Source organism: Phoenix dactylifera, chromosome 7 (assembly GCF_009389715.1).
Source record: "Phoenix dactylifera cultivar Barhee BC4 chromosome 7, palm_55x_up_171113_PBpolish2nd_filt_p, whole genome shotgun sequence".
Lineage (NCBI taxonomy): Eukaryota > Viridiplantae > Streptophyta > Magnoliopsida > Arecales > Arecaceae > Phoenix > Phoenix dactylifera.
The window spans coordinates 6,508,041-6,565,647 of record NC_052398.1 but is presented as its reverse complement, the minus strand read 5'-3'; the positions used below and the strand labels follow the sequence as shown (position 1 = coordinate 6,565,647).

Sequence of the window (57,607 nt, the reverse complement as noted above, 5' to 3'; positions counted from 1 at the left end):
CTTATGAGCAGCCAATATTTAGCTTGTTAAGAGCTTGAACAATAGTAAATTATTTGAGTTTGAGATTTACCTAGATCCTTCACTTTTTGCTTCGTTAAGCAAAAAATATAAACCAGTAAATGATACATTATATTATATTATTTATTATAACATATTGTTTTAGTTAAGATTTATCATAATCATCAGCCTTTGCCCTTGTTTAAGTGATTAAAGCTATTATTTATCTATAAATTCACAAGTAATGCTTCAAAAAGTAGGCTATCATTATACATTGGATTGTAACAGCTAGAAGTTATGGTGCACTATGACTCGAGTTATTGCAATTCTACCTTTACATTACACCAATTTTGAAACATCTTCTAGTTAAGAGGAGCGGTCTGCCTCCGGTATACAATTGTTTGGTCATGTTATCATTCATAGGGATGTTCATCAGTCCTTTTTCAGTAGTAGATCCTTGTGATCCTCCTCCATAAGCAGTAAGCTGGCTGCACAAAATCGTGGTTCAGCTTGATTGATCATCCTACATAACTCAATTTGGATCTGATATATCTGTAATACCATTGATCGATTGCGTCGGCTCTAAATTTGAGAGTGCGCTAATTTTGATCAGGTCTGTGTTGGGTCTGACCAAAATGCTTGCATTGCAATCATACTCAGGTCATGGCTGAAGAACTGTCTGCTAATGTTAAACCCTAATTTGGGAAATTGGGAGTTGCCCAGCTACTGAAAGATGCAGGGAGGGCAGGCTCCCACTTCTGGTTCTGCTGCTGGTTTTCCTATCATCCACAGATTCTTGAGGTTCGACCAATATTTTCTCTCTCTTAGGTGAATGCTTTGAGATAAAGGTACTAAAAAGATTATATATCGAGCAATCATTTATTTGTTCAAACATCTGGCCTTACTCTTGAAGTCCTAGCCTATGACAGGTTGTTTTAAATTGAGACTGGACAGTGGCATTGACAGTTAATACATCATTAAAAAAGAGCAGGAAACAACTTACAGGAACATAGGAAACAACCATAAGGCTATTTCACGGCTTCCACCATTCATCAAGAGAACTTGTCACAATATATTCTTTCAATACATGTATACAGCATCCTCATCGAAAAATAGAACTTTAGCATACAAAGTTATCCACTGATTTTGTGGCACCACATGTAAATAATCAGATGGGATGTTAGTTGCAATCCGAGACATCAGACTCATTTTCATCATCTGCAATCGGTGGGAGTTCTTTAAACATCAAGTACCTGCGCCGTTTTAAAAACAGCCAAGTCAAGATGCTGTCTTTCTTGACAACCTTATAACCAGCTTTCTCATACAATCTGAATGGACCTTTAGAAGCCACTCTGCAATGAAGGTATACTTTTCTTTCAGCCTTCATCTGAATTATCAGTTTTTCACATGCCTTTAGAAGTTTCAAACCAATCCCTTTCCTAAAATAGAGAATAAGAACAAATCATATCCTGCAGAATCTCTCAACAGAAATCATGTGTGAGTGCATGCAGCATATTAGCCTTTGATTACTTAAAATTTTAGAACTTAGAACTAACCCCCCCAAACCCCCCACCCCCCACCAAGTAGTTTGAAAGACATTGTAACAGCAAGATGCTAATTCAGGATGACACCAGCAGTTTTCAGCTTGCTAGTTTGAAACCAGAAAGAGAAAGATAAAGAACATGACTGTTAGTGATGGAGAAACAAGTATCTTCGTATAGGAATTATGATAACAGTCTGAAAGCAAGTTTACAAAGTTACATTGACAAATAATAAAATAGTACAAGCAAAAAGAATTTTAAAGGATTACCTTATAGATTAATAGTATTAGGCTTCAGAAAATGTTAGAGCAATTACCACTTTGTACCCAAGGTATCATGTCAAGGTCTCATGTAAGAGTCTTCGACCTCTAGTACATCATTGCATCTTAATCATAAAAAAGGAGCAGATATTCTCACAAATATTTATCGTTTCATCACAAGAAACAAAAATAACAGTGGTAACCATAAATAACCCATTATGTAGCTAATTCCCGTTTTTCAAATATGCCCTTTCAAGAAAAAAAGAAACAATTAAAGCTGAAAATGTCAATATCAGCCATAAGAAGAGGGAAGAAGGGAGATAGAAAGCTTGAATCAGTTGGTGCTAATGGCACTTCCCTTAATAACAATCAGGCCTTGACAATCACCTTGAATAAATCTAAATATATGGACAGTCCCGTTCCTTTCTCTCAACCATGCATCTTCAAACCTCAAAAGTCATTACCTACAATCCATTTCTTTTTTTTTCCCTTCTATGACATTGAGACTTGCAATAAACTGAAACTCTGAAATTTTGTCACGAGTTTAAGTTCATGTGTTTTTTTAAAACACGGACAAGGATGGGAATTTTCCATCACAAAGTTTAAGTTCGTGTTAGATCAGACACTGCCGATTTGTATTTCTGAATATCGATTATGCAGACTTTTCAATAGTCTTGTGCCCTGCTGTTCCTATTGAAGTTCTATGTATATCTTAAGCTTCTGGTTCTTACTCAATTTACATATTCATCAAGGTATAGAAGCATTAATTATTAAGGTTTAAAGATCTTGACAATCCTTTAAAAAAAGCAGACAAAACATAATTCAGTACCACAATGAAGGATGGATTTGAAACATTAGAAGATCTGCAGTTGAATTCTTTGCTGCAATTATTTAATCTTCATGGCTTGGTGATTTTTCAACATGATCTAAGCATAAGAAGATGAAAGATTTTTATGTGGGACCTTGCAAAATTGCTAGCTCCAAGTAACTTCTATAGGGCCATGTAGCAACCTAGTCACAGATAGAATTGTTTAACTTTAATTCCTTTTCAACATGCTCTTAAATTTATTATGTAATGGAAAATACATAAAATCCTTCCTTCAGCTTTCAGATTATGCTTGCCATACAAGCTGAACATTAGAAGGCCTTTTTTGGCTAAGTATCCTTCTTTTGAAGCTTGCAAGCTTCATATATACCTTTAGATCCCAAACCAATGGTCAATCAAGTTGCTATCGTGTGACCTTCACATACCATCATATCTACCGACATCAAATTGAGATCAAACAACAATTTATTACTGAAATTATCATGTAATTCACCAAAATAGTCTTGTGAGGATGTGTTCTGTTTCATGAAGTATTAATTAGTAGGTAATCTTCATTTGAGAATGTTTATGTTATTTCTGGTATTGAATATATATTTGGCATGCCTCTCTCTCCAAGCATGTACATGTTTGGAAGATGTTACTACAGAATAAATTGTTCGCTTCCATAGGAGACATCATAATCTGCTTATGAACCATGTTCTTACTGCATTGCATCCTGTCTTTCATACTCTGATTGTCATTCTTGCTATCAACTTCTTTTTCACGTGCTTTCACACAACAAATTCTCTGGTATTTGGAAACTCTGTCCATGTCTAAATTCCAAACTGCTAAGCGATTTGCTGATAAGATGTAAGTTTCGGTTTCAAAACTATGTTCATGTTGATGATCAGGTTGCAATTGGATGGGCTAAAACCAAAACATAAGGATCAAAAGTTGAAAACATTATTAAGAAACACAATAACAGAACAGTTGATAAAACAGTAGACGATATTTCAAAAGAATTTTCCTAAAATTATTGTAATGAAACCTTTTTTTTTTTCTCATTTTCCCCCAATACTGATAGGATGAACTTTAGCACTTGCAAATGTATGGTATTTTTTTTCTTTATTTTATACTGAGTTACATAACGACTCAGATTTCAGGATAAAAAAAAATTGTAAGAATCAGCATGTCCTTCAAGTTAATACATATGGCTTAGGCTAGAGACCTGCTGTCATACAAACATGGGAGTAGTTTCAACGCTCGTGAGACCATTTGATGATCTGATATGTAGTAGAGGCCACCGATTCTAGATGTGGGAGGGTGCAGACCTTGGCATCTGTGCTCATGTGCATCGCATGCAGCTTCTCTTTTTCACAAATCTTGGTGCGTGATCAAGGCTAGCGCTGCATTGGACTATCAAATGATATGATGAAGGTCATAAAAACCTATATCCTACGAGAATTAGCATATTGTCTTAGGAAGGTTCACAATGAAACAGAGTTGCAGCTTTGTTAAAATCCAAAGGTTCCATGTCATGAAAGAGTGAGTCAATGCCCAATCTTGTATCGTAGTCTATGATATAATTGGTTATTGAGGACGGGATTTGCTAGTGTAGTGATTATTTTGATTCTAGTTTTAGAAAGAGCCTAGTTGATTTATACAGTTATAAGAGTAGTTGATCTATAATGCTCTAGGACTCCAACCAGCAAGCTCAGGTGATATACTTTTTTCTTATTACTGTTATATGGATGGATCTGTACCAAAGCCAAGCTCATTCTCCTCCCCTTTATCCCGTTCTCCATTATTCTTCTACTTTCATCTTGTTATACTCAGAATTTTCTTTATTCTGATTTGAATGTAAAATTGATGCATGTATCCAATTAATCGTTTATTCAAACCAACTCCAACCTATGCTACTTCTAGATGCAAGTGAATCAAACACCTAGATCAAAGTCTAAACAAACTTGGGCGCATTAAATGTGGCCTGTAACAATCTAGGACCTCACCCAAAAAGACAAGCTATTGGGGTTCCTTGGTCCTATATAAGTACCCAAGATCTACCCAGTGCATAGCCGATGTGAAACTAAACACATACTTGTACTAGTGCTCACGTGCTGCCTCCATTTAAGGCCTAACGTCCTCGCCCGGCTAAAGGTCCAAATCTATCAAAATTCGATCATAAATGCTGTAAATCCAACCACAAACACCACAATCAGCTCCTGGTCAGACCAAATCGATTCATGCTGCACTATCCACTAGTCCACATAGCCCATGGATTGGGTTTGCTCTAATACCATTTGTAACAACTTAGGATCTTACCTGAAAAGATTAGTTTATTTAGATTCCTTGATCTACCCAAAATCTATGCAGTGTATAACCGATGTAGGATTAAACATACGCCCGCACGAGTCCTCACACGGCCATTGCCACTATCATACAACATCATTCTCATGGCAGTGGCAGGTTTCCAGAAAGAGCATTACCCATTGTCCACCCAACCCACGACCAGGAATACAAGCCAAGTACAATTACCAGCGCTAGTAGCTTGCAAGCCAAAGATTCCAGAACCCATGTCGGCGATATCAGACACAGGAACTCGTCATAGAGCAAAATAAGTAATCCATCAGCAGCAAGCATTCCATGGTTAAAGAAAACTGTAGCTGCTAAAATCAAGAATGGCAAGAAACGAAGGAGAGCAATTCTAAGAAGCAAACCGGCAAAGAAATAGATCCATACCTCCGAAGCGTCTTCGTCACAGAGACGTTGCCAATGTATGGACATTCCTTAGGGGGCCGAGGCGTGCCGACAGCAGGATGCGCCCCGAGAGCATCGAAAGAGATTTCGGCAGTGCATGCCAGCTGCGCCTCTTCGCCATCCTTCTCCTTATAGAACCCGACGAGCACCGCCGCATGCGGAATCACACTCCGCCGCTCGATCATATATTGCTTCACCACGAAGGCGAACATGGAGATGTTCCCGCCCGGCGACTGCTTGTCCCTGTTAAATGACTCGGCGAGGAGCAGGGCCACGGCGTCCAGATCCTCGTCCTTCATATGGCGGATCTCCAGCCATCCGTGGCCGATCTGGCTGGTGTAGCGGAACTTTTCGAGGATTTGGCGCCTGTCGAGGCCGTCCGGTTCGACGGAGGGTCTCTGCGGGGTCTCCGGAAGAGAATGGATGGCGCAGGTTGGACGGCACCGAGGTGGTGGAGGTGGGGGAGGGAAGCGGCGGATGTGTTGCAGGAAGGGAGCTTCGTGGAGGGAGAGGGAGGTGGGGGGAGACGCCATTGAGCCGAGTTGGTCTGCGTAGGGAGGGTGGGGAATGGAAGGAGTGCATTTTCTGAAAGTGGGTACGTTGCTGCGGGGGAAGAGAATTTGGTTCTCTGGCACTTCGGCTTTCGGCTTTCGGCTGGCGACTTTCCGAGCCGCGATTCCATTTCATGGCGGTTATTCTTTGCCTCCCTGCTTGCACTGAAGGGATTGGCGGTTGGGGAGGGAGGGAAGTTGAACTTGACCCGCAAAAGGAGATGCTCGATTCCTTTTTTTTTTTTTCGTTGGTTTTTTCTTCCGAGGAGTTCAGACTGCGTATGGCTGGCCAAGGGACTAACGAATTCCTACATGAGATATTCCTCCTCTTTTGTAATTTGATAGAATATACTTAAATTAAAGCTATATAAATTACCGTATTTATCAAAAAAAAAAAACTCACGAATTAAGTGGGCTCCACTTCTGGCTCAGCTTTGAAGCTCGATAATTAACTTAGATTATAATGTAATCCATCTCAACTTTTAGCCGGCAGTTTAGTTTATTCACTGCTGCATGCAAATCTTTCCGACAAATTTCATGTTCTATTACCCTAGCGAGACGTGTATATAACATGCACATATTCATATAGTAAGAATGATTTACGTCAAATACTTTCTATATTAATTTATCATCAATATTATATTTATTTTGGGATGGCTTGGCTCACCATTTTGCTCAAAAAAATATTCTATTAATCCTGTTTTATGAAAATTAATAAGAGATTAGGCACTTTTAGCAACAAAAGATAAGTTCTCTCTCTCCGAAAGAGAGGAGAAAAAGAAAAACTATTGTAGAATGATATTGGCCTCTATGGAGCTTAGGACCTTTCTGTTGTATAGGACGAGACGACATATGTATTTTTTTAGTCCTGTGACAGGTGTGTGTTCCAAGTCATGATAAAAGATATCAAAGCCAGTTATGATGCTTGTAATAAAATTCTTTCCTTCCAACTTCCAAGTTGATAAATTAGTCGATTTCAAAAAGATCGAGCAGTGGTCCTATTGGCCCGCTAAGACCAATGAATACGACTTCTTGCCTAAAGGAATGAATCATGAAGAAGGACATCTATATTAAGAAACGGCATTGAGATCCCAAAAATCAAGATGGATAGGTAGAATCAGGGCAAGCTTAGCTGCTATTGAACTCAGGTTTAGATGGTACAATCTTTTACATCCCAGGCATAGATAGAGGCTTGATTCTATAAAGCACCATTCTTTTGATCTGTGTCTTGATATCGCGAGTGCTAACGTCATGTCCCTAGGGGCCTAGGCTTCGATTTAGGTAGAGGAGGTAGGTATAGAATAACAGCTAAAGCTGGAAACTCTCTCGATCTTAGATAGAGGAAAGAAAGAAAGAAAAAAAAGTGCAAATTGTTATGAATAATATCAAAGCCAATTTGAACCATGAGCAATATAGCTACAAATCACTGTAGAATGAGCCATTTTGGAATTAGTAACAAGACAGTCGTGATATTTGTAATTAGACTCTTCCCTTCCAACTATCAAGTTGATAGATCGATCAAGCTCAGAATGACCAAGGAGGGGCTAGTAAGTAGAGCTTCTTTCCTCAAAAAGTGAGTCACCAAGAGGGAACATTTGTATCAAGATAGTTAGAATCGGAATAAGGTACAGCCACCATCAAAATCTGGTTCAAATATTACAACCACTCACCCCTTTGGCAAGAAGCAATGGTTCGATTCCGTAAACCATTGTTCTTTAGGTTCGGCTCACGTTTAACTCTATACCTTGACAGGACCAGCCCAATCCTTAGGCGACTTAGGCGGTCATCTAAAGCTCCGGCCCAAAGAAGGCCCACCGCAAGAAAGGCCTTAAAAATAAAATGAAAAAAAAAAAAACACTTCTGTAAGTTCATCTTAGGCCGACCCACTGCAGAAAATGTCTCAAAGACGAGACGGCCTTTGGCCCCAAATACATTGGGTCACTTCTGCGCCCTGATACCACAAGTGCTATGCTTAGTCGCCTAAGGACCCGAGCTTCGATTTAGATAGAGAGGCTAGGGCCTGATCTTTGATGGAGAGGGTGGAGTCATAACCCTATCGGTCTCCGGGACACACACACACACCAACACCTCGCTGCTTCAAAAGCTGCTTTTTGTCTTCAAGGAAAGTCTATCTCCGCTTAGCTAACGGGGGGATATATAATATGATTAACTTTTGAGGATTAAGGGGGAATATATCTTGCTGGATCCCATTAGGCATAAATTCGTATCGTAAAAAATTATCTTCCCATTACCGCAGTATCCAATCCAGTCTGCTCATGAAGTCAAACTTCTGCTTGGAGCTCACCTTCACCATCAGCTTGTTCAAAAGGTGGTAGATTCATTTCTTAATTAATCACGACAACCTTCAAATTAGTACATTAAAATATCAATAGATGTTTCTGACAATTAATCCAGCACTACTTAAAATTTAACATGTTAAAATATACAAATATATATGCAATTCAGATCTCTTTTTGGCTTTCATCATATCTTCAAATCAGCATAAAGCACCTTCAAACCAATAAAAATAATAATAATGATAATGATAATAAAAGAAACTATTGGCGCATAACCAGCAATCACAGAAAGCAACTAATTACGTGTCCTGATATCATGAAAGAAATAAGTCCAAACTATCAACCACGAAATGGAGCGAAGGAGCCAAAGTGTATCCGGAGTAGGAGCCCACCCTTTCCATTTCCTCCCTCAGTAGCTGGGCGACTCTCGACATTGCAAACTGGGGTTCAAAGGAGATCAGTTGTAAAATTAGTGCAAAAGGAGTACCAGCCGGGCCAAAAACGAAGCTGATACGAATTAGTTCTTGTCTCTCAAAATTAGACTCAAACCATCTGATGAATAGTCATATTTTAGATCTCAATCTTGGATCCAAATCAGCTCTGCTAGGTTCATCAAGATAGACTGGGATGCCACCAAACCCACTCTAGCAGCCTGTAAATAGGATAGATCATGAAGGATCCACTGAAGAGGGACTGAAGAACAACTATATGAATGATGACACTGACCATTCTGGCCTAACAATTGAATATCAGATGCAAAGCATTCCACTTGATGTTTTTGAGTCGTTGTTCATAAACTGTGACAAGTGATCAGAATACATTTTGGTGAAGCTAACTGAGCAGTACACAACCTAAAACATATTGGCAAAACTATGCAACCCTTCAAAAAACTTACTTGGAGCAGGATATCCTTCAATGTCTGAAGTTTTTGGATGTCATAACCAGCCATAAGGCGGACAAGCAGATAGACACCAACGGACAATTCCAAGGAATTGAGGTATATGAAGCTAGTATTGCAATAACTTGAGTTCCATTGGAGCATAATAAATTTACTATTTGCACTAAGCTGGTGCAATTTAATCTATGGTGATCTCTCTCTCTCTCTCTCTCTCTCTCTCTCTCTCTCTCTCTCTCTGCGCGCACACGTGCAAGTATGCATGCATGTATGAATCCAGCTAAAAATCAAAATAAAGGTGAAAACAACCAAAAATCTTGTGTCAAAATAAGAGAGTATACCAACTTTGCTAGTTGGCACTCTCATGGTATTAAGTCATATTCATAATGCAGCATCAACACCATTTTTTCATGTTGAAATTATATGCGAAATTGTACTTGAAGCAGATGCTAGAAAAGCGCCAGCTGCAAGAACTAAACTCGCACTTAATCCAGTTACATACAACCAAACATAGCATCACATTCGAACAGAAGGGGGAAAAATGGCCACCACTCCTTAAAAAAAAAAGGAAAAAAGGAAACCAGCCAAAAATTGAAAGAAAAGAAAGAAAGAGAAAGAATGAAAAGTCTGGATTTTTTTAATAAATATCTACAATATTGATTTCAATTAAGACCAAACTAACCCATTTTTGTAACTCTAGACTCCCCTAATACTCCTAAAATAGGACTTCTAGAAGAACAAAGAGTCTTCCCTATGCTTTCCTAGCAAAAAAAGAAGCAAAAAAAAAAAAAAAAAAAACTTCTCTAAAATAGTAAATTTCATCATACTAGGACCCTACATAAAAGATCATGAAAATCTCTTCAAAGCACAATCCTAGTAGGTCTAAAACTCTCTTAATCAAACCAGTCCCTAGAAAATATAAATTCTAGAATCAACTTTTGACTTCCTTTCACCCACATTGCCTACGCTTCGCTTTTAATATTTTTGATCTTCAACTTTGACTACATCTTGTTGCTCTAAGAAACTCAAACTTTCATGGAACATTTTCTAGAATGTCTTAACATAAAGGCAGTGAATGAAGCACAAACAAAAACAACACTAGTTCATAAGAAAGTTTTAAGCAAATCAAAACAATTGACTTAAAGCTAATGTCCAAAGTTAATTTTCATAGGAAGTAGTCGTTAAAAAATAGACCATATAAGAAGCCACCAACCTGTTAAATGCAAAGGCCCATCAGCCCTATAACTATCACCAACTTAAGAAACTGATAAATCACCCAACCCTTTCCGGTGCATGGGGTCTGAGGTTAGCTTAGCTAAGAATAATACAAAAAGCTACAACAAACTATGACAAAAAAAGCTATTCATGATTAAACAAACCTCAAAAACATATAAACTCGACTGGAGAACATTTGAATAAACATTTTATCTATTAACCCAATAAGTTTTCATAAAGTTGTTTGTCCAAGCATACAATATACAAATAACCTCCATAAATTAATTTGAAGTCAAACTTGATAATACCTAGTAACATAGTGTGATAGCCAACACAAAACAAACCAAATATGTGAACCTATTGTGTAAAAGTTTAGATAACTGGCCCCCAATTATATCTTCTAAGGGCCTTGCATCTAAGTATATCTGCTAAGGGCCTGTGCAAATTCCAGACTTGAAACTGCATGAAGAAGAAAAGATTAATGACCTTTTTTTTCCTTTATATAACACTTGACAGAGCCATGCTTAAATGAGCGGCCTAATCCACGAATCCAGCGAGAAATTCAGCCCAATTTCACTGGATTACCCAAACAGGCTCTAAATTTTAAACCATTTGCATGGTACCCGAAACAAATAAACACTTCATGGATTCGTTGAATCACATCTATCAAAGGAAGTAATCTAAGAACATGGTGACATTGGTAAAAAGCAACTTGATATGTTACCTGCCTAACTAACAAAAATATGTTATTTTGGAGTGTTTACTACTTAGAAACCAGAAAAACATATCTAGTGCAACAAGTTTAAAAGTGTCGAGGAAAGAGAGAAGGAAAGAAATCATCAACAATGATGAAGGTCGGTCCAAGTATTACTATACTGTCCTGGTGGATTTTTACAGTGTTCTTATGCCTGCTACACGAGAACAATAGTGTTCTCCACAGTTGATTGCATTTTAATGTCTGGCTTGTGTGAAACATATTTCAGAGGAAGCTGATTTTGGAGCTACATGCAATAAAACGATGTCCCTTCATCTGAACAATCAAGCATCATTTATCATAGTGTCGCGGTCCCAAATTTATCTAAAAACTAGGGATTAGGGTTGTATTTTTCGCGCGAAGGAAGGATTCACCTTCCTTCACACGAATTCATCATTGGATTGCATAATAGTTGCTTGAAGATTTATGCAGCGGATGAATAAGAGAATTCGGAATGCTTTGAGATCTATGCAAAGAGCTATCCAATGATCAACATCATGAAAGAAGATAATTCATTCATTCGCGTGGAAGATACAACCTGAACCTAAAAAATAAGCCCCATCCTTTGGACCAGCCAGCTATAAAAGTGACTCAATAAATTTCCTAGGTTGGTCTGCCTCAAATTGCCGAGATTGTTAGTTGAGAGGCATGTGACATTTGTCGTCGAAGCATAGTAGCTTAGCATTTCTCACAATTTTATAAGAATAATCAATCCTTCTGGCGTTCAAATGTCTGTTGACCCAAGTTCATCAGCAACTAGAACGGATTAAATTTGGAGAGAAACATAACAATGAAAAAATAATAATTATACTAGTGAAAAGAGGAGAAATATTAAAAACAGTATACCTACATTTGACAAAGAAAAATATATCAAATTACAGGCAAGCAAATTAGTAAAAGATATTTCATGTCAATAAACTCGAGGGGTATTACAAATTAGGCTAGACACAGCAGTTGCACCTCTCCTTGCTTTATCTCTTTTGATATGACAGTAAATGTAATTCTTGCTTACTCTGAAGGAAAAATCCACCCCCAGGCTCAAGCCGCTCAACCCTGCTTGAGGTTTGCTGAGTTTCTCAGTATCCAAGCTCTCAACTCTGCTCTCCCCGCCGGCCAGAAATTTGACAAGCTGCACCGACAGGTAATAAATACCATAGCCTGCAGTTGATGGAAATTAAGGAAGCACTTAATGGCAAGTGCAGGTAGTTGGGAGTTACATCGAAATGAACACTATATATGCCAGGTCACCTTGTTTGGGATTCATGCTATCGAGCGTTTTGTATCAGATTGTGCAATAGAGAGAAAGCAGTGCCATCGATGGCCTCCAAGGCTGAAGTGGAAGTGGAGGTGAAGTCTCCTGCGGACAAGTTTTGGGGAGCTATAAGGGACTCCACAGATCTCTTCCCCAAGATCTTCCCTGAGCAGTACAAGAGCATCGAGATCGTCGAAGGTGATGGGAAGAGCGTCGGCACCATCCGGATTCTGAAATATGCTGAAGGTAGCAGCATCACTAGGTGTTCATTTAGGCACCAAATTAAAATATTTCTTTGAATTCCTAATACGTTGCTGAGGGCAACGAAAACTCCATCTAATCTCACAAAGCATTTTTTGTAAGGGATTTTGAAACCAAGTAATGAACTGAGCAACTCTTCTTGATAGAATACTGCTAACAGGAACAGAGAACAAAAGCAATGCCAAGCGGGAACTGAGTTGGCAGAATTCTATCAACAAGAGTTGCTTAGATTCTGAGAGATCGTCCTCGATTTATAACACTGACACGTAGATGATGTTAGGATTGCAAGTTAATTTGTCCGAGATCATGTGGGCGTTTTGGCAGGGTTTCCAATTGTCACATTCTCCAAGGAGAGGATCGAGGTGGCGGACGATGCAAACAAGCAGGTCTCATGCAGTGTGATAGATGGGGAGCTGGTGGGCTTCTACAAAGCCTTCAAGGCCACTCTTCAAGTGGTTCCAAAGGGTGAAGGTGGCCTGGTGAAGTGGTGCCTCGACTACGAGAAAGCAAATGAAGAGGTCCCTCAGCCGGACCTCCTCCAGGAGACGGCGGTCAAGACCTTCAAAGGCCTCGACGCTTACCTCCTCCAGAACTAATATGTCCGAGTTCAGCTATTTGATGTGTTGGTCGTGCTGGAAATAATGGAAGTAGTCAGGATATCTTTACGGTAACCATGACTACTCGTAGCTTATGGGATCTTAGTGTATCGATTTGCTGGTAGCCATGCTTCTCTCGCTATGCATGGTTAAGCATCCTCTATGAATTATCCATTACTTTTTTTCTTATTAAACATCAGTATCCAAACTTGGATTCCTGCCAAGCGAAGTCCTAATTCCCGCGACTGTTAGCAAGGGAAATCATAAAATGCAACGCTGGGATGGCTAAAGTGAGCTATGATTTCACTGAGGTGGGCCGGTCGACGACTAAAGTGATGCTTGGTCTTCAAACCAGAACATGAAAAATTAAAATGAAGAGATATTTACTTTCGAGAGATGCTCGATAGGTTGGTTTCATAATTTCAGAGAAAATTGAGCACAAAGATAATGGCACCCTTGATCAAATGGTGGCTGCACTCCACCTGCAATAATCCAAGATATCGACGATATCCGTCGCGCACTGAGTGGCCTGATGGAAAATTGTGAAGAATCCCACAAGCCATTCCAGTATCATCCGAATTCCCTAGTGGAGATGATGGAGGTGCGAATTTTAAACCAATGATCCAATATGGCAGAGATAATGAGACCTCAAAGCTCTTTCGTTTGCGAGCTAGGTTCATAGAAGAAAACATAGCAGTTTATTGTAGGAAGGCATACTAGCCTCGCTTGAAAGCACTGTAATAGTTGGAGAGTACTGAACATGGAAGATTTGAGTTCCATTAGTTCTGAATTACAAAAAGAAAAGAAAGAAAGAAAGAAAGAACCACTGCCATCTGAAAGTTTTACCCGCTGCAGGAGGTGACTGAAACTAACAGATATGTCCTGCTAAATCATTTAGTTGCCTTGGTTAAGCTTCTTGATTCAAACAAAATTGATACTAAATGAACATGGCATCAAGAACAAACATCCTCCTCTCTGCAAAAGAACATATATTTTCTTGTTTCGTTGCGAACAAAATGATTCATTTACTTCTGATACAGCTGGCAGGGCACTTTACAGTTTCCAAGAGGAACTGCACCATTAACTCAAACCTGATGCACTCTTGGGCCAGACATCAGCATAGCATTTTCTGCAAGGGAACTCTAAATGTGATCCTGAGGGTGCTTTTATTTAAAGCACACAAGTTTCCACCCAGAAATGATATTCCTGCAGTCACAACATGAAATTTGTTTCAATGCAAATTCTTTCAAAGATAACATAAAGGTTTTGCACTGTTCATTCTCACATTATCAGTATCGAATCCTGGAAGCAACTCAGAAATCTATTGTGCATGGCCATAACATGAAACATAAACATTTCAGAGAAAGAACGCTGATGAAACCTGAAACATTTCTTGATTAAGATTAGTGCCAGTCCTCATTATGCTTCCAAGTTCTCAAGGTTTTATCTTACCAAACATGCTTTCGAACTAAGATCTGCACATAGGGCTCTAGAGAGTGTTCAAAGAAGGGGATCATCTAACACAAACAAAAAGCACAATCTCTAAGGAATTCAAATTAGGGTTTGTGCAAGCCACTACAGCAAACATATTTTCCTTGTAATCATAGAAAAATTCAAGTAAAAAACTTATTGGCAAGGCTGCCAATATATCTAACATCAAAAATATAAATTATTATTAGACAAACAACTTCCTCACCTAAGTTTCGCACATTGGACTCCTTAATCGTCTCCAACATCGCCATAAGAAACCTCACCTAGTCTCAGATTGAATTTTTTTCTGTAAGTTGGGTTGTGTGATGTAATATCTGTGGAATTTCTTCAATAAATCATGGGATTTGCTCCATTAGGTCACAAGAGATTCATCTACATTCTTCTTATAGAGAAAGATCTAGATTTCTTCAGTGATTTCTTGGATGGAAAAGATAGTCAGGAAGCATTTTTCCCAGGTGACAACTCTCAAAGAACCCAGGTGTACCTGAGTTAGCTTGGTAAAGAAGTTGATCACATAAGTGGCTAATGAATAGGAGGTTTCATGACACTTCCATGAGTCCCTATATTCCATGCAAATATATATGTAATACCAGGATACTAGTTCCCTTAATTTGGTATAAAATATTTACCATGAGCAGCTAAACCATCTCCAATAATTGGCTTATTCTTCTTTAACCATCAATTTTTTCAACGTTTTTTAGGGAGAAGAGCAACAAGTACTCTCTTTGATTCCTTGATTGCTCGGAATAAGCTCCATTTTCTTCCCATTTGATTTGGAAAGTTGCCTGCCTTGTTAGCATAGCTCGTCTTAACAATTTGAATTATAACACCATTTGTTCCTTAAGATTTTGGTAAGTCAGCATTGCTTCCATCCTTGGCCTGACTAGGTGATTTGCATGCATTATTGCATGGGTTGTGTGGATTGCTCTATGGCCATCACAAAGGAAATTGATGCATAAGAAGGACCTTATTTGAGTCGAAGTGAAACTCAACTTGTTAAGTCGAGTTTGTTTGTTATCGCTAGTTTTAGGACAAGAAGGTTTAGAAACTTGTTTCCACTCTTCCAAATCTCATGGTTGAGTTGGGAGAGTCAGACCCTTAGCACCCTTGTGGGGGTAAATCAAGTTGATTGGTTAGGGGTGGAAGCAAAAGGATATACACTTGAAGGAGTTGCCCCCTGCATAATCTTCCTAGAATTTCTTTGAATGATGATTCAAGGTCCATGATTTAAGTACCAAACCATATCAGGCCATACTAGGTGTATCATACCAAACCAATAGGGAACTGATAGTTGGTAGACCTCTTGCCCCAAGTGTCATATAAAGAGATGTGCCATAGGGACACACGTCATAGCCTATGCTAGTTAGGTACCTGTATGGGTGTTAAAACCGATCTTGGCAGGTTTTGACGTAGGGACACACGTTATGCATAGTTTTGGCAAGAGTTCCCTTGCACTTAAAGCAACAATAACAATATTCTGATATACAAAAGGTTTCCAAAAATTACTGTTCTTTGTAACAATGAGGATCCTTGAGTCTTGGGTATAAAAGAGCCAAGCTTAAGCAAACTCAACATCAGCTCCTTTTGTAATCTAACCAAATTCGAGCCAACTCGGCTAATTTCGGGCCAAATTCCAGCTATTCAAGAAAGCTCACTTCAGGGAGTTGATAAAAACATAAGGTTTTTCAAATCTTTCATTTAAATATTTTGAGCTAATTATTTTGGTTAATTTTAATCTTACAGTTAAACTACATTCTATTAATATAAATTCTATTACTTTAAAATAAACAAATATAAAAGATATATAACAATAATTAAAACATTATATATAGATATGTATACAAATTATTGGTATATTGATAATATGGCCCATACTAGTAAGGTCCTATACTGGTTTGGCAGGTTTTACCGTAGGGATGCATGTTATGCATGGTTTTGGCAGGGGTTCCCCTAACATTTAAAGCAATAAATACCAGCATTGTCATGTAATTGTCATGTACAACAGGTTACCAAAAATCTCTCTCCTTTGTAACAACAATGATCCCCAAGTCATGCGTATAAATGAGTTGAGCTTCAGCAAGCTAGACCTAGCTCAAGCAGCTCTTTCAATAATCGAACAAGTTCGAGCCAACTTAGCAAATTTCAATCCAAATTCAAGCTGTTCAGGAAAGTCAGGGATTTGATAAGAACATAAGGTTTTTCAAGCCTTTCATTTATATACATTAAGCTAATTATTTCAATCAATTTTAATATTATACTTAAGATACATTCTATTTATATAAATACTATTAATTTAAATAAATAAATATAAAAATGTGTATACAATAATTAAAATGTAATATACACAAATTATTGGTATATTTATATTTTGAGTTTAATCAAGCTGACCTCAAGTATGTTAAGCATAGCTCTAGATTGGCTCGTCTACGAACTAACAGAGCAAAATTCAAGCTGAATTTTGAGGAGGACATGAGCTCGATCACGAACAACTCACTCGTTTGATGGTAACATTCTCATACACAAAAGGTTGCCAGAAGCCTTTGTCGTTTCATAATGATGATCGTTCCCAAGTCCAAAGACTTCAATCTGCAAAAGGCAAAGCAAAGAAACTTTTCGATCTACTTTTTTGCATGTATCAAGCCATAAAGGAGTGCTTGCAATTATGGCAATTTGAAAAGCAACCTCCAAGCCCAATATTCTATAGGCAATCCACAAAGTCTTATCCAAATCATGGCATGCCTGATAGTTCCCTCCTTGGGTAGAAATTGGCCACCACAAGCATTCAATGGCATGAACTTAAACAGCAGAGAATCCGACACCTTCGTCATATCCTATCGTATGGAATGGGAAGACAAAACAAAAAATTATTAATTTGAAGAAGCTCAAACTCATTACCAAGTTGCCACTTAGCCTTAAGATATCTCATATATAGGTATTGTAACCGGTCTTCTTATGATCAGTTTAATAGGAAATCCACCAAAATATGTCTAAGAAACCTCCCCACAAGGACAAGGTGTCATTAACCCCTTTCCACTTGTAGATCCTCTTCAAGAGAGTTAAGAGTTTTAATAAAACTTACTTAAGCTTGTTTGCCTTCTCTTCTATCACTTTGTAAAACATCATTCTAGTGTCTAGAAGCATCTTGTGCTACCTCCGCCCAACCATTCCCCTCCATTTTATATAGGTTGTTTCTCCACCAAGGGATTTCTTACTTTATGCTAATCACTCACAACATAAAGGGCGCCCTGAGAATCCTAGTAAATTACCATGAAGGTCAGGCTTGCTCATGGTTACTTTGTTGAGATGAATTGTCCCCTCCACATGAGATTGCCAGAGCAGATGAAGACAAGTATGTGTATATGCATACATAAACATATATGTATCTATGTATGTATATGTATGATGTATGTATGTATGTATGTATGTATGTATCGAGAGTAAGAGTAGATCTAATATCATCACACAGCACTAAGAAGGTTAGTCCTGACCAAATGAACAAGGGACCGGCAATGATGATCCGAGCTATTGGATGTAATCTACAATCTCTAAACTGCTTATTGTCAGAAAATAATGTGATTTGAAGATTCCTAGCCTATGCATCCAATGGTCAAAAAATATACATTGTTTCATATTTTTTAAATTATTTATTTGACTGCTAGATGTATAGGCGGTGCATAGGCTAAGAATCTTCAAATCATATGATTTTTTGATACTAAACAATTTAAAGATAGTAGATCAGATCTAATAGCATGAATCACCGATGGTCGGGCCACTAATTGTTTGGTCAAGACCGGCCTTACTAGGTCTGTTGTGTGTCTACCCATATAGTAACTAGACTCTATATATACATATATACACATAGTAACTTGCTATATGACTGCAGTGATCTAGAATGCCATGAGTACAGGGGAAACAAGATGAAAGTAGCTTTGAGAACTCCCAAAATACCATAACAACTCATCTTGAAGATCAATTATCAGACAATTCTACAAGCAATATTTAAGCAGAAACTCTCTCTAAGTCGAGAATCCATGAGATAGAGAGAGAGAGAGAGAGAGAGAGTACATAGATATTTACATTTAAGGTCAGCATAAAGGAAACAATATGATATGTTGACAAGGTCATGAAGCAAATTGATGAATCACAGCGAAAAAAGTTAGAAAATCTCAATAAGCAAAACTAGCAATCTAAGTTGGATTATAATAAAAAATATTACAGATGCATATTTAATTTAGATACTATATGTAGCAATCCTATAAGATAACCAATATAAATAAAATTTAAGATTGAGATGACTCATTTTCATGACCAAGGAATGCAGTTACTGACAATAGTGAACATCCATGCTGTGGCTTTTTCTTCTTTTCCTTCTGTTTTTGTGGAGGCCGAATAACTATCTTGGTGGCAGCATCAAACACTGCTTTGACATTCTGCAAATTGCCAAACAAATCTAACACTAGTCAGTTGAATAAGAACATATTTGATGGGAGGAGATTACTGAATCTGACCAGCCGTTGTATTCACCTGTTGTGTTTTCGAGCTACACTCTATATAATACGCAGCGCCTATTTGCTTACGGAGTTCCTCTCCCTGACATCAAGAACCATGACCATTAAAATGCTAATTATTCACGTTCTTATGATAACGAAGATTGAAGTAATATTAAAATGAAAGTAGTATTAAGTCGCATGCCTCACAAGGAAGTCGATACCTGAGCAGTAGTAACAGGTATAATGCCAGGATGGTCTGAGAGAAAATATTTATCTTCACGAAGATCTGCAGACAATATTAATGCATAATTTAATTAAATAAATAAAAACAAAAAGAAATCCGATGTAAATGCATGGTAAGCATGTATATAGATAGCACAGATATGATAATCCATCTCCATTTTTTCAAGCATTGTTTCTGATTATTCATGGTTTTCCTTTTCAACAAGCATATTCAATCCAATTTTCTCCTAAAAAGGCTGCTTATCATTTCAAAGCAACAACTGTGAAAGAATTCTCATTCTCTCCGTGTGTTTTTTTTCTTCAACAGTTGCAAACAAGTATAAAACTCTCTCCTTATCAAGGCCTTCTCTCACAATTACTTGCAAAACATTATCACATAAATTTCTTTTCAAGCACTTTATTCTTAATCAGTTCGACTCCTAATAATAACAATATATAGTTGAGCTATTTCTTCACATCTAGATGGTTAAAATAATTTTGTCTGACTTCAAAGATTTCATCCATTAAAGCTTACATATGTGATAGGACAGAAGTAAATGTGTTCAGGAAATGGATTTGCTACTTCAGTTAAGGCATGAGAGGTGTGATTCAACAACAAATTAATTTCCAAGTAACTAATTGAACTGACTTGCCTACAGCACTTCTCAAGAAATGTTTTTAATGATTCGATACTTCAGTTTGCTAGTTCTGTTTATTAAATAGGGAGGATTTTGTCAATTTGGCTTTATATTTCTAATGTGTATTGAAGATAGCGCAACTCCATAACATCAAATCTTACCATTTCCTTTCATCTTCTAGCCTTTTCCTGGTCTAGAGGAAATTTGGAGACAGCAAAGCCTATTTGTAGCTAGCAAAGAATAATTATCTAAAATGATGGTTATCATTTTCTATCAAAGGATGGTTATAATCGACCACCAAAGGACGAAGCACCTTCCCAAACCCAAGAGCATTGTACAATCTTTTTGGTAATCTTAAGCAACAGAAGCACAAGATCTTGTTTTGGAATCTTACGTGATGACATTTACTTTAAAATAAAAAAGAAAAAGGTATCAAATGCACAAAAAAAGGTTATGCATAGGTAAAGGAAAAAGAAATAATTTGCAAAAAGAAATGTAAGGGCAGTCAAAATGATAAGATTTAAGTTGTTGTCATGCTTCAAGCTAAGAAGGAAGTTTTTCAAACCAGACCCAAGTTCTGTACGCATCCAATTGAAACAGATGCATGTCGTAAATCAGTCTGATTCCATCAGATGTCTTCTATCCATGTGTGAACTATGGAATTTCTAAAATTATGAAGTTGAGCCTCTTTTGCATGAGAGTATATGTTCAATTAATCAGACACGAAATGAGGCTAACTATTCAAACATATTTAATCACACACAAAGTTTAAAGGAAATTCATCCACTACCGACAATCAGAAAATTTCAAAAAAAAAAAAAAATGCAACAAGATGACACAGATTTTAAAGCCTAAAAAGAATCTCCACGCTTTAAAAGATGGTCAAAATGTGCAGTGCCCCTTATATACACCCGGTTGACCCTGTAGAATGCCCAAAAGTAGGGTGTCTACAAAAGCTTTAAAATATGATAATGAAGGGCCAAGATTAGTGGATGTGTTTGTGAATAGCATAAGACCAATCTTATATTGCACCATATTCAGCAGTATGAAAAGATTGTAATGTCTAGCAGCATTCGTCAAAAAGTAGAGCAGAAACAAGGTCGAATATAAACAAGAGCTGCTTTTGTTCGGTAATTTTATAGCATACCCAGATCACAGTAAGACATTATTTTTATAATCAAAAGCAAGAAAAATCTGCCAATAACTATTGGCACAGTTGGTCGGCACCTCACCCCTAACGGCTTACCCTTTATGAGGTCCAAGTCCCAAGTATCGCTATAAGAAGAAAAAGAAAAGCAACAAAAAACTGAATGAGCATATGAAACATCAAACATGAAGATAACTTATATGACCACTTTAAGTTGCAGATCATGGAATCCTAAATCCATAACCCCACCAAAATGACACAGCTCTAATGTCGCAACTGTCAGCCTTTCATTTCAAAGAAGCAAACTATAAAAGCTAATTCTGAAAGGACCTTTTATTCTTTCACCCTATATCACTTTTGTTTATCAATGTACTCATAATGTCCTTACAGGATTCGGAGCTTAGCTCCTCAGAAAGTTCTAAATGAACAGAAGAAATGGCAATAGCATATTTCACTTTACCCAATTTGGTGCCGACCAGCACCACAGGGACTCCCGGTGCAAAATGCTGAAGCTCAGGTATCCACTAAAAATCATCAACAAAAACAACCAAAAGCCTCGATATTTTAGACAACTTTAAGATAAAACCAAATACAAAACCACAACCACAAACCCACGATCTTATGCACACCTTCTTCAGAACATTTTCATAGCTCGCTCGGCTCACCAGCGAGAAAGCGAGCACAAAAACGTCCGCCCCTCGGTAGCTCAACGGCCTCAATCTATTGTAATCCTCTTGCCCTATCAAAAATAAAATCCAATGAAATCAAGATTTGCTCAATTCGACATTTCTATCCGACAATCAAGCAACCCAAAAGGAAACAGAATTTGCGAAAGAAAATCTTTACCAGCAGTGTCCCAGAGGCCTAAATTCACGGTGGTTCCATCAACAACAACATTGGCGCTGAAGTTATCGAACACCGTCGGAATGTAGTCCTAGAAAAGATCAAGAATAGAAACCGAACAAGTGAGAGAAATCCAAAAAAAAACTTTTTTTTTTGGAGAAAAAGCCGAAGAGGGATCAAAACCAAGAAAAGATTTCTCCTTTCGAAGAGGAGGGGAAAGAAGAGAAAATTACGGTCGGGAATTTGTTGCTGGTGTAGCAGATAAGCATGCAGGTCTTCCCGACGGCGCCGTCGCCAACGGTCACGCATTTGATGAACCGAAAAGCGCTGGACGCCATCTTCTTTGCTTAAACCCAAGAAGAGAAGAGGAAGGAGGAGGAGGAGAGAGAGGGAAAAGGAATGTGAAAGAAAGAAGCAGATAAAGAAAGAGAGAGGGGCAGGCGCCACTTTTGAAAAGGGGACGAGAGGGGGGATAGTTAGATACCGATGATTCTCACCGCCCGTAGCTTTATTTTGCTGCCCATAGAGATATAGAGATGGGGTTCTCTCTGTCTCTTGCGCGCCTCCCCGCTCTCCCCTTAACCAATGAGTCCAAAGAGAGGGAGGAGAGTTCTCGTTTCCGTTTGGCTGTCGCGCTTGCAGTGGCCTTGGAAAGCGGACGAGAAAGGAAGGAGAGAGAGAATGGAAGTGACATATGGACGAGCAATAGCAAACGAATTGGTCGAACTCGTTTCTGAGAGCGCGGACGGATGCAGTCCAGTGTGGTTGAGCACCGTTCAAACGTCACTAATTGCGAGTCAATTGGGTCTTGGCCTTCCATCTTCCGTCACATAATATAAACCAGTGAGCCAATTTAAGAAGTCACGGTGACGCTTGGTGGTAGCCATCGTCTCCATTCATGTAGGTGCTAGTAAAATATGATGCCCTTAGTGTCTGTTATCATCCAAGAAAAAAAAGAAAAAACAACGTGCAAGCTCGAAGGCCTTAGAATACCAGACGAACATAAGAAGGTTAATGTGAGGACCCGTGCGGACATGTGTTTAGTCCTACATTGGTTATTCGCTAGGTAGATATTGGATATTTATACAGGATCAAGAAACCCAAATAATACCTTCTGACTAGCCATATTGGGTGAGGTCCTGAATTGTTACAAATGGTATAAGAACGGGCTTGACCCATAATCTATATGGACTAAGGAACACTGCAGCACGGATTCATTGGGGCTAACCACGGGCCGATCATAGTGTTTGTGATTAGATTTAAATGGACTTGAATCCTTAATCCGACGAGGACGTCAGAGCTTAAACGGAAGGAGTATGTGAGCATCTGTGCGGACGTGTATTTAGTCCTACATCGGTTATTCGCTTGGTAGATCTTGGATACTTATTTAGAATCAAGAAATCTAAATAATACCTTTCGGCTAGCTATTTTAGATGAGATCCTGAATTGTCACTCTTAACCAAGAGCACATATATCAGTGAATTGACCAACTTCGGTTCCAATGGCAAAAACGGGTCAGAAGTGATCGGTTCCTGTATTAAAATCGTCAAGAAGCGTACTGATGCTATTCAGGAACCGAATCACGAACCTACAAGGGTAAATTCCCAAGGAAAAACTTACAAGTAACTTGGATACGGTTCATTTTGGAAGGACTTTTTTTTTTTGAGGGTAGGAGAAGTATCCAGATTATTGCTTCAGGACAAAGGGATAGCCGAAGCAAGTGCAGTGCCAGTGATAAGGGGGTCATGAGGGGCCAAATGCCATCAAAAATTTACTTGGAAAGCAGGCCGAGGAAGTTAGGAACTCAGAAGAAGCGCCCAAGAATTCGCAGCCGCAAGCCGAAGTTGGCCATAAATGTGCCCCATAACTCTCTCCGAGTGGTCGTATTTTACAAAATTACAAAAAGAAAAGGAAATTTAAACCTTGTGCATGTCAAACGATTTTGAATATCCTCATAAATAATTAAACTAGCATGTCGAAATAATTTTGTGACGTGGTTTTTTTTTTTTTTTTGAAACCCAGCTTGGTCTTCACGCAAAACAAAGAAAATAAATTAAAATGATCGAGATAATAAAGTACTGATTAAGCAACCGCAGAATTTTGAGCAACGTTTAAAATAATAACCCGAATGACGTTATAAAGGGCGAACGATTATGTTTCCCGGTGCGCACTACATAAAATTACAATCAAGAATAAAATTACTAACGTGGATTTAAACAAATAATGCTACTTTATCCATGAAGGTAACTGATATTATTAATTTTCTTTTAAATTTAAAACTAGCAGTAGCTACTGTTTGATGATCTGGGGCCCAGGTGTAGTCAACTCAATCCACACAGCAAATGCCACGTTAGCAGACAACGGTCGGAGAGTTTTGAGGTGGGACAGCAGCGCGTTTATCCATTCCCGGATTCTCTCAAATAGGATTCTGGAACCGACTGATTGTGAGCAAATGGTTGGTGATCTTTAAAACGTATATGGCGTCAGATAGGAAGGTATGTATCAGGTCCGGACCATGGCTAGAGAGTGGGTTTCTCTAAACGCGATTGTAAAGCTAAATGTGAGGTATGAATCTTACCAAACTGGATTGTTGGAACAAAATTACCTCAAAATAATCAGCACCGACTAAAATTCGAACCCAACTCAATATGAAAAAACTGAGAAGGTTTGCAAGATTCATGAACCACATCCCTGCACCAGTTCAGGTCAGAGCCCTCCATCCACCCTATGTATAAATCATCACTCGCGACATGCATCAATTATAATTAATTCCATGCAGAAACGCTTCTTAGGTGAGGACGATACGACCGTCAGCCATCTGGATGATCTCCATCTTCTAATTGCAATACGACCGTCAGAAGTAACCTTTTTGAGTCAATAGTGAACTTTCAGCTATATTTAAGAGGGAATGGGTGCCGCAGCTACTCATTTTATGGAAGAAGCCACTAAACTGATAACGTGGTGCAAAAAAACTTTGGCCCACAGGCACAACAAGCCAAGTGAAATTAACAAGTGATTCCAGTCAAATAACAGCCAGGTGGATGCCTGGTTCCTAGGAGCAAATTTGGAGATGAAACCACGAGCGTGCATAGGCCCCAAGTGCCACGCATAGCCACTCATGCGCCATGCAAAAATGAGGGGTAATAACACCGAGCTCAGGGAAGTTGTATCCCTTGGAAGGTCTTCCCGTGAGGGAGACCCTGGCACGAGTCATTCGTGGATGCTGTTGAGGAATAGATGCATAATCCACACATCTTGTATGCGACCTTATAAATAAACCCTGGCAGACAAGCACCGGAATTAAAAGTTTAAAACAAAATGAATAACTTAAATATTCCATGGAACTTCAGTGTTTATCTTTATCTTTATCTCTTGGGATCATACAAAAAATCCCTACTGAGATAATTTACTTCTCACAGGAGTACCCAGCAGTGTCTAGACTGCAAGGAGTAACTTGGCATGACATCAGAAAATATGCTAGCTTACCGCTTGTCAAGAATAATATAGCTACACTATAAGTAGAGGCATGCCTATAATAGACAGCGAGCCCCTGATATCTGAGAAATATGAAATTTCCTTTGTAGCATCTTACTAACTGATTACATGGCTTAATTGGGACTTCTTCCAAAAGAAACCTGCAAAAGCCTGCATAATGCTTTCATCTTCATTCCGCTTCCTCTTCATGTCTTCAAATCGTCGGACATAGCTGAAGGTATACAATGTGTGAGGAGGATGTCCTTTGTAGCAGCCTTTGCAGTCTCTGTCTTGAGGACTACAATCTGTCAGCAGAACAAAAGATTGTTAGCGTTCATTCTCCCAACAGGTATTAATCTTGTAGGGCTTTATAAGAATACTTTGGTTTGCATTTTCTTTGACTAGAAGAGAGGTGCAAAGACCAGACATACAAAACATAAGAAAGAAAACAACATTCTTTTTTCCCTTTGCCACGAAAAGCTTCCAGCTTTTCACCATCCTACAAGACCACCACAACTCTACAAGAAGCGATTTGGTCGGAACATGTGAACTGAACTCATTTAATTTTAGCCCTCTTTCAATATCCATCAAATTACTCAAAATGACAGTGCTGTGGCAGAGTTATTGCAGGAAAAAAAAGAGAGGTGGTGGCTGATGGTGATCTTCTGAGCAGAACCAGACAGCTAACTCAAGGGCTAGGAGCCTTAAGTGCTTGCTCACATGTGCAACAGTGCATGCGCATGAACATAAACACACACAGATATGTGCGTTGAGAGAGAGGGAGAGAGAGAGGGAGACCTGCTGGTACTCTAGATCAAACTGCAAAAATTCTTCATCACAGTTCTCTACCATGGATGCCAAGGTTTTCAGATTCTTGACTGGTTGACCATTGAAAGAAAGTACCTGCAAATATGGGCCATAGTAAATTGGGACCTTACAAGTAAAATCTTAAAATAACTACTAATATATACAAAATCATTAATCCAAATGAAGTTTGGCTAGAGATAAGATCTTTTCAATATTTATTTAAAAAAATGCACTAACACACCACTCAGCCAACCTCAAGAACTCAATAAGTATATAATAATGTCAGGTTTCTGTTCTCTAAGAAATTATCACCTGATTGTTGACAATATCTTCATAACCAATATTAATATCTGCCACAAGCACCTGGAAAGTTCGGGAGGAACAACAATGTCACTGGCTGGACTGCAGGATTTAGGTACTACGCTATCATAGCAAGAAAATAATGTATATTTGAATATAAATTGCACAAGAGTGAACTAGACTTTGCTGAGGAAAATAAATAGCATAGAAAGAGACTGAACCTGGGAAACCACCACGAGTTGCTCATCATGTGATTGCGCCATTGCATGTAAATGTTTGTCCAACAATTTTACGGGTGCATCATATTCATAATCCTTTCCATACTGAAGAATGATAAATTTTAGTAAGTATAGCAAAAGACTGCATTTTGGGAACACTAACTCATTGAAGATGTCACCGTAAAGAAGTGCTAAAAGATAACCAATGCACGTGTTGCACGTGTCTAGGAACGAACCCAATACATGATAATGCATAAAAGTGCTACATGAAACCAACCTCACTGTCAAGAAGTGCTAAAAGATAACCAATGCATGTGTTGCAAGTGTCTAGGCAAGAAAACAATACATGATAATGTATAGCGGTGCTACATGAAACCACTACATCATTTCTATTCCCCAGGTAGTAGGTGAGATGAGCATTCGTAAGTCCAATCCTACTAATAATACTCTCGAGTTTATTAAAAATTCTTCAATCATTTTTCAACTTCTCATAATATTTTCACTTCTGAAATGATGGAAAAATAACATCAGTGAACTTCTGGTGACTTTCAATAAACAATTTTCCTTTTTGTCGATGTACTCCCCAAAATTTACCAGATTATGGCATTTTGCCTTAACATTTAACTCAGATGTGTTACCATCAACACTATGAACATCCGAATAATTCTGGGTCTGAAAGAAGTGAACAACAGGAGCAATAGTGGCACATGTTACTTTAGTTGTTTGAGCAACTTAATACATGTTATAAATGGTTTATGGACAAACAATGCATACGGTTAAGCTGATGGACGTAACTAGAAACTACACAATTTGTGAAAATCGCTGTTGAAATTTTATGAGAGGGTTAAAAGATACAGCTGCTAAACTGTTGGAGCAAACTATCTGTTTTAGTTGCAAGTTAGGTGGCGTTTGGTGACCCCAGTGGGATCGCTATGGCGATCTTAGATTGCCTGTGATCCTCATCCTGAGATAATTTGATCCCCGATGATCTAAGATCACCGCAATTGGTATGCTATGTTCCAGTGATTAAAAATCCCCAGGTACCCATGATTAATTTGTTTGGTATGCCATAGGAATCCAAGATCACTAACCATGTAATACCAAAACTGCCCTTGGTATATTCTATATGTTTTGCAACTATTAAACAAAATTCTCAAATAAATCATATGAAAATACACATGAATATAAATCAAATTACTCTAAACTTGTCATTCAAAACCAATTCAACAAGACCAAAAATTAATCAAAACCTATCAAAATAACTCCATGGGATTATCAAACCTTCCCAATTAGAAGAACTTTTTTTATGGGATTATCAAACCCTTCCCAACTAGAAGAACTTTTTTTATGGGATCAGTACTTTGGGGAGAAAATATTTCAAATAGTTTTGTCCCCAAATTTCAGCCCAACATCACTACCTTGGGGTGACCTTGGAAGCCTATCCTCAAGGATAGGTTTAACATCACTAGGTTGAGCAATGATTTTAGGAGTAGGGGTGATTTGGGATCATTGCCACCTAGGGTACAACCAAACATGGTGATCTCGTCACCTCCACCCACATCGCCTTTGACCTTGGGATCATCAATCCATACCAAACGCCACCTCAATATTATCTAAATAATACTTTAACACTGTTAAACATAACTTAGAAATAAGGGAATACAATTATTGAATCTGTACCAATACATAATTTGAATATATATAAAATATCTATATATATACCTAGAAACCAAAAAAAGGGACCAGTTTTTGCTAAAGGAACAGAACCAGATATGCTTGGAAGAATTTATGATAATATACACAACCTGCACTGAGAGAATGTATATATTTATTCCACTTTTTTTAATTCATGAAAAATGTAACAATATGGAAGAAGATATATCTCTGGAGTTAACTGTGTACCTCTGAACGAAGATATGGAACAGAAATTGTAGTGAAGACAAAGCCTGCAATTATGTAATATGACGGAGGCTTCCCCCTGATGTGAGCTGGAACGAGCCTCTTGTGAGTTGCAAGTTTTATGTTAAACTCGTAAACTCTCTTTTCACGTAACACTTTAACCACGGCATTCTCCCCAGTGTACTTCTGAGAAACGAGGTAACTAAACCCAATGCGCTCTCCATGCCTGAAAGGAACTAAAGATCACAACAAGAACCCGTAAGTACAACATATAGGTAAGAGTGAGATAGTTTCTGAGAGAAGCCATTCTACTATCATTATCCTTTATGTTTGGAAATTCATTTGCATGCCTAGACCCAAAATAAAAGATCAGAATTTTACAAAGTGTTTTGTTAATTAGGAATACAAGATGCATCATGATTTAAACAAAAAAAAAGGGAAACCATGACGCATACACGTTTGGATCAGAGATAACAGATGATGGGCAAATTGCCTGAAAAAACAAATATTGAGGCTTATATCTAATAAAAATGCAACAATGCAGAGAGGCTAATTGAACATAGACTAAAATTACTCGCTAATGCAGTCAATGAAAATTTTTCGAGCAAAAGAAGGAAACTTAAAACATTGTTGGCACCAAGGAAGGCGAAGTGCCAAAGTATTTGGTTCCCAATAAAGAGGATATTTATTGAATGTATACGGTCAATCTACATTTAAAAGAGCGATCACAAATGTAAACTATGTAAAGAATATTATCAGAAAGCGTCACACATGTCAATGAAAATGATATAGTCCACTTGATTTTGGAACAGGGAAGGTAGACCATACTTTCAACAGATTGGCCCATGGGCTTTGTGTATTTCAACATGGCACTTGGTGAAAAATTCAAATATATCGATAACAGATAGAGCTAAAAATATGCCCCAGATCAAGTTGAAAACAGAAAAAAGACACAGTTACCTTAATTTTGAATTAACCAACACATTTATTGATTTCCAATTACTCTCTGCCTATCTTATCACACAAGCTCCAGAGAGCAACTTCCCCAGCTCTAAAGTCTGTCAACCATCACAGCATCTAAACTGAATGAATAATGGACTATTTTTTCAAACAATTTGTGACCCTCATAAATCTAGATAACATTTCAGATCGACACAAGAGGATTGAAACGGAGAGCATTGTATCAGTCCCTTGTTTTAATATGGATTATGGAATATAGATATAATGCAAGTCAAGATTCAAACAGCTCCAATAATTGACAGTCAACATACCACCCAGGGTAATTTGATAATTTAAATCGATAAAGGATGATAAACGAACAATTCTTTTCCAACAGATGCAGTCCTCAGGGTTCTAAGCAATATGCACGTATGCACGAATGCATATACATGCATACTTACATTTCTGCACTCACAAGAGGATAAACAGAAAGATTGAAAGATGACGGGTGGAAAAAAAAGTGCATCATCAAATCCCTTCTTTTACACCATTCAGATAGAAAATTTTTATCATGTGCAGTTAACATGCCGCCACCACCAGTACCACTAATACACACTAAACAAGGGCACAAAGGTGAATTGCCATCACCTATTAGCTGGCAACTGAATATTCAGAGAAAGGAGCAAGGAGTTTATCCTTGCAACCATTACATGAAAAATATATCATGTCAAAGACCACGGGTTTCCACGTTGGGAGCAAATCAAGTGGGAAAAATCATTAAAAAAGGCAGCTGGTGCACGAAGCTCCAACCATTGCAGGATTTGGGGATGGTGATCTACGCAGCCTTACACCGACATGAGGAGGGCCTGTTTCCACATCACAATGGAGCAACCTTACCGTTGCACCAAGATTCACCTTCTAAGTAGAAGAAATCATTAAATATAAAATTCAAATTTTGAACTTAAATACAATTTTAATAGCGGCACAATGTCGTGATTACCAGTTCCATCATTAGCAATATCAACACCATCAAAGCTGAGAATAATATCAGATGGTTTAAGAAAGTCAGATTCTGGTGCAGTAGGCTCTACTCTCCTTACACGCACACCCTTTTGGTTAGGTGACATTCCTATTGCTTTCCGGAGATCAGGATTTTCCATTTTCTGCCACTCAATCCCAAGGATAGGGAATCCTGTAATAGGAATAAAATCATGTAAGCAAAATGAAAGTCTGCTGAGAACTCCAGTTAATAAAAATAAAAAGAAAAGGGAAGGAAAAAGCCTGCATGTCTGGTGCAGGTGTTGGAACAAAAGTGACACATTTTCATCCTCATGTCAATGTGAATACGAACTAAGGAATATCGAACGAAGCTAGACATAAATGTTTATGAAGATTAAAAAAAATAATCCATTAAAGGGGACAATAACATAGGATACAACTGTAATATGCCTAGCACCTATATATAACATGCATACTATACGTGAACATATTATGTGTATGTATTTAAAGTTTGAAAATATATAACTTAGCAAACTAGATAACAAGGCAGTTATTATTTTACCTAAAGAACCACGTATGCTGCTCATTACTCAGTAGACTAGACATCAAGAAGTGATCAGGTATGAGGACAGAAGTAGCAAAAGCCAAAAAGAAACTACTAATCGATCTAAATGCAATTCAAAGACTTAGAAAAAAAAAGAATGATCAGGTATCTGAATGGCACTTCTATTATCAAAGTACATACAAGTCGGAGGATCAAAGAGAAGAACCCTGCTGGAAAGAGCAATGAAGTTGAATAAGCAAAACAACAGTGAATCTAAAGCATCAATACTAGTTTGTTTTAAAAGAGGGGCATTAGACAAATATGCAGCCTCATGATCATTTAGAAGATAGCAGCTGTTTGACCTTTTTCATGGGTTTTTTTTGATATTTAACAGAACGTGAACTAAAATTTATTATTTCCTTTTTATAAGGTGTCCCCATGTTTTTGCTAGTTTGTAGATTCTCACTTTGAAAATTTGCTGAAAATTTGCCATAGGACAAGGACTTGACTCGCTCTCCCTCTTCTTTTATTGTCTTCAACTTATGGAACTAATGTTAGTCAGATATTTTCTCATTTAAGTTACAATCTTTACATCTGATATTGTGACCTCCAAGAAATATAAGAAGCTAGCAGTCGTGCGTCAACTTGTTAACTTACCATCTCAATCAGCATTATATAGGCCCAGGATCAGCTAGCAGAGTATGCAGAAGAAATGCAATTTGAACTAAGCAAGAAACCCTGATACATTAGCTAGCTACAATCATCACAATTGATTTAAGATGAGATGGTCAAGTAGGAAAGAAAACCCACCAACAATAACAAGTACGAGCTTGCAGGGCACAACCAAAGCGTCAGAACTTCAAAGAAGCTCCATCAAATTATCAGCAAATGCATACATCCAAGTGAAAGGCATATGCAGCAACTTAATCTCGATAAGAATGCAACTTGTGACCAAGAAAGCATAAAGGAGTTGGATGCCTTTGCAAGCATATGTTTGAGATGCAGCCATGTGGATCCTGACAGCATCAATGCCAGAAATGATCATGTCATTAGGTACCATAAGAACATGGATATACCGGAAAACGAATGCAGAATGAGGATGGCGTGGTCATGATATTTCTCGGTAATTCTCACTCAAGAACAGCCAACAAGAATTCTCAAATTAAGCATAAGAATCCAAGTGAGTTTGCATAAGGCATTATTCAGACAGATACACTAATAAAGGGTAGGAAAGACCAGGAGGCTTTACTTTTAAGCCTCAAAAAGATGACTATGAGTCATAGGTTTTCTTCACATACATCTTATAGATTGCCTAACTAGGCAAGCACAGTAATAATCTATGTTCCAAGTCAAAAAGAAAATTGCTCCAGCCAATGCCATATTCTTAAGCCTCGTAGCAAGAATCTCATAAATCTCCATCAACCCTGCAAAATATGATCTTACACTTCCTTAGCAAAAACAATTTGGGAATGTGGCCCTAAAAATGAATCAGATGTCCCTACTTTTCTTGAAGAACTATTCTACAAGGATACACTGCTTGGAGGACTTAAAGGCACGAAGACAGCCACATATGACAGCACTTATGAGCATCGGATGATATAATCTCTCAGTGCATGTTTTTGGAGCCCTTACAAGCATGGGAGGACAACTTCTAGAGATTTCATACTATCTAGGCTGGATTTGCAACCATGCAAGTCTCCAAGGGTTCAAATAATACAGCAATACAAATAAATCACTGAAGAGAATGCTAGCCAATATATAGTAAAATCAGATAACAGAGACTAATAACACAAACATTATATGAGCATGCAATATGCACACATGCAGCCGATACATCAATATGCAACTCAATATATAGACTACATCCAGCACAAAAAAAAATGTGTATGAAGAATGGCTGAAAATTTCCTGTCTTAGTTGGAGCATTTACCTGTATATTCTCCTGACTTCTCATAATCATTAATAAAGTGCAAAATAACAGGCGTTGGTATCACATAGCCTATATTTTCCACATCATCATGTTTCAGGGACTGAAATGCAATACCAACACATTTGCCCTTGTCATTAAAAGCAGGTCCACCAGAATTGCCTGAGTTTATTGCTGCATCTATCTGTCAACAACAAACCATACTAGATATAGGTGATACAAAGGCAAGCCTAAGACAGCAAAGATAATTGTCATACAGGAGAAATTTCACATTGTAATATCAGGCTAAGAGACAAAAGTACAGTAAGACATGTCACTCATAATGTAAACAAACTTGATTGACAGAACATAACGGGAGGATTGTTTTAGTTTCCAAACCTGCAGCCCTAAGAGCTCTGTGGTGCCATGGACATATGATAGTATCTCTATACGTGACACAACACCACTTGTCACAGAAATTGTGTCTCCTCCAATTGGGTAACCAACAACAGTAACAGCATCTTGGAGTGCAGGTAGAGACCCAAACTCCACTGGAGAAACACCCTCCCAAAATTCATCATCACTAACGGTCAACATGGCTGGGGCAAAAAATCATATGTGAGCAGTTAGAATGTAAAGCTGATAAACTTGGACCCCACATGACAGAAAACAAAAATGACTACGAAGCTGATCTGATTTGATGGCATCTTATTGACCGTTATATAGTCGCATGCATGGACTGGAAAGCACACATAGAATGCTGGCACCATCAGATGGCATGATCCATTTAACCATTTTATTAGTTAGTTATTGAAATATTTTTTTTGGTGAGAGCACAATAAAAGAGCAAATTTTGAAATCAATCAGTTACATGTTTACGGTAGTTTGAGTACATCCACATTGCCAAGGCTATAATTTAAGATTGCTTCATGGGAAGCGAGGATAAGAATGTTGACAGCCTGCAACCCAACTCCTATTTGATTCACTCTTTCCACAAAATAATCTGTTCAAATTTCCATACATCTAAAACTGCTAATGGAAGCAATATCTATACCACATGGTAAGAGATGCATTTCTTGCTTCAACATGCAAGCATATGTAATAGGATGGATGCCTCATAATTGCATTGAGTATCATTTATGAAGTAGAATCCAAAAATAATAAATTAGACATGCCTATTAAACATAGCCATGAAAATGAATCAAGCATCGTCGAGATTAAAAGTGACTCTTGGAGAGGCAGAGTTGTTAAAATTTGGCAGAATTTTTATGAGTTAAAACAGATATACTTGTAGGCATGTCTAGCCACATTATTCCAGTTAGATAGTTTGGAATTCAATGTTTTACCGGATTGATGGTACCATAAACCATTATTTATTTAGCTAGAACGAGGCATGGTTTACAGGCTAATCTGATGGGTGAAAACTGAGTTTGACAAGCAGGGGTCTTGGTAATACTTAAAAGACCAAGGCATAATGAAGAGAAAGCAGCAGCACAAATAAAAGGCTTATGAACAAGATCTTCACAACAAATAATCACAACAGAGAAAGCAGTAGCAGTTAAACTAAGAGCTTATGAATGTGTTGTTTAGAACCAAAAGCTACAACAACTCAGTTCCAAGCAATGTGAACACAATAAAAAGTTCGATTTCTTAATCAACCTTTAATAACTACAACAATAGTGAAGTGCTCAATGATTGAGGGCTTAAGGTCAACTTCAGTGAAATTTAGAGATTTTGCCATTCATAAAATTATTATTTGCAGTAGCCCAACTACAAGTTATGCCAACATGAACCTCACAGAAGGGTTCAAATTTGGGCAGATGTCCAGTTTTATATCTTTCTGGACATTTCCTAACACCTAGTTTAGAAATTATTAGATCTTATTTTAGTTTTGAGTTATTTTTTCAATAAAAAACTCATTGCCAGCCCAAAAAAGCTATAAAGAGTTGAAAACTTATTACTAATTTGAGATGAGCTTTGGAACATTGGCTGAATTTCGTCCACAAACAATTTCAACTAAAGAGTTCTGCAATCTACTTATTCATTCTCTCCTTTATCTTAATCTAATCCACCCCTTTATCTTTTGTTTTTGCAGTATTAAGTATCACAGCTCAAGGCATTTTGCATTAAATTGTATGTGCAAGTGGATGTGGAAATGCAACACCACACTTGTACTACTCATGATGCAGCAGAAAGCATGTGATTAATAATTATAGATCAAACTGTTGGCACAGCAGTAATCAATTCCCTACTTTGTAACCTTTAGAATCGTTCTTGCCATTAGAATAATCATCACATACCAAGGTCAAAAAACCCAGTTTTGATGTCGGTATATAGATCAAGCCCACCATGTTCCAGTTTCCATGGTTTTGCCTTGAGTGTCGAAGTTTCATCCAAAATAATTATGCAAAAAAATAAAGAAACCTAGAAAAAATAAAATAAGAACGGAAAGATATCACATACGTTTAGAGTATACTGTACAATTCATAGTATTTGGTTTTATGTGTTCAGTATATACAAGCTGAAAGCTTATGATTAAATGTTTTGTAAGAATCTTTAAGGCACCAAAAAAATTATTGGAAAAAAAATGATATCATGATCAATTGTTTGATAACAATTTAATTATCTAAACACCAAACAAAATCTTTAAAGGTAAAATGTGATTACATATTGTACATAAACATTGACTAATTATAATGATTGCGATCCTGTCAAGTATCGGATAGCAAAATATGATCTACGCGATATGAAAATAAAACTATAATTAGATATGCCACATCTAAATGCTTCTATGTATGAGCTAAAATCTAGCTACATCTTGTGAATACACTATTCCAGGGGATATATATCATACACATTCCTCTTCTTTGCCACTCTCTCAAAACCCAAAAAGTTGTCTACATCTAGGAAAGGATACTTTTCTATCAAATTTTCTAATATTGAACTTCCAGGTGCTTCCGATTTTCTAAAATGTGGCAAAAAATCCAAATTCAATTTTAATTAAATACTTTTTAGGGGTCTGTTTGGATGCCTACACAAGCTATTCCACGGATAAAACTGCTTGACCTTACTCAAAGAGAGGCATTGCATTAAGGAAACAAGACACTCATGCATCTAGGGAAGCCACCAAGCATGAACAAGTTAGGATTATGTATATGCTTTTAAGGTTATTTACAGCATCCCTGCTTTTTAGGATTCTCCCATCCCTTAATCGGCCCAACAATAGAAATTCTCATTCCCCACATTGCTTACCTTCCTCTCGTGGCCACCTACATTAGACCAATCCCACAGATAACTTACTCAAGCAACAAATAGGCCCTATCTGTCATATTTGTCAAATGTGAGTAACCATCTTTCTTAACTATAAAGAAGTGTTTAAAAAGGACCAAAACATTAAATTACATAGCTAATGTATTTAAATAAAGAATGAAATGATCCAATATGCACCAAACTAATGCTTACAAAAGCATATAGCATGGGTTTTTGGTCAATTTTCTAAAAAAGATTATTGGGGTTCAGTTTTGGCCTTGTTCTGACCAAAACCAATTCATTTCAGCCAAAACTCCAGAACTTAACACATAAAGTAGATATCCCCATGTTAATCAATCCAAATATTTCTTTGTTTACATTGTGGGACATGTCACTGTCTTACCAATAGAAACTAGAACACCATGTTAACCAATCCAAAGATTTTTTTGTTTGAGACATGTTACTGCTCTTGCTTCTTTTACATGACCAACTTAAAAAAGAAAGATTCCATCGCAAGGTGGCACTGTAAGTGCCCCATAGCCCCTTTCATAACCATTGTCATGTTCACCACCATCATCTACTGATGTAGGCAAATCACTGTGTGACTTCACAAAAGTATCACTCTCATTCTCCAAGGGCAAACAATATGCAACATCCAAGAAATTTAATGGCGCCTATAAAAATTAAAACTTTAAACTTTTCCCACAACAATGCTCGTAACAACTAGGTGATCAGTTAAGTGCATCGTAGATGTGATCCCTACATCACCATGAATACACGGATTCAATGCTAGCCTCCAATACCAAGTACCTATGTGAGTCAAGGTGGATCATCTACCTCATCAAGATCATGTAATTTTTGGAAGGCTACAATATTTATCCGTCAAAGCACAGAGAAACAATTACCAAAAAATAGATTGCTAGAACTGTCACAATCGTGTACTTGAAAAATCACCTGAACAGCTGATTATTTTCTAGCAAACCAAAATGAAATTTTTAATTAATTGTACAACCAAGCATACACCTCGATGCAAGTGTTCACTCCCCTATGTTTACATGATAACCTAAAAAGGAGAAAAATAAAAAAAGGGAGTTCCAAGTGCTATCTTAGTGCAGGTACTTTAGCTACTGTTCCATGCCAAGACTAGAATTCAAAATTCAAGATAACCTTGAAATTACATCAAGGCTCCAAACAATGTAATGAATCAAAATCCAACATTAAATCGTTACCAATATCGCACTCGGTCCCAATGGCCAGCACAGTCGCCACGTACTTGGTGTCCGACCCACGCTTCTTGAGCTTGACCTGGGTGTAGTGCTCAACCGAGTGGGCATTGGTCAGCACCCGCCTCCCGCTGATGATGAACCCGCTGCTGCTCGAGCTATACTGCCGTTTCCGCTGCCACGGGAGAGAAAAATTTGGCTCCGTATGCACACAGAAAACCTTGACAACAGCATCCCTCGAGGGCACCACCTTCACCACCTGGTCCCACCTCGGCGCCGGCGGCTCCATGGCCACCATCGCTAGGTTGTGCGTAAGAAGGTCGCTGGAATCCCCGTTGCTCGCCACCACCTGGGATTCCCGCCGGAGAGGGGAAGAAGAACCTTTCTCGGCGACGACCTCCTTGGATGTGTCCTGGCGCTGGACCTTGCGGGGCCGGCCCCTGCCGCGCTGGGGGCTGGGCCGCTCCTCGGGGACCTCGGCCTCGCCGAGGGCGGAGGCGGAGGCGGAGGCGGAGGAGGCGCCGGTGTTGGGCTTCTGGAGGTCCATGGTCTCGGCGACGGGCTTCTTGCGCTTGCGGCCCCTCTTCCTCTTGGATTGCTCCATGGATGGGGTTAGGGTTTGCTCCGGGATAGGAGAAACCCTAATGGGAGCAGAGATGGAATTGGGGAGGGTTTGGATGGGAGAAATGGGATCGGGGAGGGAGGAAATAATGAAAAACTTTCCTTTTACAACCGAAACTTGTCCTTTTTTATTTTTTTTTAAAACAAAGAGAGTCTCATGCATATTTAAAAATATGTGAGAATTATAAATTATTATTGTTTCGTTGTTGTAATAGTAGTAGTTTCATCTATTATTATTATTATAAGTTCTGCAACTTTCATTCAGTTCCATTTTTGCCCTTGTCTTTTGCAAGAATTCTCATAAATCGGCTGTCAATTATGGAATTACGTTACATTTGACTGCACATTCCTTTTTTGGGAGTTTTGGGCAGTCCTGTCAGAAGAGATGGAGATATTTAAGTATATTTTGGACCAAAAGTTGTAAGAGAAAATTTTACAGATATTTAAAAAAAATCAAAACACCCTTTTTTTTAATATAATATAGATGTACAATGCATGATTAATAGCAAATTAAACAAAAGAATTCTTGATTTGCAATTAAAGACCGTGTTTTAAAGCATTGATTATGTGCACTCGAAAAGTTGATAGGTCCACTAATTCTAGGTTACGTACAAATTTGGTTTCCTTTCTTTTACAAGATGGTAATAAATGTTGAAGTTGATGTTGGAGGCTCCAAAGGGGTTTATCCTTTTTATTTTATTATATAGAAGAAGAAGAAAAAGGTGTTTGAATAATTGTTGTGTATGCTCAGCTCAAAATTAAAAGAATACATGACTAATTGCTTGTAATTTAAGACAAATTATTAATTTAAGATGAAAGGGTATTTGGTGGATGGTCATGATTTGATTGAGAAACTTCAAGAGGAAAAATCTATTTCTTTGATGGAGAGAGAGTTATGAGAGAGAGAAAGAGAAATTTGATGTGTACTCGTAATCGTGTTTAGCAGCACATAACATGCATGTGACCGGCATGAGAGCAATATTTGATGGACAATTATGATAACATGTTTTTACTATATAAAAAAGTTAGGGTGCATGTGTCAAAATTACCGAGGTATGATGTTATGGAAATGGTTATTGGTAATTTTCTCCTTTGCTTCAATTATTGGAAAATGAGGGTTTGTTAAGGCAATTAAAGCATTCTTAAAATATTTACCAATATAATTTTTTTAGTTTCTCAGCGCATATCATAGATAAAGAGATCATGGACTTTGCAGAAGTTAGCATAGACAACACACGTGAGAGGAAGTAAGGATCAATGTGATTCTTCATCAGATTAAAGAATACTTTCTGTTGGAGGAAAAATGGACCACCCCACAAATGCAATTATAGCACCCAAATCCGTCAGCAAGATCGAGCTCACCATGCAGGCCGAGCTCACCATGCAGGCCGAGCTCATCATGCAGGCCGAGCTCAGAAAGCCGAGCCGAGCTCATGCAAGCCGAGCTCAGAAGGCTGCCGAGCTCATCCATGCTGCCGAGCACAGAAGGCCGAGCTCATCCATGCTGCCGAGCACAGAAGGCCGAGCTCCGAAGGCCGAGCTCATGCAGGCCGAGCCGAGCTCAGAAAGCCGAGCCGAGCTCAGCAAGCCGAGACCAGAAGGCCGAGCACAGAAGGCTAAGACCAGCAGGACGAGACCAGAAGGCTGAGCTGACCTCAGAAGGCCGGCCTCGTCATCTATATGCTGCGGCCATGCCCTGCAGCAGCCTTACCACACCATGTTTTACCTGCCGGCCACGCCACGACATATTAATCAGGAACCATACTCTGCTACGACTGTCAACGCCTCATCATTCCCAAGAATGTACTGCACTGTGCGCCTCAAGCAAGCTCTGGCTGCACGCCATCTCCTCCCATGATGGGAACGGGCCATCCACGGCAACTCATTACTTCCACGCCCACGTCCAATCGTGACGGTAACCCATTAATTCGCCCAGTCACATCACAGGTAACCCTGCCACTCTCCCTATAAAAGGGGAGCTTCTCCCTCTAAAAAGGGGGCTGGAGGCTTCTTCCTCCCAAGGGAGGCTTCGGACTTGGAAATACAGTCCCTCTCCTTCTCCAAAATTAAGCCCCCCTCTGACTTACGCATCGGAGGGCCGGCGCCGGAAACCCCGGCCACCGGCTTTTTGCAGGCCCCCCACGGAGGACGCCGCTCGCCGACGGATCACCGCCCGCCTCCTCCTCGGTTCGCGGCCGCCCCCGGGTCCAATTTCCAGCAACAGCCCCCCACGGAGGACGCCGCTCGCCGACGGATCGCCGCCCGCCACTGTTCGTCGGAGCTCCTCCTCCTCGGTTCGCGGCCGCCCCCGGGTCCAATTTCCAGCAACAGTTGGCGCTAGAGGAAGGGCCCGAGTTGTGGCCATGAAACTAAGGAGCAGAGGAGTCTCTGATACCTCCCGACATCATGCTCCAAGCCCCGGGCGCTCAGTCCAGAATCCACCACCAAGACCTCCGGCAGATCAAGCTCCACAAGTCCAACCCGAGCACTTCGACGCGCTAGTGCAGCAAGTCCAAGCGCTAGCCATTGCAGCCCAAAGCCTGCAACAAGTGGAGGCTCCTCCTGTGCCGCCTCCACGGGTTCATGTTAAGCAGAGGAAGAAACTTTCTCCCGAACCATCTCGAATCAGGCATGGCTCCCGCTACAACGACGTACGTGGGGGCAACTAGTGAGAAGTAGTAGCCCAAGTCTCACATCAACGAGTTGGAGGGAAAGAGAAATAAAAGCTGAGGTCTGGAGAAGGAGAGTTATGTACTCCCTCCTCATGGGTGTAAGTCCTTACGACGGCGCTCGTGACGTTGCTCTCCTTCAGAGCATCACTATCACCGAAGCCCCGGCCGTGCACAGAGAGCCAAGCCGAGCTCAGAAGACTGAGCCGAGCTCATCATGCAAGCCGAGCTCAGAAAGCTGCCGAGCTCATCCATGCTGCCGAGCTCCGAAAACCGAGCTCATGCAGGCCGAGCCGAGCTCAGAAGGCCGAGCTCGTCATCCACATGTTGCAGCCACAACCTGCAGCAGTCTCATCCAGGCCGAGCTCAGAAGGCCGAGCTCATCATCCACATGCTGCAGCCACGACCTGCAGCAGTCTCATCCAGGCCGAGCTCATCCAGGCCGAGCCGAGCTCAGAAGGCGGAGCTCGTCATCCACATGCTGCAGCCACGACCTGCAGCAGTCTCATGCAGGCCGAGCTCAGAAGGCCGAGACCAGAAGGCTGCTGAGCTCATAAGCGCGAGCTCAGAAGCCCGAGCGCAGAACACCTCCCAGAAAATCGAGCCAAAGAAGGCCGGTGCTGAGCCAAGTCCTGAGGGACTTTGGAGCTCAGGAGCCATCAAAATATCTCCAAAAGGTACAGGACGCCACTTTGGCTTCAAATAATTTTAATATTTTATCTATTTTCAGGTCGGAGAATCCAAAAAACGACCTACGGGTATCTCTATCTCCAACGTCGCCCCGCTCCGAATAAGGGCGCACGATCGCCAACGAATAAAGTCCATCTCCCGTATGTCTCCAAGATCGGATTCCCGACCAAGCTCGGATCCCCCAGTTAAAGGATTAACGTCATGCTACATCGACTAATCGAGCTCGGCTCGATCTCCATCGACTAATCGAGCTCGGCTCAATCTCCATCGACTAATCGAGCTCGGCTCGATCTCCATCGACTATCGAGCTCGGCTCGATCTCCATCGACTAATCGAGCTCGGCTCGATCTCCATCGACTATCGAGCTCGGCTCGATTTCGGCTTGATCGTCAACAGACAAGGCCAAAGAAGGCCGCTGAGTCAACCTGGAGCACTTAACTCCAACTGCATGAGAGGTACACCCTACTTGGCATACACATCTCCATATATATTTGGCTATGTTACAGGATGATCGACGACTAGACTACTTCCTTCGCCCGAGCCAAAAAGCTGCTCGAACTCGAAAGTCGGGGAGTAGTGTTGGGGGAAAAATGGACCACCCCACAAATGCAATTATAGCACCCAAATCCGTCAGCAAGATCGAGCTCACCATGCAGGCCGAGCTCACCATGCAGGCCGAGCTCATCATGCAGGCCGAGCTCAGAAAGCCGAGCCGAGCTCATGCAAGCCGAGCTCAGAAGGCTGCCGAGCTCATCCATGCTGCCGAGCACAGAAGGCCGAGCTCATTTATGCTGCCGAGCACAGAAGGCCGAGCTCCGAAGGCCGAGCTCATGCAGGCCGAGCCGAGCTCAGAAAGCCAAGCCGAGCTCAGCAGGCCGAGACCAGAAGGCCGAGCACAGAAGGCTAAGACCAGCAGGACGAGACCAGAAGGCTGAGCTGACCTCAGAAGGCCGGCCTCGTCATCTATATGCTGCGGCCATGCCCTGCAGCAGCCTTACCACACCATGTTTTACCTGCCGGCCACGCCACGACATATTAATCAGGAACCATACTCTGCTACGACTGTCAACGCCTCATCATTCCCCAGAATGTACTGCACTGTGCGCCTCAAGCAAGCTCTGGCTGCACGCCATCTCCTCCCATGATGGGAACGGGCCATCCACGGCAACTCATTACTTCCACGCCCACGTCCAATCGTGACGGTAACCCATTAATTCGCCCAGTCACATCACAGGTAACCCTGCCACTCTCCCTATAAAAGGGGAGCTTCTCCCTCTAAAAAGGGGGCTGGAGGCTTCTTCCTCCCAAGGGAGGCTTCGGACTTGGAAATACAGTCCCTCTCCTTCTCCAAAATTAAGCCCCCCTCTGACTTAGGCATCGGAGGGCCGGCGCCGGAAAAGCCCGGCCACCGGCTTTTCTGCAGGCACCCAGACGGAGGACGCCGCCCGCCGACGGATCGCCGCCCGCCAGTGTTCGCCGGAGCTCCTCCTCCTCCTCGGTTCGCGGCCGCCCCCGGGTCCAATTTCCAGCAACACTTTCTATTATTCATGTATCTTGATAAAACTACCATTGAAATTTTGCAAAATATGTTATCCTCTGGATCCAGAAACAAATTAATTATTGTGCAGTTAATGGAGATAGGAGTAAATATAATGGAGAATGGAGTAAATGGATGTGTTAAGAGGTGCAGGTCCGTAGATTTAAATCAGAAAAACATGACAACATTAGATGCTGCACTAAGTTTGATCTAAAAGCTTCTTTGTTATATGACAATAAGAAGGGTACCGAAACAAAACATGATTATTATGTTGTATTTGTTTATATCTTATTCTAATCTGCATTGGAAAAACTTCCAAGCAAGCGTACCCCATGATATGAAAAGAGTCTGCATGCATTCCTATTCTAATCAAAACAATTCATGAATACTTCAGAAGGCTGGGAGATCAGGGCTTTTATTTTTCTCCACTTCAATTTTAGTTGTCACAAATATTAAATACATGCAATGTACATAACTTGAAAAGAGTTCAGAATACTAAAATGAAAACAAAGCACATACTTGATTAGGGAGAATCAATAGACTTGAGATGGATCACTCTGGCCATTATGGGTAGGTCTAAACAGAATTTGAGAGCAAAGTCCATTACATTCAAGACTCAGTCAAGTACCAAAATTCGGGAAGCCCTAACTTATAATCCGAGAAAAATTTGGCAATGCGACTGAAGACAAACTTAATAATGCGTCATCATCTACCTACTGCCCAAATTAAAAATTTAAAAATATCTTTATTTTTTATTTTTTATATAATCTTTTAATTATAAGAATGGGTTGGGCTTCACTAACATAAAAAAGAAAAGTTTCATCCTATTCTAATTAGAAGAGGAATCTAATTGAACCTCGATAAAATAGTAGGTTATTTGCAACTTCTCCTCTTTTAATTAGAAGAAGATTTTAACTTGAATAAAAAGAAGCTCACTAGTATAAATAGAGGGCATATTATGATTTTAAAAAATAGGAATAGAAGAAATGAAAGCACAAGGTAAATAATCTTTTTTCCACCAACTAGAACTTAAATAAAGAGAATATAAACAAAGAAGATGGAATTTACATTCTACCCATGATATACACCACTCTCCGTGGATAGTGAAAAAAATAATAAAAGTAAAAGAAGACTTGGACCATACTTTCACTTTTTGTTATTATTTATAATTTGAGTTGAGTAGGTTAAAAAAAATTCTTTCTTCTTCTTGATTGGTATTGTAGACTTTGTTACCAATATATCATTGAAATATAGTGAAGTCAAAAACTAGGATAGAGTTTACCACTACAATAGTAAGATGTATCTGAAAGTGAAATAAAGGATAAAACTTGTGTTTTTTTTAAGATTGACCAATATATGCAATATACTATTAGCGGAACTATTTTATAGAATCTAAACATAGGCCAATTATTTTTATTAAAAAATCTTTCACTTGGCACAATCCTATTCATTGTCATCATTTGACACAACAATAGACTTCACAAAAAATAATTTTTCCAATTCAAAATGGAGATGGAGATGCTACTTAATAGTTTCATACATAGCTTCTATGAATCTAAAATTAGTTTCAATAGAGCAAGGTTTTAGATTTTATAGGATGATAATGTTCTAATTTCTCCACAAAATAAGATGTCCCATTGTCACCCTATCTTGACGACTGCGCCGATTGATGATAGATACCTCTATCACTCTCTCTTTTTTTTTTTTTTTTACCTCTACTCCTTTCTCGTTTAATTTGTTTCTTTTTTTTCTCTTATTTATTCCCTTCTTTTTCTTCTTCTTTCTTTTTTTTTCTTCTTTTTTATATATTTTTTTCTTTCTTTCTCCGTTACTTTTTTTTTTCTTTTTTCTCTTCTTTCAATTTTTTTCTTTGTTCTTCTTTATTTATTTTAATTTTATTTTTTTTTCTTTTCGTTTTCCCTCCCTCCCTCCCTCTGTTTTTTTTGTCCCCCAAACTCTTCTTTCCACGGTTTGAATCCTTTCGTCCATGGGAAGTGAAACCAGCAGCCAGGGCGCAAAATACCGCTCCAATCCTTTCGTCCGTTCGATTTTTTACTAAACAATCTCTGCCGTTATTCCGTCAACGAGTTTTGACTGATGCTATCGCGCGAGTTAAAAGGGACGGTGGATAGGCCATCCAACGAGTGCCACCGCGCGGTCCGTGCACCTGTCCGCGGACCGACCTAACTCCGTCTTCTCTTTATGCGCACCTGGGGTGACCGGATACCAGCCTTTAATGCCTGACGGCCTGAGCGGTGGTGGCTTCTGCCCCTGGGTGGACGAGTCGGGGAAAAAAAAGCAAAAAGTAAAATCTTAACAAATTTTTCCGTCCCAAGGTTTAGATTTAAGTTTTCTCTTTTTTTCCTTCTCTAGGATTCATCGGCGTATGAATGGAGAAGATGGGAGCCGCCGACTCTCAGCTTGAGGACCTCTTCGAGCAGAAGAAGCCCGTCAGGAACCCTCTCGTCCCCGTCGGTAAATCTCCCCCAAACCCAAACCTTCTACTGTTTTCCAATTTCAATGCATTTCTTTACAAGATTTTTCGTAGGTATACGATCATTGGATTGCTGGCATCTTTTTGTCAAACGTTGATTGGATCTTTACTTCATTTAACCTGAATTTTGGGTGAAACCCCAAACCCCTTTTTGTTTGGTTGAAACGGTTTTGATTTGTAATTGATTTTTGTTAATATGAATATGACTCAATGCTACATGGTAATGGCCATTATATCATGATCTATATGATTGCATTGTTAGTGCATAATCACCATTCCTTAGCTTCCAATTCCAAGGGCTCTTTGAATATTTTTTAGAATTATCCAATTGACTAGGAACTCCAAAGAGATGCTGCCCCCTGCACCCCTGGGAAAAAAAGTGAGGTGGGGGGGCCTTCTTTGTTTGTCCAATCAAAAGAAACAAGCGGATGGGGCATCCACACATAGTAAACGAGAAAAAAGAGATAAGAGTAGGGGTGATCGGCAATATGGAAGATAAATATGAGTGAGACCAAGTACACCTGTTCCCTTCCGAATGGTGAAAGCCTCCAAGATCTTTAATTTTTATTTAATGTTAACCATATATTTCATATTAATTTGGTGCTTTCATGTTTATGTAATTTGTATCCTTTATGGACCAAGAAATATATCTAACTTTGGTCATCATGTGATGAGCATGTGATCACTGCCTCCAATATCATAGGCGAAAACAAATTAACAATAGATGAAAACTGGTTCAATAGACATAAGGACTAAATCACCCACATACATTTTAAAGGAACAAGGTTTAAGTATAGGGCAATATTCTTTGAGCAGTTGGTACATTGAAGGCTTGGATCTCCAAAACCTGATTAGATCACCATTTTGTAAAACACTGGCTGGTTCGGATGGTTTTGAGTGTTTCTTTAGCATTACTGGTTTAATTAAGTTATGGGGATGGCCAAGGGGTTGATTAACTAGTCCAACCTGTCTGTTTAAAACACCGTTGTGATCATACAAATTGACCTTTCTTTTGCTAAACATATTCTCAGCAAACTAGGAGCTAAGTGCAGTTGGTAGCTTTTGTTGTCATCTCTCTCTCTCTCTCTCTCTCTCTCTCTCTCTGTGTGTGTGTGTGCGCGCGCGCGCGCGTGTGCGTGTGCTTGTTTTTTTAAGCATAGACCTAAGAAAAAGAAAGGTCAATTTGTATGGTCATGACAGTGTTTCTGGTGTGGACCAAAAAACATTGTTCTGAGTTCTGACCATTACTAATTGACCTTTCTTTTTACAAAGCCTATGCCCAATAAACCAGGAGCTAAGGCTGATTAGTTGGTAGCTTTTTCTGTGCATGCTCTTTGTGTGTATAAGTGTCTTAGTGAAAGGAAAGGTCAATTTGTCTGGTCACAACAGTGTTTTTGGTGTTGTTTGTGTGTTGGGAGGGCAGGGGGTGTTTGTGAGCGGGCAGCAGGCTGCTTATTGCAAGCATATATAATCATATAGCTAGAATAGTATTATTTGTTTAGAAATCATTATACCATATCTAATTAGTAACACACATAACTCTAAGTTCTTGTTAACTTGTGCCAAATACTATATTTTATGGTGTAAAACAGTGTTTTGAAATAATTTACTCTGTTTCCTTTTAGATATTCCCCAATAGCATTAATCTCAACGTTTCACCTGTAAACCTGCTTAGTGGATGGTAAGAATTTGACTATGCAAATATCACCTTTATCACTTGCATGAATTCACCAATCTATGTGCTAGACTAACCTTATGTTTACTGAACAGACCTTTCACCAATCTTAGTGTGATTGCTTTTTATGGTTTCCATGCTTGCCAGCAGACTAGGATGATTGTTCAAAGTCTTTAAAGGCCTATTAGTCGTAATTCCTTCTAAACTATTCAAGTGTATCATACAGAGCATCTAGTTTTTTTGTTTATCTCTGATTAAGGTTTGAGATTTGTTATTGGAGTAGCAGATTTATCATGCTTTTTATCGCTCCCTTTCCTACCCTCTTTTGGATTTCAGCATATACTTTTCCCTCTTCCCCATTTATCTTATCTGAAATGACACAATCATATTTCTTATGGTTAACAGATCTCATTATGTTTTAGGGTTCTATAAATGATTTACTTAAGAAATAGCATACCTATGACGTCAACAATTTGGAGTTTCTCATCAAATTACTTCCCATTTGACTCATTTCAAAAGTCAGAGTATGTAGCGCATGTGTTTACTTTATCATTGGTTATTCCTTAACCATCTCTGCTCAATATATCTCCTTTTAATGTGCTGTTATCGACTTTTATCTTCATTTCCATATTTTTAATAAGTCCCACAACTCACCTATGGTATGGAGGTGCAAAAAATTTCATAAAGGGTGTTGGAAAGTGCAGAGCAAATTACGCTATGATACAAAACATCTTTCTTTTGGATTGCCCCTTCAAGGTTGAGTGGTGGTAGCAGTTGACTCCCAGTGACAGGGGTAGCACCTCCTATAGTGAAAATATGGGTTAGTAACAACAATACTGGAACACGATCCTAAGTGTGTCAGCTAATTAAGCATTCAAGGCAACCAGTATTTAAAAATTTATTTGGAGAACTTCTTTGGCTTTGCATAAGCATGATCGATTGTTTCCATATGTGTGAACACAAAATAAGATCATGTGCTTTAAAATAGTTCAATATTGATTGATGAGAATTTCACTAATTATTCAATTTAATGGAGTTGAATAGATAAATTAAAAAAAGTAGAACTTAGGATGCCACCAGTTACATTTATTTTACATTACTTTAGCACAAATGTAGACATTTTAGTGGTAGCTTATTCTCAGGATAGAAGAAATGAGTTCGTCAAATTCTTGAAGTGTTTCTAGCAAGTAGGATCAGGATTCTACTTGCATCAGCCTTCACTTGGATTGTAGCAGAAACTTGCAGATGGAGGGACTTGTAAGCTAACATAATCTTTCTTTTAAGCATGGGGTTGGCTTGGGCTTCTCGATTAGTATGCAAATTTGAGTGTGGATCAACCTCATGTTTCTCCCAACAGTCAGGGATGAGATGTTGGCAAAGTGGAACAAAAGTAACAAAGGACAGATATGCATACTTAATTTGATTCCCCATATCTGTGGAACATATGCGATGATCCACATGCCTCATTCAATGTGCTGATCCAGGAATTGGGACCTTAATAACTCATCCTCCTTAATTTTTGAATGAGTTCCTTTGTAGCGCACTTATTTGGACTTCTCACTAAGACCTAAAGGGCTAATTAACTTTCATGGCACTGTTGGGACTTCTCTCAAATTCCAAGTGGAAGTTCTATAAACTAGGATGGAAGAACACGGGTGACTATTCAGGTCTTGTAAAAAGATGGGTTGTTTGGGAATATGCAAAAAGGGTGCATCATAACGTTAATAATTTGGTAAATCATGTGGGCCAAATTTTCATGATTTTCTCTAAATTGAAACAGCCATGTAAAACATATATCCCTCTAGATTTACAGGTACAAATAGAGAGGAATTGAGCAGTAGAATGAGAAGGGGACATTGGACATGGATCTTGAGCTCAAGCTGCACTCAATCCGAATGACAGATGCACATTCACATACTGCACTGTTGGCAAACCATTATATGTTAAGTCTGCCTGTGTGGTTGTGATCCAGTAAGCAAGGCAGCATTATAAGCCTGTCTGTTTGCTTAGGCAGAACTATAAGCCTAAAATAAGTTAAAAGCATATACGGATATGTGTATGATTCTTCCCACCCGGTGTGATACTATTCAGTATTGAGAAATGTTGAATCACTTGTTGGCAAGACAATCAGTGTAGGGTCAAAAATAAATTTAGCACTTTCTTCAGTTCCTTGGGTTTAATATTATAAAAAGGAAATGATATGGTTGCTGAACTCTCATATTTTATCAGCCATATGATACTTAAGAACTGAGTGGCCGACCAGATTTTGCCATATGGGCATTCTAGGGTACATTTACCAATTAGCATCCTGACACCACTAGTTTGTATGGACTGGATTGATGCTTATAACATTCTACTTCTCTAACTTCATTGGTGCAAGTTCCTGATAAATGTCCTACATCGTTTAGCTTCTTCAAGCTGGATGCTTGCATGCATGTTGTGCTTGTGTGGATATCTGTGCAGATGTGTGTGTGCGCATATGCATCAATCTAGGTGGGTGTGGTATGGGAGGGTGCATGGCTGTGTGCATGTGTGAGTGTTTGCGCTTGTGTGCATTCATGTCTGCGCATTTGCACTTGTGCATATGCATGTCTAGCAAATATGTCCTTTAAGGTTTAGGTTCATGATTTCATCAAGCAACTAGATATCGAAGATTCTTGGCATACACCAGACATATCTATACATATCCTTTTATATTTTAGCTTCTTCAAGCAGAGAGATATTGATGATACATGTGCGCACACAGGCGTATTCGGAATGACCAGGCATGGGTTAAAAATGAGAAACTAGTTTATAGCTTTGTATTGCTTTTAATTGTATTGTACCCTGTACATTGAGAAAATGTGCACTGTTACAGCTCAACATGAAGCAATGCGATCCAACACAAACAGTATAATGGTGCATTCTCCTGTACCATGCCCATATTGCTTGCACGTTACATACCATAATACATTGTATGATATGGACTAATGTGGTCATCCTTGGATGAGCATGGAGATAGAAGAATTACTTGTGAGAATACCTGAATACCTAAATTGGAGAGAAATCCCATGCTGAAGGTTTGCCCTGGATAATGGCATATATGAAATTACTAGCAGGTTAGGTGATGTCCTGTGGTACTTTTTGAAAGGTTTAACTTCTTGTGAATACATAAGCGAAGTACATGGGGGACTTCATTTTTGGATCACCATATTGAAGCCAATATTATGTCAAGTTAATTATGTATTACTTCATGATGGCTGTTATCAAATCAAATCAAAACGGATTGTTAAAATTAAACTTGATATCATATAATAAGTTGATTGAGTATGGGTGATCTATTATCCTAAAATTCTTAATTTCATAAGCAAAGGTGTTTACCCAAGCCACAGATTTTCGATTGTGAAATTGTCTACTTAATAGCATATATGGAGCTCAATATGACAACTTGAGGAGAAATTTTATTTTTCAAAAAGCAGATTAAAGCCTATATACGTGGACTTTAGCTATCGCTGCTGGTAATTGGTACATCTATTTATTATTTTGATGCACATTTTGGATAATTGTAACTTCTTATAGTTTGAAACATGTTGAGTGGGACATAGCTGCAAATTACATTATTACCTATTTCTGTTCTTTGGAGATGTTCATCCATAGGAACCTTTATTCTTAATTCTTTTGTATTTTTTCTACATTCATATCTAACAGTAGAATTACTCAGGTGCACTTCTTACCGCTGGTGTGCTTACAGCGGGCCTGATCAGCTTCAGACAAGGAAATTCTCAACTGGGACAGAAGCTAATGAGGGCTCGTGTTGTAGTTCAGGGTGCGACGGTTGCTCTGATGGTTGGCAGTGCTTATTACTATGGAGATCGATTTATGGTTTCTAAGAAATGAAGTGACCTTGAATAAAAATGGTATGGAATCGTGCTTTTGCTCTGTTCCGTTATCTGTGGCTGAAGGTTTTTTTTCCTAAAATATTCTGGACCATAATCCCTGTTACGAAAAGAAAATCTTCTGTAAACAGAGAGACAGCTGATGTTATCACCTGCAGAAATATAGTCATGACCAAATGAATAATGTTCAGCATTATATGCTTGCTACTGCTAGTTTATTGCAGCAATTGTATGGCTAAATTTTATGCATATTTTTATGATTTTATGCCTGTAATATTTATTTGTGATGGAATCATGTGGAATTCTCTGTTTGCTACCTTCCTAGTTTAGTTTGATTAGCTTGGGAGAACTTGCACTTGCAAACACTCACATCTTTTAGTTCGGATGTTGATCTACCGGGGAATATTCTTCATGGGATATATGAGTGCTCCATTAACGTGTCTGACTTGTGAAAATACTTCAGAAAATAGGATGACTTCACTCGGTGGTGAACTGGTGATAATATCTCATAGATAAAAAAACTGAAAGTCCTTTTCCTTCCGATTACTCCACCAGGTGGGGATAGTTGTTATTCATGTAAAAATTGTGAGTTCCATGCTTGCTAATTACCTCCGTAGAACTTGCTCTCTTGCCCCTTCTTGCAGTTTTTAATGTTCCTTTATTCCTGCCTACTGTTGCGTCTTTTCCCCTTGTGGTTCTAGTCCTATTTCCTGTCTTTTGCTCTCCATGCCCTCCTTGGGCTTGGCATTTGGCTTTCCTTGAAACATGTCTGCCGGTCTGTGGTCTATTCTTGCCCCTTCGTTTGGTCTTGCAGAGTGTTCATTAGATTCATGAAAGCATCCATTTGTTTTCTCAGACTTATCCACAATGATAACCACAAGGAACAGGTATGGGGTCGGTGAGTGTAACGAACTGTAAGAGAAAAGCTGAGGCAGCACTGGTAACTCCAAAAGCATTTCAAGAAAAACCATTTGTGGGTTCCAATATCCCTGAAGAGTATCTTTGCCAACTCTACTACCTTTCATGATGTCGTTTCAAATTTCTTGAGTTTTTCACGAGCCATGTTTATCAGCAGAGGCCGCCTGAAACACTGCTATGCTGAGCACAGGCGCCTTTAAATGACCGCATTTTATTATGAAGTGTCCATAAGCTGATAATGTTCTAAGGTGACCTCCCATGTCATCATGCAACAAGGACAGCAACCTGCAGTCCTTAACTATTGTTCATCATGGAGTATTGGCAGATGATATCCCTCTTTTAGTTGCAATCTGAACCAGATTTTAAATCAAATGGGCTTTTAACCATCTTTCTTGTTTATACACATTGTCATCAATTCTGAGATATAGCTAGCTACATGATACTGACCTCGCCAAGTTTATTCTGTATGTTTTTGACAACTCAGTGATGTATTCTTTTAAAGAACACATTGAAAATATTTATACAGCTGTAGGGGGCACATGCTTATGTCCTTCGGATTTGAGGACATTCTGTAGACTTTTCTAATGGTTGCATTGGAACCAACCATATAAACCCCACTAGGTTGTTACTCTGAGCACCGACATTGGCTGGGTCCCTTTATTTTCTTTTCTTTTTCTAAATCCTGCTATTTTTTTTCTACTTTCAGTAGCCTTCAAAGTACATTTCACATACTATGCTTTGCAAGATGATAAGCTACAGCATTAGCATTAGTACTAGAAGGTTACCCTTTGCCCTGTGAATTCATCTGTTTGCTAATGTTTGCTACCAATTCACCTGTTGTTCCTTGATGACATACGGAACGGCCTAATGTATTCTAGTGCAGCAATTCAGGCCATCGGTCATGCATTCTGTCGTATGGATTTCATCTAGGAATCCATTTCAGATCATTATTGTGTTGAACATACTGCTGAGATTGGCAATGGAAGTTTGAGTATCAACTCTCAAATCCTTGTGGGAAAAATGGAAATATATGCACTTTATTATCTTTAAAAATTACTGATGTTACTGCTACCGTCAAGGTCATGGTTTGGTTCATCATGTGATTGATGAAAACTAACATTAAGGGAAAAAAATGTATGCTGCACATGTAACTAGGGTTTTGGTTAATAATGCCTCACATACTTTCGATGCAAATCAACCAGATTCCCATCTTGTTTGTAAGCTCTAAAAATTCATCGGCTGTCTTTTGTCATAAAATGGCAGTCAAACAAAGGTTCCAGAATCAATTTGCCCATTCAGATATCCAAGATGATCCTTTTGTTCCATATCATTGTTTTGTTTAATTTTGTTTGAGTGCACAGATCCATCCAATTTATCTCAAAATCCAGGTGTCCTCTAAATTTTTTGGAATTCATATACTTTTATATTATGATATATGAATTTATATTGCATGTCTAGAATGAATGGGCTATATTAATAAAGAACATGTTTCCATAGCTAAAGGATGTGTTTAAGATTCCAATGCATGTAAACTGATGATACTAATGAGATTCCTCCCCCCCCCCCCCCCCCCAAAATTATCTTGGTGATTTGAGTATATTAACATTCTTCTATCAATAGATTTGGTGCCAAAAATAGTTGACGGTTTATATTTTGACATTAGATTTATGCACGTTATGTATGATTATCCTGGAGCCCTAGAAGTTCATTCATTACTAATTTAGTAGTCTATCATTTAGGATGCTCAGCTCTACGTCAAAATAAGATCATCACTTATGGAGCGACCGGTTAATCACTACAGCACTTTATTGCTGTTGGTGATCAATAGGGAATGTGTGACTATATCCTAAAATTATATATCTAATTTTTTTCCCTTTTTGCATTTAGCGAAATCATATTTTGACAAAAAATATTCATCAAATTTCGTATGCATGTTTTACTAATAATGGATAATTGATTGCATCAAATGGTTGAGCTTTTGACTTTTAGCATGCCGTGCCTAACAATTTCCAACACATTATGAAGGTGGTTTTTATATTTTTCTTTGATATAAATGGAGACTAAGGAGTTTAAACCTCCATAGCCACCAAAATTTTTAAAGGTGCTCAACAATAACAACTAAAACCGGTGTCCAAATACCTTCCTCCTTTAAATGGCATTTGGCTCTAGAATCTAGTTCAGATTGCAACCTGCTTTAAACTTTATAACCGAAACCATAACCTTCCAACTTTTTCCCAACTATCTGGGTAGATTTTTGACTTCATGAATCCTCATTCGCAACCTGTTTTAAACTTCATGTCATCCATTAATTATATATAATTTATATAGGAAGAATCTTCAGCGACATTTCCATTCCCTTGACTTCTCTCTCAACATTCTTAGCTTCCCTGCCATTCTGGAGGTGGCATCACCATCCACAACAAAATCTGCAAAACAGTGTTGGACTTTCGAAGTTGAACACAACGCCATTATGAACCTTGGATTTACCTTACAATGCCTCTCAAACCAATAAAGAAAAACCTCAACTCCTACTTCTCTTTCAAGTTTCAGCCTTGTGTTCTGCAAATCCTCCTCTTGTGCATTGGATGGAGATCCAATACTTGTTAGGGTCCATTTGACAAGCTTTTAGAGTTGTTGGTGTGCCCAATAATTGAAAGTCCGTCACTAACTCCTCAGATTCCACCATCCATTAGGCTGCCAATTTTCTACATCAACTCTGACAAGCTTTAAGAGATAACCCATCATGCTACCAAATCAGGTACTCTACGTGCTTGTTGTTTGGTGAGGAATCCATCAATCAAAGAGCACAAGAAAGGAGTAAACCACTGGAAGTCCATACTTGATGCACAATATTCTCCTCCTCCCCATGTGACATCCCTTCTGTAAAGAGCTGAAATCCCAAAGAATCTATATTGGCATGAGTTGACATTGTACTCTTAGATCGACAGTATCCATTCTGATGGGGGTAGGTAGCAGTTGGGTAAAGAAACCTATGAGAGGCCACACCCCCTTTGATTGATTTATTGCTCCTCTTTTGGTGGGTCGCTAACCCTCAACTCTGATCGCTTGCAACCCCATGCAGTACGAGGGACTTTGGAGATGGGCCTCATCTCTTAGGATCCATCCCTCTACGGCTTTGCTTTGCTTTGCAGCCTTGCCTAAGCTTCACATGTAAAGAAAATGCTACAAGGATGTCCGGACTTGCATGCTACAACCAAGTTCAAATTAAGCGTGTGAGTCAATTTGTTCTTTTGAAATGCCATGCAACATGGTCTGTTTTGTGGACCCTCATGGCAATGATGCCTTGTAATGATAAGTGTTTACCAGCATTACTCATCCTCGTATGATTGCTCGGCACACATATCATGCCAAGAGGCCTAATCCTTTTGAACTTGCATTCATTGCTGATACCTTCTAAGGGTCTACGCAGGCGTGTGTTTAGTCCCATATCGGCTATGCACTTGGTATATCTTGGGTACTTATACAAGATTAAGGAATCTAAAAAAAATATCTTCAGGCTATGGCCTTTTTGGATGAGATTTTGGGTTATGACAAATAGTATTAAAGTGGACTCGACTCATGATTTATGTGGACTAGGAGACACTGCAGCACAGGCCTATTGGGGCCGATCATGGTGCTTGTGATCAGATTTAAATGGGTTTGAATCCTTAGCTTGGTGAGGATGCTAGGGTTTAAACGAGAAAAGTATGTGAGAATCTGTGCGGATGTATATTTAGTTTCATATCGGCTCCTGGGTCGTGACAATAACGTTCATAATATTATCATAAGGATGTTGTGATGGATGTAGATGCTCAAATTCTCTTGTTCGAAAGCTTTTAAGTTCTCATATGCATTTGCTCTTCCAATAAAGTAGGTCTTCAAGGGTGGAACTAGGTGTCCATGCTTCTGGTCTAGGTCTACATATGTCTTTCTGTTAGAATTATTGGCTATTTTAGTGTTTTATTAATATGTGCCCAAATTGCACACCTGAAGATCACTAAGGCATTTTAGCTTCATGATCACAAACTTCACCGAGGATAAGTTTCAGTTGCATGGTGCAATTGCATGCTCCACCTAATCATCCGCTTGTAACAAACAGCGCACCATCAGCACACAAGTACTTGGATACAAGTGGGATAATGAAGGTGTTGTTTAGTGAACTTTGAACTTGGCTATAAATAACTTTCTTTTTTTTTTTTGATTAAAGGCTATAAATAACCTACTACCAATTACCATTGGATAAAAGTATATGCTCTATGTTGCATTAATACCCCCACCCTTTTTTTTAAAAAAAAAGGAAATATAATCGCATTACATTAAAGGGAGGGGTACCATTGTGCTGATCGCCTGATCGCATGTTCTACAACCAGAGCTAGGATACCTATTCCATATTTCTAATGCTGCAAGTCCCTTTCAATGCCCTGGGAAAAGATGGAAACATAATAAAAAGCTCTTCCAGTATTTCTCATGCAATGGTAGCTACCCAAAGCCCGGCTTCATCCGATCAACAAATCATATATTCTGTAAATTTACATGCTAACTAAAGCATTACAACTGCTGATCTAATAAAGCTGGTAGTGTTCGATTAAGGCCTTGTTTGACAAAGCTGTTGGTAGTAGAACTTTCGAAAATAAGGCCTTTTGAAGTAGAGCTTTTATAAAAAAGCCATTTGCATTTGCTAACTACATTTCTAAAATGCTGTGAAAATTTAATGTGTTTAGTAAACAAATTGAGAAAGTACTTTTGGTATGACAAAATGACTATAAAAAAAATTGCATAGTATTATATAACAGAGCATAATAAAATATAATATATATTAATACATAAATATATAATATTATATAATATTACTATAATGTAATATAATATTATTATAATATAATAATAAAATATTGTTTACTATAGCATAATAATATAACATAATTTGATATTATATAACATAACATATCAATGTATTATGATATAATGTAATATAATATTATATTTATAGTATAATACAATAATAAAAATATAAATATTATAATTATTATCATTATATATTAATATTTATTAAAATAATATTTTTAGGAACTAATTTTTGGAATTTTTTGTTGGGACTCTGAAGATTTCTATACTATCAAGAAACATTTTTTGTAATTATAATATTTTATTATAGGTATTTTGGTTTAAAAAAAATTATAAATCAAAACAACTTTCTGGCGCATACTAAAAATGCTTTTTTTCAAGAAGCTGTTTTAACTTTTTGCAAAGTTAAAACAACTTTCAGTTTTTTTTATTAAACGCTTCTAATCCATTCAAAAGTATTTTTGGATGATCAGAAAGTACTATTTTGGTTGGTTGTTTTTCAAACAGCAGGCACTCCTCCAACTTCCAGCATCCAAGACTAGGTCAGCACCTGCTTCGGCTGTGGTTGGAGCTACCGCCATCACACCGAGATGCAACAGGGGACACTCTAGTTGCTAGTCGGTTCTCGGTCAGTCTTCTCAAAGGAGGTTAAACCGGTACAAAAATATTCACCATTTATCTGGTTTTGTTCTCCTTTTCCTTTCCTCTGTAGC

At 38.7% G+C, this 57,607-nt stretch overlaps 5 protein-coding genes across 7 annotated transcripts; 2 read left to right on the top strand and 3 right to left on the bottom strand.

Moving 5' to 3' along the window:
* Positions 1-1,012: 1,012 nt before the first annotated feature.
* On the bottom strand, positions 1,013-5,940 carry LOC120111319. Its single transcript, XM_039128123.1, has 2 exons — positions 5,343-5,940; positions 1,013-1,436 (listed from the first exon to the last, which is right to left on the bottom strand). The coding sequence occupies exons 1-2, from the start codon at positions 5,891-5,893 to the stop codon at positions 1,178-1,180; spliced, it is 810 nt and encodes a 269-aa protein (XP_038984051.1). The 5' UTR covers positions 5,894-5,940; the 3' UTR covers positions 1,013-1,177.
* Positions 5,941-12,322: 6,382 nt separating this feature from the next.
* LOC103710041 (MLP-like protein 423) lies at positions 12,323-13,405 on the top strand. Its single transcript, XM_039128122.1, has 2 exons — positions 12,323-12,570; positions 12,910-13,405. Exons 1-2 carry the CDS (start codon positions 12,390-12,392, stop codon positions 13,179-13,181), a joined length of 453 nt encoding a protein of 150 aa, XP_038984050.1. The 5' UTR covers positions 12,323-12,389; the 3' UTR covers positions 13,182-13,405.
* A 455-nt stretch (positions 13,406-13,860) lies between these two features.
* LOC103710042 (rac-like GTP-binding protein 3) lies at positions 13,861-22,683 on the bottom strand. 3 transcript variants are annotated; one of them, XM_039128120.1, is made up of 10 exons: positions 22,497-22,683; positions 22,246-22,358; positions 22,016-22,103; positions 21,799-21,908; positions 21,630-21,693; positions 19,384-19,448; positions 19,197-19,262; positions 19,002-19,102; positions 17,167-17,258; positions 13,861-14,387 (listed from the first exon to the last, which is right to left on the bottom strand). In XM_039128120.1, exons 1-9 carry the CDS (start codon positions 22,534-22,536, stop codon positions 17,186-17,188), a joined length of 720 nt encoding a protein of 239 aa, XP_038984048.1. In that variant the 5' UTR covers positions 22,537-22,683; the 3' UTR covers positions 13,861-14,387; positions 17,167-17,185. The 3 variants fall into 3 exon arrangements, with proteins under 3 accessions (XP_038984048.1, XP_038984049.1, XP_008793848.3); XM_039128121.1 differs by having other exon boundaries at positions 22,246-22,683; XM_008795626.4 differs by lacking the exon at positions 17,167-17,258 and having other exon boundaries at positions 22,497-22,681.
* A 2,629-nt stretch (positions 22,684-25,312) lies between these two features.
* Positions 25,313-38,292, bottom strand: LOC103710043 (protease Do-like 9). The gene is made up of 9 exons (XM_039128119.1): positions 37,577-38,292; positions 33,498-33,697; positions 33,123-33,303; positions 30,650-30,841; positions 28,714-28,946; positions 26,815-26,916; positions 26,606-26,656; positions 26,285-26,389; positions 25,313-25,791 (listed from the first exon to the last, which is right to left on the bottom strand). The coding sequence occupies exons 1-9, from the start codon at positions 38,172-38,174 to the stop codon at positions 25,693-25,695; spliced, it is 1,761 nt and encodes a 586-aa protein (XP_038984047.1). The 5' UTR covers positions 38,175-38,292; the 3' UTR covers positions 25,313-25,692.
* Positions 38,293-45,386: 7,094 nt separating this feature from the next.
* On the top strand, positions 45,387-51,405 carry LOC120111318 (RING-H2 finger protein ATL48-like). The gene is made up of 2 exons (XM_039128117.1): positions 45,387-45,562; positions 50,957-51,405. Exons 1-2 carry the CDS (start codon positions 45,478-45,480, stop codon positions 51,130-51,132), a joined length of 261 nt encoding a protein of 86 aa, XP_038984045.1. The 5' UTR covers positions 45,387-45,477; the 3' UTR covers positions 51,133-51,405.
* The last annotated feature ends 6,202 nt before the right edge of the window (positions 51,406-57,607 follow it).

Bases quoted from the DNA above. Each gene is read 5' to 3' on its own strand.
- LOC120111319 (XM_039128123.1), bottom strand. From the start codon at position 5,893: ATGGCGTCTCCCCCCACCTCCCTCTCCCTCCACGAAGCTCCCTTCCTG. The intron at 1,437-5,342 runs GTATGGATCTAT...TCTCTATTTTAG, and splicing joins GTGACGAAGACGCTTCGGAG to GAAAGGGATTGGTTTGAAAC.
- LOC103710041 (XM_039128122.1), top strand. From the start codon at position 12,390: ATGGCCTCCAAGGCTGAAGTGGAAGTGGAGGTGAAGTCTCCTGCGGAC. The intron at 12,571-12,909 runs GTAGCAGCATCA...GCGTTTTGGCAG, and splicing joins GATTCTGAAATATGCTGAAG to GGTTTCCAATTGTCACATTC.
- LOC103710042 (XM_039128120.1), bottom strand. From the start codon at position 22,536: ATGGGCAGCAAAATAAAGCTACGGGCGGTGAGAATCATCG. The intron at 21,909-22,015 runs GTAAAGATTTTC...TATTTTTGATAG, and splicing joins AGGCCTCTGGGACACTGCTG to GGCAAGAGGATTACAATAGA. The intron at 19,103-19,196 runs GTGAATACAACG...GGCAATTTGCAG, and splicing joins GTAGCTCGAAAACACAACAG to AATGTCAAAGCAGTGTTTGA.
- LOC103710043 (XM_039128119.1), bottom strand. From the start codon at position 38,174: ATGGAGCAATCCAAGAGGAAGAGGGGCCGCAAGCGCAAGAAGCCCGTC. The intron at 26,657-26,814 runs GTTCAGTCTCTT...CGAACTTTCCAG, and splicing joins AACTCGTGGTGGTTTCCCAG to GTGCTTGTGGCAGATATTAA. The intron at 25,792-26,284 runs GTCTCCCTCTCT...TTCTGCTGACAG, and splicing joins TTGATCTAGAGTACCAGCAG to ATTGTAGTCCTCAAGACAGA.
- LOC120111318 (XM_039128117.1), top strand. From the start codon at position 45,478: ATGGAGAAGATGGGAGCCGCCGACTCTCAGCTTGAGGACCTCTTCGAG. The intron at 45,563-50,956 runs GTAAATCTCCCC...AGAATTACTCAG, and splicing joins GAACCCTCTCGTCCCCGTCG to GTGCACTTCTTACCGCTGGT.